This window comes from Bactrocera tryoni, chromosome 4 (genome assembly GCF_016617805.1).
Source record: "Bactrocera tryoni isolate S06 chromosome 4, CSIRO_BtryS06_freeze2, whole genome shotgun sequence".
Classification (NCBI taxonomy): domain Eukaryota; kingdom Metazoa; phylum Arthropoda; class Insecta; order Diptera; family Tephritidae; genus Bactrocera; species Bactrocera tryoni.
Window position 1 is genome coordinate 77741851 of NC_052502.1, and position 60800 is coordinate 77802650.

General features: G+C 37.1%; 4 protein-coding genes and 1 long non-coding RNA gene across 13 annotated transcripts; 2 read left to right on the forward strand and 3 right to left on the reverse strand.

Moving 5' to 3' along the window:
- Positions 1–6425: 6425 nt before the first annotated feature.
- LOC120775856 lies at positions 6426–7742 on the forward strand. Its single transcript, XM_040106225.1, has 2 exons — positions 6426–6826; positions 6892–7742. The coding sequence occupies exons 1-2, from the start codon at positions 6745–6747 to the stop codon at positions 7308–7310; spliced, it is 501 nt and encodes a 166-aa protein (XP_039962159.1). The 5' UTR covers positions 6426–6744; the 3' UTR covers positions 7311–7742.
- A 199-nt stretch (positions 7743–7941) lies between these two features.
- On the reverse strand, positions 7942–9085 carry LOC120775857. Its single transcript, XM_040106227.1, has 2 exons — positions 8879–9085; positions 7942–8816 (listed from the first exon to the last, which is right to left on the reverse strand). The coding sequence occupies exons 1-2, from the start codon at positions 8901–8903 to the stop codon at positions 8497–8499; spliced, it is 345 nt and encodes a 114-aa protein (XP_039962161.1). The 5' UTR covers positions 8904–9085; the 3' UTR covers positions 7942–8496.
- An 11594-nt stretch (positions 9086–20679) lies between these two features.
- LOC120776091 (cytospin-A) lies at positions 20680–35263 on the reverse strand. 5 transcript variants are annotated; one of them, XM_040106569.1, is made up of 12 exons: positions 35203–35263; positions 24947–26017; positions 24721–24861; positions 24292–24468; positions 23236–24168; positions 23030–23173; positions 22791–22971; positions 22569–22717; positions 21661–21792; positions 21406–21598; positions 21034–21308; positions 20680–20961 (listed from the first exon to the last, which is right to left on the reverse strand). In XM_040106569.1, exons 2-12 carry the CDS (start codon positions 25700–25702, stop codon positions 20872–20874), a joined length of 3171 nt encoding a protein of 1056 aa, XP_039962503.1. In that variant the 5' UTR covers positions 25703–26017; positions 35203–35263; the 3' UTR covers positions 20680–20871. The 5 variants fall into 5 exon arrangements, with proteins under 5 accessions (XP_039962503.1, XP_039962504.1, XP_039962502.1 ...); XM_040106570.1 differs by lacking the exon at positions 35203–35263 and adding an exon at positions 34632–35078; XM_040106568.1 differs by lacking the exon at positions 35203–35263 and adding an exon at positions 34539–35078.
- A 15356-nt stretch (positions 35264–50619) lies between these two features.
- LOC120776093 lies at positions 50620–51905 on the reverse strand. Its single transcript, XR_005705383.1, has 3 exons — positions 51716–51905; positions 51467–51663; positions 50620–50641 (listed from the first exon to the last, which is right to left on the reverse strand). It is a non-coding gene; the product is annotated as an uncharacterized LOC120776093 (long non-coding RNA).
- On the forward strand, positions 50748–59966 carry LOC120776092 (zinc finger protein 329). 5 transcript variants are annotated; one of them, XM_040106573.1, is made up of 10 exons: positions 50748–50917; positions 52598–53203; positions 56152–56520; positions 57186–57290; positions 57490–57622; positions 57682–57776; positions 57955–58044; positions 58118–58497; positions 58583–58809; positions 59463–59698. In XM_040106573.1, exons 2-10 carry the CDS (start codon positions 53165–53167, stop codon positions 59696–59698), a joined length of 1674 nt encoding a protein of 557 aa, XP_039962507.1. In that variant the 5' UTR covers positions 50748–50917; positions 52598–53164. The 5 variants fall into 5 exon arrangements, with proteins under 5 accessions (XP_039962507.1, XP_039962508.1, XP_039962509.1 ...); XM_040106574.1 differs by lacking the exon at positions 50748–50917 and having other exon boundaries at positions 52545–53203; positions 59463–59966; XM_040106575.1 differs by lacking the exon at positions 50748–50917 and having other exon boundaries at positions 52545–53203; positions 58583–58782; positions 59463–59966.
- The last annotated feature ends 834 nt before the right edge of the window (positions 59967–60800 follow it).

Consider the following 60800-nt stretch of genomic DNA (forward strand, 5'->3'; position numbering starts at 1 on the left):
TGCGTTACATATATGTAACAGTGGGCTTGAATGGGTTAACCCTCTAATGCATGAATTTTTGTTTCGACTGTGATTTTTATATTAGACTATATTCAGGTCTGTGAAGACGAATCTGATGTTAGTTTTTCGATTTGTCAATTTGTGTACCTTTTACAGGTAAAATAAAAATCCCGCCTCAAGGCGGACCTATGCATTAACCCTTATTGTTCATATAAATTTATGTTTTCATTTCTTCTTTATTGTGATATTTGAAAAAACAATCTTTTGCCGTTGAATTGCATAAATTAATTTTACATTTAATGCAAAATGCCTGAGTTTCTGATTTGCATCCACGAAATTTGCACATTTTTTTGCCTGAGCGGTCCAAAAACTTACACCAGTGTCCTATTTGATCGTATCTTATATTTTCTGATAGGTGATACGTCTTTTTAGCTTTTGGTGGAGGTGTTAAAGACGATGGACGACCACGTTTTACAGGTTTTGTCGAACCAATCAAACAAAGTGTTTCTGCCACTTCTGATCTGAAGTCAGGAAGTTTACACTTTAGGACGTCCTTATTTAGTCGGTTATAAAGACAATATGCATTCACCATACTCACGTCCAGCATGTGGTAAAATAATTTATTTGTCCATTTTCTGGTTTTCATTTTTATGTGGTATCGACCAATCAATCCGTCAACCAAATCCACACCACCCATATGCTGGTTGTATTCTTTCACAATAGCTGGACAATCCACCTCAACATTTTGTTTCAATTTTCGATCCCAACGATTTGCCTTTAAGGAATATGAACTTTCATTATGTACAATTGCATCTGTTCCTACGTAGGTGGATAACAGACGAACTGCTCTTGTGTCGTACCACAAAACGCTGCTTATGTCTACTCCAAAAACACTTCCCACGTATTCTTCATTATACCCACGTGCTACTTTTTTTGATTGCAGCTCTGCGTCTGTGGAAAGTTTTATATTTGGTACTCGATTTCCTCGCACTGTACCTAAACTGTGAATTCCGCGACTTCTCATATATAATAGCAATCCCAATGAGGTATAAAAGTTGTCAAAGTAAATAATATGATTGGCATTGTTTGGTATGACTTGTGACAACCTAACTACAACATTGGATGCAGCACCAAGATCTGGACAATTTGGCAAAATTTTGTTATCGCCGGCGCCACAATAAACTTCAAAGGAATACGAATATCCAAAGGAATCGCAAATCACGAATAGTTTCGCTCCCCATTTGTGAGGTTTTGCTGGCATATATTGCCTCACTGGGTTTCCACTCATTTTCGTGGCACACATTTGCTCATCAACGCAAAGTCTCTGCCGCATTGGAACTGAAGAAAAACGTTGGTTGAAATGTTTTACTAGCGGCCTTATTTTATACAAGAGGTCATAACCAGGTTGACCTTTCTCTATACGAGACGCATCATTATTGAAATGCAAGTGGTTTCTAATTTCTTCAAATCGATTGCATGTCATGGATAAACGTATCGGATCTAATCCGTATTGTCCCCAATATGAGCGACTGTTAGGAAAGCGATAAACAGACGTAAACAACAATATTCCCAAAAACTTACGCAGCTCTTGGTGATCGATACAAAACTTTGAAGATATATCTTTTTGCTTGGCATACAAGTTCATCTGTAAGGCTATTGCCTGCAAAATTTTTATTAAAAATTTAATAAACTGTTATATATTAGAAATTACCTTCAGAAAGTCTTCGGTCACAAAATATGCAAAGCAGTCGTAAGGTGTTTTTAAACATTTTAAAAAATCCGGCATGTCCTGGCCTTGAAAAGCCAAATCTGCAACACTCAGCTGAAGTTTTTTCTTCTTCCAAAGAATCGATCTTATCGCACTCATATCGTTTCTCAAATCACTTGCAGCTGGTAGGACTCCGATTTTTTCTTGCGATTCTAATGCTTTGTGCACAGAACGTGTCACTGTCGACGGTAAGAATACACTAGAAGTAACGTCACAAACAGGCAATGGAGGAATCGGTGGCAGCTCAATTATTTCAGCATTTTCTTCAAAGTCTGTCACATTCAAACTGCATTCGATTGCGTTTCGCATCATTTCTGAGGAGTTTAGCATTGCATCAATGATCGTATCATTTTCCGGTAGTGAGTAGGTTGGATCCATATCAGAATCGTCACTATCAAAATCGCATTCATTGTCGGAAGTATCAGTTACCAATTGCGACTCTTCGAAATATTGTCGAATTTCTTCATCCGTCATATGGGTCTTAGAATAACGCGACATATCTGATTATTATTCAATAATAAAATAAGAAAAATTTTCAATTGTATCACAAATATTTCATTTTACTGGAAAAAGGTAGGCAGCGCAATGCATGAGTCCGCCTCAAGGCGGAGTTCAATATTTTCGAATTTACTCACCTGCTATTAGTTTTTTTATTATAAATCGAACACTATCATAAAGAGCACAAAATTCCACACCCGTAAGTATTTTTTTCAACTTGAAACGACACAAGAATTTATATTTCTTGTTGTTCAGAAAAAATTGTGTTGATTGCAAAAATAATTAAATTGGCGGGAAAGTGCTAATCTGTCACTTCAAATTGACAGTACGTCAAAACTAGAAGTAGTATTGCCAATCTGAAAAAACCATTACGTAAGTTGAACTTTAAGCGTTCTTTTGAAAAAAAATCCGAATTTTAATATTAAAAGAAATATTTTATATCTGATTTTGAAAACACCCCGTCTGTAGGCAGGCATATGCACTAGAGGGTTAAATGGAATGCCTACTATAAATCGTCCATCTGTTAAATCACGTGTTGTCGTCTGTATATAATTTTGTTCACATATGGCACCTTCTGGAGTACGCTCCTCTTCATCCTTTTCCATTTCCCAGAATCTTTCTAAATGTCCTTCCTGATGGTTTATTTGTTTCGGTTGTGGAATTATAAAGTTTGTTTTGTTGTTTCGAGTTAACTTCTCGAGATAGTTATCTTGTGATTCTTGCATAAAGTTCTGAGAACTGTACTGATGTTACAGAAATGAATTTAATTCCGACAAATCTTGTATTTCAGTCGGTTTACGAACGGTATTTCGTATTCTCGAAGTAGTGGCTGAATGTGTAACAATATTGTTATTACTCAATGTACTTTCTAACAAACCTTACCACTGGAGGGGGGCAATGACACGCGTAACCGCTGTCTCTTAATTCGGGTGATACTGACCTAGACTTTCGTGGCAACCTCCTCCCCTTGAACGTGATGATGTATTAATGGTAAAGATGCTAAATCATAGTGTACACTTTATCCTCTTCTAATATTTTTTTTGTTATTTTAGTGATAAATATGAATTTCTGTTAGGTTATAAAATTAGAGATTTACCTGGAATATGTATTTTCTCTGAAAGCTCCTGAAATTTGTGGTCTCTCAGGTAGCTATTTTTATAATTACAACTAAGTTAATGAGTTTTTCTTGCATTTTTTTAGATCTTTGGTTTATTTTCAATGAACAGCTGAGCGCACTTTAGAATGCGCCATAACGGCAGTGCATTACGAAAAATTCCACAATCTTATATTAAGGTATAAAACCGATTTTCTTTATATACACATTCAGCAATCCATATCGAGTTGCTTCAAATCATTAACATCATCATATCATTGGATTTAAATAAAAATTTCCTTCACCAAACTCAATAACGATTTTATCAACCTTACCACTGGTGGGGGGAAATGAACAAGTCTTTTGTTGAGTGAGAAATCTTTCTTACTTCTTAAATGGAATGCCTACTATAAATCGCCCATCTGTTAAATCACGTGCTGTCGTCTGTATATAATTTTGTTCACATATGGCACCTTCTGGAGTAGGCTCCTCTTCATCCTTTTCCATTTCCCAGAATCTTTCTAAATGGCTTTCCTGATGGTTTATTTGTTTCGGTTGTGGAATTATAAAGTTTGTTTTGTTGTTTCGAGTTAACTTCTCGAGATAGTTATCTTGTGATTCTTGCATAAAGTTCTGAGAACTGTACTGATGTTACAGAAATGAATTTAATTCCGACAAATCTTGTATTTCAGTCGGTTTACGAACGGTATTTCGTATTCTCGAAGTAGTGGCTGAATGTGTAACAATATTGTTATTACTCAATGTACTTTCTAACAAACCTTACCACTGGAGGGGGGCAATGACACGCGTAGCCGCTGTCTCTTAATTCGGGTGATACTGACCTAGACTTTCGTGGCAACCTCCTCCCCTTGAACGTGATGATGTATTAATGGTAAAGATGCTAAATCATAGTGTTCACTTTATCCTCTTCTAATATTTTTTTGTTGTTATTTTAGTGATAAATATGAATTTTCTGTTAGGTTATAAAATTAGAGATTTACCTGGAATATGTATTTTCTCTGAAAGCTCCTGAAATTTGTGGTCTCTCAGGTAGCTATTTTTATAATTACAACTAAGTTAATGAGTTTTTCTTGCATTTTTTTAGATCTTTGGTTTATTTTCAATGAACAGCTGAGCGCACTTTAGAATGCGCCATAACGGCAGTGCATTACGAAAAATTCCACAATCTTATATTAAGGTATAAAACCGATTTTCTTGTATATACACATTCAGCAATCCATATCGAGTTGCTTCAAATCATTAACATCATATCATTGGATTTAAATAAAAATTTCCTTCACCAAACTCAATAAAGATTTTGTCAACCTTACCACTGGTGGGGGGAAATGAACAAGTCTTTTGTTGAGTGAGAAATCTTTCTTACTTCTTAAATGGAATGCCTACTATAAATCGCCTATCTGTTAAATCACGTGTTGTCGTCTGTATATAATTTTGTTCACATATGGCACCTTCTGGAGTACGCTCCTCTTCATCCTTTTCCATTTCCCAGAATCTTTCTAAATGTCTTTCCTGATGGTTTATTTGTTTCGGTTGTGGAATTATAAAGTTTGTTTTGTTGTTTCGAGTTAACTTCTCGAGATAGTTATCTTGTGATTCTTGCATAAAGTTCTGAGAACTGTACTGATGTTACAGAAATGAATTTAATTCCGACAAATCTTGTATTTCAGTCGGTTTACGAACGGTATTTCGTATTCTCGAAGTAGTGGCTGAATGTGTAACAATATTGTTATTACTCAATGTACTTTCTAACAAACCTTACCACTGGAGGGGGGCAATGACACGCGTAGCCGCTGTCTCTTAATTCGGGTGATACTGACCTAGACTTTCGTGGCAACCTCCTCCCCTTGAACGTCATGATGTATTAATGGTAAAGATGCTAAATCATAGTGTTCACTTTATCCTCTTCTAATATTTTTTTGTTGTTATTTTAGTGATAAATATGAATTTTCTGTAAGGTTATAAAATTAGAGATTTACCTGGAATATGTATTTTCTCTGAAAGCTCCTGAAATTTGTGGTCTCTCAGGTAGCTATTTTTATAATTACAACTAAATTAATTAGTTTTTCTTGCATTTTTTTAGATCTTTGGTTTATTTTCAATGAACAGCTGAGCGCACTTTAGAATGCGCCATAACGGCAGTGCATTACGAAAAATTCCACAATCTTATATTAAGGTATAAAACCGATTTTCTTGTATATACACATTCAGCAATCCATATCGAGTTGCTTCAAATCATTAACATCATCATATCATTGGATTTAAATAAAAATTTCCTTCACCAAACTCAATAAAGATTTTGTCAACCTTGCCACTGGTGGGGGGAAATGAACAAGTCTTTTGTTGAGTGAGAAATCTTTCTTACTTCTTAAATGGAATGCCTACTATAAATCGCCCATCTGTTAAATCACGTGCTGTCGTCTGTATATAATTTTGTTCGCATATGGCACCTTCTGGAGTAGGCTCCTCTTCATCCTTTTCCATTTCCCAGAAGCTTTCTAAATGGCTTTCCTGATGGTTTATTTGTTTCGGTTGTGGAATTATAAAGTTTGTTTTGTTGTTTCGAGTTAACTTCTCGAGATAGTTATCTTGTGATTCTTGCATAAAGTTCTGAGAACTGTACTGATGTTACAGAAATGAAATTAATTCCGACAAATCTTGTATTTCAGTCGGTTTACGAATGATATTTCGTATTCTCGAAGTAGTTTAGAAAATTTTCTTAACACCAGCTGTGCTAACACGTCCTCTAATGTTTTTTTTATACCTCATTATACTGATGCATTCATTTGTTACATCCAAGAACTTTTTCGTTTTGTACGCTGACTCATCCGTCAGTTGTGGTATTTTTACTAGCCTCTCGATATTATCGTTAAACTGTTTGTCGCGAGTAAAAAAAAATCTATATATTATTCTAAGACAAGGCGCTTATTTCCAGAGATCTACAAAACGTACAGAGACAAATAATACATCAAATTAAAGTGTGCGATCTGAAACTTTGCACAAATTTTACAGATTTTAAATTCATTGAACCGCTTTTGATATATTTGCGTTTAAAGTTCTTCAATTTTTACATTTAGGGTGTTCACAGTTCTATATTATCTGATGTGTTAATTTTGCCATCTGTTAACTTCAAAACATTTTACCACGTGGTAACTTTGTTTGTTGTTGTTTCCTATACAAGTTCGAAATAACAGTCTTAGGCAAAATTACTCTACTTTACTTCGTGTTTTTGTTTCCTGGTAAAGTGGCAACTTTGATCAGCTGACTATTCGCGTTTAGAAAAAATGGAAAGCAACACAGAAATACAGAAGGTAAACGCAATTCGCAATATTTTTATAGCAAATTAATTTTTAATTCTTGAATAAAAATGTCTCATTTAAATGGAAAGCAAAATATATTGAACGCACTCAGCTACAAATGTATACTGGACATAACCGCTAATGATTCTAGTACGTATATATACTTATTACATAAAATTACCTACCGAAATTAATTTTTTACAATTATGTTAAAGGCAGTGACGAAGAGGATGACGATATCCTAATAAAATTTGCCATTGATGCAGCGCTTATTATAGCTAATCGGAGAAGTAACCATTTGGGTATACCAAAGTCTTCGCAATGGGTCAATAATGTTCTTCCCAGATTTGATAGTGGCCGCATGCGACAAATGTTGCGCATAGAATTCTTTGAGTTCAACTATATATTATCCTTAATCAAGCAAGACCCTGTTTTCCAAAACAAAAATTTTGTTCCACAATTACCAATCGATCTTCAACTAAAGATAACACTTTTTCGTCTGGGATCAAGTGGAGAGAGTGCCTCTATTAGAAAGATTGCAACATTGTTCGGAATAGGCGATGGCGGAACAGTTACCAAAGTGACAGAGCGGGTTATTACCGCATTGATTAATTTAAAATCTACATTTTTATAGTGGCCATCTAGAGAAGAAAGGCGAAAGATTGTCACAAAAACAATGAAAGAGCTTCCAGGATGTATTGGCTATGTTGACGGTACTGAAATCAGATTAGCAGAGTCGCCTTCAAAAGATCACGAACTATACTTCTCTCGCAAAAAACAGTATGCCATAAAAATGCAAGTAGTATGTGACTATTCACTAAGAATTAGACAAGCGACAATAGGATACCGAGGAAACGTGCATGATGCTAAAATTTTTGCCGAATCTGCAATAGGTAAAAACCCACAAAATTATTTCTGTCATCGGGAATGGATTGCTGGCGATTCGGCATATCCGCTAAGCCAACATCTTATTACACCTTTTCGACAAAACAGTATTGAGCAGTCAAAAGAAATGAGAGATGCATTCAATCAATATTTCTCTAAATATAGAGTACGTGTAGAAAATTGTTTTGGAAATTAAAAGAAAAATTTTGCAGTTTAAAAGAACTACGGTTCCGATTAACGAAGATTAGATTAGATGGATTTTGGCATGTTGTATCCTTCACAACATGCTGCTACAATTTAACTTAGACGAAAATCCTAGTTTAGAAAGCCAAGAAGAAACAGACTTCCCACAAGAAATTTATGAACACGTCGACCTAAGAAAAGCTCTATCACATTTTGTAAACAATAAAGATATAATTATTTAATTTTATGTAGTATATATGTATAGTTTTATTTTTTAATTTTTAATTCCTCCATTGCTATTCGTTTGCAAAAGAGGTTTTTATCAACACAGGCTTCAGTTATTTAAATTGAATTAGTTTCGTATAGAAATCTAAACTTTACAAATTTTCATCGAAATATTCAACTTTTTAGTCGACATTTTTAGCCTTTTTGGTATGCAGTTCAATAGCCTATTAAATTTTATTGAAATAAAAGATGTTTAATATTTTTCTAATGAAGGTGTTATACATGTTTTCTTCATATAACGCGATTTATTTTCTATATGGAAGAAAATACTTAGGCCTGCGACATTTTTATTGCATTATTTTAATTTTTTCCATTTCAATTCTTTCTTTCATTTCCAATTCTTTCATAGCTATTCTCTCCCTCATTTGAATTTCCATAACTTGAATTTCCCTGTCAGCTTTTTTTCTACCAACTCTTTTTCAAATTTTTCTTTATCAAACAACAATTGTTGCTCTTTTAGCATTAATTCATTTTCCCCTCATCTTAAATTCCTTCTCGATTCTGTCTTTTTTTGCATCCAATAAGCTGGAGTGTACATCGAGAACGTCTGATAGGGCTGTACGCGAATATATACCCTTTCGGACAGCCTTTGACGTAGAAGGGGTGACCAGAGGCTCGGGTAATGCCACGATTTCCTCGACGATTATATCAGAGGACGTGGCAACTTCTGGTGAACCAGTACATGCAATGTCCTCGGTATCCAATACAAGGCAGTTTGAAGTGAGCTCCCTATAGCCAAAAATGTCTTCTAAGTCATCGTACCGGGGACACATCCTTACAATCGCGTCTAAAAATTAAGTGTATTTGTAGGATATATACATTTAAAAATTTATGATGTGTAGAACCTACTTTTGGTAGTGTCACAATTATCCATGGTGCCACTTCCCGTTGTATTTTGCCAGGACTTGGCCTTGGTGTACTGCAATCTTAAGTTTTTTACCTTGCAACGCACCAGAGTCCAATGCAAGTCGCTGCCAGTTTGGTTTAAAAATCTTTTATAATAATGTTGGGCCGTTGGTTTCTCTAGTGGCCTATTGTCCCTCAAAAAGTTGATTAAACTTTCATTTTCGTTGTCGGCCCACTTTCTGTAGGGAGCCTTTCGAACACGCTTATGTACAACCTGCAATAGAACAATTATAGGCAGAATATTTTCATATTTATATTTAAAAATATTGCGAATTGCGTTTACCTTCTGTATTTCTGTGTTGCTTTCCATTTTTTCTAAACGCGAATAGTCAGCTGATCAAAGTTGCCACTTTACCAGGAAACAAAAACACTAATTGTGCGTTCACAGTTTAAATGTCAAATATCGGGCAAAGTTGCCACATATGAAATTTCCCATAAACTGTGAATACAATATATGGCTTTCGATTGGACCATCTATGTTAATACTAAAGCAATGATGAACACGTAAAAAATTTCACTTTTTTTGTATAACACCTGAAAAGACCTGAGGTAGGGTAGGATTTGGTAATAATTTTTGTATTAATCATCATCGAAATAATTTTTTTTTTATAAATTTATAAAATTGGATATATATTGTAATGCTCCATTAAAAAAAAAATTAGGTTGGATTAAGTTCAAATATTTTTGGTTGGTAGACAGTTTCTGGGATATGCCCATATATATGTGAATGCTAAAATGCAAAATCATTAATTAATTTACATAAACATTTATTTTGCCAAAATATGTTCGCACAGTTTCATTTCACACTAATTTCGTCAAGTAATTATAGCGCTGCTTTTCTGGCATCCCACCTTTTTCACTACCTGCTGGTTATATTTATTTGAGCAGTACACTTATTTTCGTGTTGCCTTTTTTATTCATAATTTCTTACTGACTATATTTTATAATCTTAGTGCTATTTATACTTATGCGAATGTTTGCTTACTTGCTAGAAGAAAGGTAGTTTTATTATGCTTATCAGTTTTTCGTTATGGAATTCTGTCTGTTGTGTTTATAATGCGGGGATTTTATTGTTTGTTTAGGTTAAGTGTGAAATTTACTTAGGCTATCTTCAGCGTCGCTAACTCGCACAAGTTAATTCATATACTTATGAATGGTTAAAAAATATATATTTTCTTTTGCAGAATATGATCTTTATTCTTAGAAATTCACATACTTAAGATAAACTGCGGATATGAATTCTAATCTCACATGTATCAGCTCTGGAACATCTGATTAATTGTTGTTGCTACCGCTGGTGATATAGTGGCTGTAGTAGCCGCAGTGGTTGTAGTGGCTGAATGTGTAACAATATTGTTATTACTCAATGTACTTCCTAACAAACCTTACCACTGGAGGTTTATTTCGTCGAAAAAAGACCTTTTTTCATGAATTTTTTTAGGAAAAATGATTGCTGTAGGTTTATTTTACTTATTATTATATGAAAGTACAACATTTGAAGGATACTTAAAAAAAAATTTTATCGAAAAATAGCGAGGAATAACAGATCTCTGCACGCACCTCGAAAAGAAGTTTTTGTGCGGTCACCAGCCTACAGCATCACTGGATCATCTGAAACCAAAAAATCAAAGTGCTTTCTTTAGTTTATTAGTTTATCTTTCAATTGACGTCGAGTTTTTTTTTAATTCTTCAATTTTTGGTACCATTTTCAAGCCAAAATGACCATTTTAGACGAAAAAATCGACCTATTTGTTATTGTAAAATTGTTAGTAATTCAAATTTTTGGAAAAACTCGACGTCATTCGAGAGCTATACACATATGGACATTGAAATAGGTGTGTGCTAACAGGTTTGAAAAAATATGAACCTTCAATAAAATTATAGCCGCATTCTAAAAAAAGAGTGTCACGTTCTAGAGTTCATTCATTTTTTAGACGTTGCCGAATCCAAAAGCAGATAAAATTTTTTTAAGGTAACAAAAACCACATTACATCCAATTTAAGTTGGACACTAAAATAGGTGTGAAGTACATAAAGTTCTTAAATCAATTAACTCACAAAAAAAGTAAAAAGAAATAGGTGCTATAATTAATAACCAGTGTATCCACCATTATTTTTCATCACTGCTTCGATTCTTCTGGGCATAGATGAGATGAGTTTCCGGCAAGTTTCAATGGGTATATTGTACCATGCTCTTTGCACATTTTCCCACAATTGTGTTTTGTTGCTGCACTCCTGTTTTGAAACTTCTCTCTTGAGTTCATTCCAAAAGTTCTCAATCCGATTTAGGTCAGGGGATTGACTTGGCCACTCAATAACCTCCACTTTCTTTTCCGGGAACCAATCTTTCACCGCTTTAGAGGAATGCTTGGGGTCGTTATCTTGTTGAAACTTCCACACAAGAGGCATATGTTCTTCAGCATAAGGCAACATGACTTCCGACATTATATTTCGATAGACAAATCTGTCCATGGTATTTTCTATTCGATGAATTGGACCGACCCCGTACCACGAAAAGCATCCCCATAGCATTATATTTCCGCCGCCGTGTTTTACAGTCTTTTTAGTGAATTTTATATGAAATTCTTTCCCTTGTGGTCTGCGCACAGTCCTATTTGCGTCATTTCCAAACAAATTTATTTTCGTTTCGTCGCTCCAGAGAATGTTTCGCCATTTTCGTTCGCCTTCTGCTCCATGCCATGATGCATGCGAAAGAGCAAAGTCTTTCCTCTTTTTTAATTTCTCATGAGCGGAACTTTGCGAGCTATTCTGCCAGGAAGATTTGCATTCGCTAACCTCCTCCTAACGGTTCTACTGGATATTATGTTCCCAATTTCTCCTGCAACAGTCCTAGACGACAGAAAAGGTTTTTTTTTTTTACCATGGACAAAATGTAATTATCGGTCGTTAAAGAGGTTTTTTTGATAACCCCGCGGCGGTCTAACGATTTTGGAACTTTCAAAGCATTTGTTACGAAATTCTGGGAGCGTCCTAATGTTTCAGCAATAAATTTGTAAGTTTTTCCTTGCTTACGCATATTTTGGACCAGCTTCCTCTCCTCAATGCTGCAGTGGTTCGAACGTCCCATCTAATTCAAAATTTTACTTATTTTCTGCACTAGTAATTTAGCACAACATACAAACTTACCTTTTTAAAAGAATTTGTGAATAAAGCTTTAACAGTTTTAAAAATACGGCAGACACACCTATTTTCGTGACCACGCTAAATTGCTCGGTTCGCAAGTAAATGATTTTTTTTGTTTTATACTTGTACAAGATAACTGTTTTAATTTGACAATTTAAATGCAACGCCTACTTATTCTATCGATTATATCAATTCATTTGAAGTCAAATATCGAAATATCTCTAAATTCAGTTATATTTGAGCTCACACCTATTTCCATGTCCATATGTGTATATATGTAGAATATTTGTACAAAATTAAACGATCGATGCAGTAGTTTTTTCTGTAGACTGGTCACCGCCTTTAAAAATGACATATTTGGGAAAATCGATTCAATGTTTTGTACACTCAGCGCAGGTAGCTGGAAGGCGCGCAAACCTAATTTAGAGGTACCGTTATTCAACCTGCTGTAACTTCGTTAGTTTTTCTTATTTAAACTGAAAACTATTTTATTCTATGAGAAGTGTTTCAATCTACAAGAACTATTTTAGTCTCTAGTTAAAGTTTTCTCTCTCCCTCCTTTATTTTTCTCCTCCCTGCCTATATTTTCACTGCTCTCTGAACTGAGTTGTAATTACTTCATTGCGCTCATTTTGATTGTGATAGTTCACAAAATACCAATATCTACGCACGAAAATGTTCACGAGTTAATTCCATTTTTTGACCGAGATGAATAAAGACCTTATTTGAGCTGAGAACTCTTTCACTCTATGAGAAGTGTCTCAATCTACGAGAACTATTTTAGTCTCTAGTTAAAGTTTTCTCTCTCCCTCCTTTATTTTTCTCCTTCCTGCCTATATTTTCACTGCTCTCTGAACTGAGTTGTAATTACTTCATTGCGCTCATTTTGATTGTGATAGTTCACAAAATACCAATATCTACGCACGAAAATGTTCACGAGTTAATTCCATTTTTTGACCGAGATGAATAAAGACCTTATTTAAGCTGAGAACTCTTTCACTCTATGAGAAGTGTCTCAATCTACGAGAACTATTTTAGTCTCTAGTTAAAGTTTTCTCTCTCCCTCCTTTATTTTTCTCCTTCCTGCCTATATTTTCACTGCTCTCTGAACTGAGTTGTAATTACTTCATTGAGCTCATTTTGATTGTGATAGTTCACAAAATACCAATCTCTACGCACGAAAATGTTCACGAGTTAATTCCATTTTTGACCGAGATGAATAAAGACCTTATTTAAGCTGAGAACTCTTTCACTCTATGAGAAGTGTTTCAATCTACGAGAACTATTTTAGTCTCTAGTTAAAGTTTTCTCTCTCCCTCCTTTATTTTTCTCCTCCCTGCCTATATTTTCACTGCTCTCTCAACTGAGTTGTAATTACTTCATTGCGCTCATTTTGATTGTGATAGTTCACAAAATACCAATATCTACGCACGAAAATGTTCACGAGTTAATTCCATTTTTTGGCCGAGATGAATAAAGTTAAAGTTTACTCATCTTTGTGGCTCTCAATAAGATTCAACAGTTCAATCAAAGATGGCTCGCGCCATCTCTATGCTGCAATTCAAAGGTCGAGATACTTACCTGCTAAACTGCGCAAGGTTGTCGATTCATCCATTCAACAGAATGCTTTCTTTGCTCTTCCAGAAAACATTCTCCTTAGTATGATGACTAACGAACGGATAGAAGTCAGAAAGTTGGCCCTTGACCTTTCCAGCCCTTGAGCTGAATTTCAAAGCTAATAATTATTACGATATGATTAACTGGAAGACTATTACCTTGACTGTTCCACCAGTTCTTTGTTCAGTCGGCTGTCGGGAGACACTGCAGAGGTATGGAAATTTAGTGAATTCCCCTCTCACACCGTGGCAGTCGAGAGAACTGTCAAACTGGTGACAGAGGCATCTTCTAAAGTTATTGGCCCCCAATCTCGTGATCGTTTTATACGCTCTACACTGAAATCTAGGCAACAAGTGCCAAAGTTTAGTACAAAATCTGATTTTATCAATAAATTTGACACAGATTCAGACTAAAACTAGCCTGACATATGGTTGGTTGGGTTAGGCTTGGGAGGAACCCGAAGAGCAGCCACCTCCACGCGGTGGGTTCTGGGTGACCGAATCGAAAAAAGTCCGGAATCGACCCACCCTAACCTGCACTCATACACAAAATAGCAGTAATTAAGGATCCTTTTTCAGCTGAAGCAAGAGCTCCTATCTGTCTCCGGCCTTTCATAGCCAAAACCTTCGGCATTTTGTTTGGCACAACGGATATTCCAGTTTCGTCTACGTTGTAGATGTTATTTGGGGTAAATTTGTATGTTACCATCTCCTTTTCGAGCAAATCAAAGAAAACTGCTACGTTTTCTTTCGAAAACCCTCTAGCACGGGCTATAGAGGTGCTGGTTGGTTGACGGAACGACAGAGATGGGTGACGTCTAAGGAATAAACGCAACCAATCCCTTCCTGCTGTTTCCTTTATCATTGGAAAAGGGTTTGGAAAATTATTGTTGACAGCCAATTGAAATGCTAAGGATCTTATATCATTCCGTGTTAGTCCAAACAGTTTCGCTTCCATAAGCAGTATATACTCCACAAGGGAATCTTCGAGTTCAGGAGGGAAAACCGGTTTCCTCCCAAGTTTAGCCGCCACTACTACCTCTACAGGTCTTCCCTCATCTGCCACTAAACGCCTCAACGTGGTTTTTGGTACATTATACTGCTTAGATGCCTTCAAAAACCCCATTTTTTAGTCTTAACTGCAGAAATTGCTTCCATCATATTTTCTTTGCGCCACGTCTGTCGTTGTTTCGGAGCTGGGCTTGATTTTGAAGCCATTATTATCCTTCAAAATAAAAGAATTTAGTATTATAGACTTTGAATGAAACATGTGTCAAATATGGCCCACTGGTCCATATTATCAACATCTAAATGGGCCATATTGCCCACACCACACATTTTTCACTTTTTTCTTTATTTATGCATACTTCACTAGGTATTTATTAAAGTTAGATTCCACTTCAAGAAAACAGGTTCAATCACTGTATATTTAACACTCCCAAACATATTTTTCAATTAAAATTTAACAAAAAAACACCTTAAGAAAACGTACCAAAATAGTATAAAATTACCACCAAAAATATGTTTCGGGCTATACTGCGCACGTCTGGCTCACCACACTCGTCAAACAACACTGAATCGTGCTTTGATAAAATATGAGCGAAATGAAGTCAGTGTGTGATGTCTTTGCTTTGTGGTTCAGAATATATTGAGGTGGGCCATATTACCCACATGGGCCATATATCCCTAACTTACTCTACTATGGATACAATCAGGTTTGGATCAAGTTTCGGCAACGTAGCTGTTATGGGAATTGATTATTAGTATCACCGTCGAAGATTATGTTTTCACAACATCTAAACTAAAAATAGGAAATTTTATAAAAAAAAAATCGACCTTCTCACTAAATCTTTCCATTCAAGTTAAACCAATTTAATATTAATTATGAATAATTATTGCAAAAAAACGTAAACATTTAACATTTAGGAACAATACTCTTTAGAGTTATAGTTTTTATTAATTAATTAAAAGAACGCTAATGGAAAAACTGTTCGGAGTTAATTTCCGTGACTTCCTCAAAACCCCAGAGATGTTCAATGGGTTTAAGTCTGGACTTGTTGATGGCCATTGGAAAACATTGACCGAATTTGCGTCAAAAAACTTGTTCGTTAACTTTACCGCGTGCTTTGGATCTTTATCCTGTTGAAATTTCCATATAACAGGCAAATTCTCCACGGCCCACGGCAACATGACATTTTTCAGAATGTCGACGTATTTCTCCTTATTTAAAATTCCATCAATCCTATGGAGTGGAGCAACACCGTACCAGGAGAAACATTCCCACACTATAATTGAACTTCCATACTTCGCTACGAGTGAAACATAGTGAGGATTACATTTCTGGTTGATTAGCCGTCGAAATATATACCTCCGACCATCAGGACCTATGCGATTAATTTTTATTTCATCGCACTATTTATATTGACTCTAATTTTTGTATTTTTGGGTATTTCAAAATGTTTATTACAAAATGCTATGCATGCTAAAAGAATTTGTTTTATCAGTAGAAAATGTGTAAGCAGGCTGCTCTTATTTCAAGAAAGAGTTCAGGTTTCGAAATCTTTCTTGAAGTGGATAATGTTTATTTATGGATTATTGGGTTTATGTATGTCAATATGTGACTATATAGAAATTAGCAATCGATATTGAGTTGCTTCAAATCTTTAACTTCACATATTTAAGTTAATTAACCTTCTTCGTCTTATTGGAGTTGACATAAAGCCATACAACTTTTGAAGTATATTAGAAAAAATTTTCATTGAAAAATATTAATAAATAAGCCTGTGTCGGTGAATCTCCAGAAGAAAAAAGTGGTTTAGCGGTGAACATTATAACTCGTTACCGGATCATCTGCTGCATTTGCTGCTTTTTAACAGCACCCTCTCTCCACTCACTGCTCTCTCAGTTGAGTTGTAATTGCTTCATTGCGCTCATTTTGATTGTGATAGTTCACAAAATACCAATATCTATAAAGAAAATCGAGCTAGTGCTCCTCCTATGCCTACTATCAAGTACCAAATTTTATTACAAAATTTCTGCCCTCGCCGCCATGATTTCTACCCTTCTCGTTCTATTTTCTTTGGTTAAATCAATATCGTTCTCGTCCCCACAAATCGAGCTAGTGCTCACAGAAATTACGTAACGAAGGCCTGTCCTGCCAAAGAGTCCTCAGTCACTTCCTCTACAATTAGTTCCTTGAAAGGAATCAGGAAAAATGGCGACTGCCTGAAAATAAAAATAATTTTTTACGCTTTTTTTTTTTGAAATTCCTGAATTTTTTTGACACAATGCTGGTAATTTTGACACGATGCTGGTAGGAACGATAACGGATTATATAAAGAAGGTTCACACAATATTTCAAGTAAATCGGTTGTATAGAACTTGAGATAATGGCGGCACCATGTGGAAAAAAGTAGTTTCGAGAAAAACGCGTTTAAAAAATTCGGCCGAAATGGGCTAGGTACTGCGTCACTAAAGTAACTGTAGCTCTAAAATAATTTTAATTTTTAAAAATCCTTTGGAGGATATGTTCTTAAGGGCCTAAACTTTAAATATATGAAAAAAATCGAATTTTTCAAAATTCTTGAGTAGAATACCCCCACAAGTGAAGCTGTAATCACCAAGAGCATATTTCATTGAATTGAGAATTTCAACTACGCCCATGTTAACTAGAAACATGTCGGCTGCGTTCAAGTTACGTAATAATTATAGCAGTACAGTAATGTTAAAGACAAATGCGTTAAACACTTTGCACTGATTACTTAATTTAAAATTAAATATGACACATAATGTCTGAGAACTGTGTTAATGAAAAAATGTATATTTGATTATTGTAACATTTTTGTTTTAAATACTTGAAATGTTTAAAAAAATACATTTAAGTTACGGCACCTATAGTGATACCGGTGTTTATTAAATAGAAAAATAAAATGTACCTATATAAATATAAGGAAATATATTTTTAATACAATAAGCATGTAAAAAATAAGAATATGAGCGCCCAAAACTGTCTATTATAACAACTAGAGATCTGCACAATAATTATTATTTTACTTTTTATCATACATATTTCTTTTTTATGTGCACATCCAATTATTTATATACTTCATTATTTAATTAAAAAGGCGAAAAAATTAAATGTTTTGCTTAGGACAAAATCCATAAGTCCCTAATGTTAAACAATTAACTCTTTAAATCATAAGTATTATGAACTAAGATATACAATATAATAAAAAATAAAAAAAAAATTGTTGTAAATTCTCTAAATACATATGTGCGATTTCAATTTATTTCCAACAGAAGCATAAATCCAAACAAGTAAGTAAAATAATAATTGTGCGGCCTTTTTTAATTTTTTCAATTAAAAAAAAAATTATATCTATTTATTTTTTTTTTGTTTTTTTATTTTAAAGTTTTAATTTTTGAAAGTTTGCTTCAAATCATAAAATAAATACATAGAATATATGCATGGAAATGATGAAGCAAACTAGTCAAATTTAAAAAATGTTTACTACTTTGTTGTTTTATGTTAATATAAATTTAATAAAATTTGATTTTCTCTAAACGAATTTCGAAAATAATTGAATTTTTGGTGCTATTTTTTAATAATAAAACTTGAAAGGTCCTATTTTTTGTATTTTTCAGCTCAAAAAAATGCTTTTCTTAAAGTTGAACCAAACATAATTTAAATTTGTTCTATTATTTATTAATTAAAAGCTTTGCTTTGAAAATTCAATAAACATCTTTAGTAATCACTAACTATCGAAAAAGTCTTTTCGTATTTCTAATCAAACTTCTACTTATTTTTTTTATTTTTATACTAATAAATAAATAAACAAATATGTACCATTTTGGTCGACCACTTTTTTTGCAGAGACCAGAACGAAAGCGAGCGAATCATTGTTGTGCTACACGAACTGTACAGCATCGTCTCTGTAAACTTCACAAATTTCATTGGTGGCTTGCGTGACATTCTTCATTTTTAGACAAAAATTTCAAAATATAGCGAATTTCTTCATTATTTTCACTCATTTTTGAACAGCTGTAACTTTTCAACTTCCCCGAGTTTTATTTTTTTGTTAAATGAATCTCACCTTTCCAACACTATATGGTATGACACAATGTGATTGGTAGCACTGGAGATACAGGTATACGACTGCAACGACATCTACTGACAAAATACGAAAAGACTTTTTCGATTACCCAAAATTTTATCATTAATACATGCAAAACCAAAACTTGTAAACCCTAAAACCAAATAAATAACTGTAATTACAACACAATATATATTTTTCTATTTATAAACAACTTTATCATTTTTTCATTCACTGCTAATGACGCCTAAATTTTAGGGAATTTTCAAAATTTTTTGAGTTTTTTCCAAAGTACGAGACAGGCTTTATAGAGAGACGCGTAACAAAGATTTTTTTAAATCAAATTTCAAAGGAATGGGTTAAGTAGACCTAGAACTATCATCTTAATCACCTCAAAAAAGTAGTTTCTGGAAAGGTGCGTTTAAAGTTTTACGTTAACGTTTACCGTTATAGTTGTCACCAAACTTAAACGACTATAACTTCGGAAATAGTTTAAAATTCTTTAAGGAAATTTTGAGTATCTAAACTATTGAATTATGAAACAAAATATAAATTTTCTCGAATTTCTAGTCAAGAATTTCAAACATATACAGGGGTGTTGTGGAATCTGATAGTTATCGGAATCAGAATTGAAATCGTTCAAAAAAAGTAGTAGGTGTCGTGAATTCAGTTATTATTGGTTTGATATTCGAAAAAGAATTTGTATCGGTTTTGGGTGTCACGGAAACCAATTTTATCGGTTTTGCTATCAGAAACAAAGCAAGAAGATAGTCGCTCACAGATTTGAAATGTAAGTTAAGAATACAAGTTATTTTATTATTTCGAATTAATTTATCTATTTCTATAGGGGAAAACATAAGTATCAAACACGAAATGTCTTAATTATTGACTTTTTGGAAAAAAAATCCGGATATCTAAAGATAATAGATTTACAAAACGTAATAAACGTAATTTAACTCCCAAATGCATTCGATAAATGTTATCTCTTAAAATCTTTCTTTAATTCGGAACTCGTTAAAAGCCTTAATGTACTCATTTGCAAGTTTTGTCACCTTAGTAAACAGCTGATTCGAATACTGGTTTTGCGTATGTTCGAAAAGACGAAAATCCAAACAGATTCTGTGACACCCTTGGAAATCAGAATTGGTTTTCAACTCTGACAGCGAAGCAATTCTGTCTTGGATTCCACAACACCCCTGATATTTACAAAAGGAAATAGGATTTTAGTGATTCTTTTTTTATTTTTTAATAATCGTGAAAATAAACTCTTAAATATATTTGTTTTTTTATATTTGTATATGTACATACAGTTGATTACTTTTTTCACATAAATTAGTTTCCACTACATTTTTCGAAATCTTTTCTCAAACCCTTATTTGACTTTTGAATACGCTTCACCTAATCTTTTACTTCCTTCTACATTTACTGCAATGTGGTTTTGCAATTATTTTTCTGTGTATCATTTGCGCCTAATTGTATGCTACAAAACAGTAACGCAGAGAAACGCTTAAACAACAAAAACATTTTTCAGTTTTTTTCTCAAATGACATTACGTATCTGTCAGTTTGTACAAAAACGAACTAGTTCTGAGTGTGTAAGATATCGGCCTTTTCTCCCCAAGAAGCTACTCATGTACCATTGCATATGGCTGCCTTACAAGCTGTAAAATTTTTTCATTTGTGTAGGATATTATAGTTTCGGCGCAACTTTTATTTTTTTGTTTAAATTTTAAATGAAATATCTCCCGTTTTTTTTCTAATATATTTCTTTTATTCAATAAATTAAATATGTGTAAATTACAATAATAATAATAATGCGAAAAAAACACTATGGAACAAGAGTGTGATAATAAAGTGTGTATGTATTACGCCATTGCCACTAAATAATGTGTCTATCAAGTATACAGCATACTGCGTTAAGTCTTAGTTTTTCCCATTTTCATTCACGCTCACTACATTGCCATCCGCGCATACCGCCCTAACAACACACAGCAGGAAAGCGCAAATATAAGCATTTGTTGCTGTCCAACTTAGCTCACAACATAGTGCAAGTGCGCATGTGCGTGTTTGTCATGGCACTCACGTCTACGTTTCGAAATGTTTGTAAATTGCCGTTACGTAGGACATCACCTGCGTCCAGTCGGGCCGCTCGAGCTGACACATGTCGTTTATATTCTGTGAATTGGGCAAATCGGGTGGTTAAAATGTGCATTTGTGTGCGTTTATGTATGTGTGTAGGTGTCTTACCAAGGTCGTTTGTATGCCCACAGATTCGGCCGCCGCAAACGCCAGGGAGAAGTTGCGTCGCTTGTTGGTCGGATTGAGCGTGTCGTAGGGTATACGATCCGGCAGATAGGAATGTAGTATTGCACAGAGCGCTAAACCGTCATTCCAGGACGAACTGAAATTCGTTATGTCAATATTGCGATAGCCGACTGTTTTGTTTTGACACCATTTCAGCAGCGCATTGCGTTTTGAGCCGCCGTTTTTCGCCAGCATATTCAACGGATCCTTGCGTTCGCCTGCAAAAAAGAGAACGCAAATATAAAATATAGTATTTTGACATAAATTGCACATTGTGTAGAAAGCTGTTTGTATATGTGTGTCTGATTTACTCACCACTTAGCAGCGATTTGCTCGATACACTGTTGAGGCCACTAAAGTGATGCAGGTTCGAAACTAAGCTAGTTTGTGTTGTTGTTGCTGGCGTTTGTTGTTGTTGGTGCTCGCGCAGCGGTCCTTTGGCAGGTATATTGTTGACGGTATTACTGTTTGTAATGCTGTTAATGGTTGTTGTAGTTGGTAGACGCACCTAAGCAAAACGATCAAAAAACTCTAAACTAAAACAGTAACAACAAAATAATTGCTACTCACATTCTCAGTCCAGTCGTTATTCGTTGTATTATTGCCAATGACCGGTGGCAGTAGATTGCCCGTTATCTCCGGTGTAGCGCTATTTAAGCTAGATGTGGAACTGTAATGTGACTCAGTTTCTTCGACTTTGGGCTAAAGGTGAAAGTGGAAAGGTATAAATTTTAACAAATTCGAAAATCTGTTCCGTTCCCATGACAGATGGGTCCACGTAAGCGGAATGAAGCCGAATTTATATTCGCTCAAGGACTGTCAACTGGACAGCATTACTCCAAATTACTTCAGGTATGTTTTCTTGCCGCTAAAACCACAACAAGGTGAGCTCTTCCAAAAACTTTGAAAACTTTCATTTTCTGCCAACCAATTGTGCTGGCTTCGCTGTCTCTCTATCTACCTTTACACTAATTCGCAAACCTTAAATTTCTTTTCCGATAAGTATTCTTACTTCCACTATCCATTGACAAATTTGAGAGAAAAAATCTTCAATCAAAACCCAAAATGTAACAGAACTATCTAAAGCACAGTTTTCTTCTTGGAAGCTTTCGAAATCTGTGTTCATCGCTTTTAGTCGCTGTTGTTGTTGTAGTGGCAGAATTATGCCGAGTTGACAATCCTTGGATGGATAAAAATCCGGGCCCGTTCCGGTTACGTAGACCCGACTGACGTTGGAACGCCGCTTTTAGTCGTCGTTTCTAAAGCCGGCGCAAATGATCTTGACAAAGTATCATTCATTGAGGATCAGTTGCATACAAAAATAGAAGTAACAGTCGAATTTTTATAGTAAGAGTTTCAGAGAGAGTATTTCAAGCAGCTTTAAAAACTGTTATTGTGTCGACAAAACTAGCTAGAATCGTTGGGGAATCTTTCATTTTTGTAGAACACTATACTAGTGCCTGTTACCTACAACCCACCTTATTGTTTTCAATGCTCTCGATAAGCGTCTTCACCGACAGCCGCGAGTCTTGCCGATTCAGACTGCTGCCGATTTTACTGCGCCGCGAAGCCATTTCTTGTTGGACAGTGGTCAGCACCGATTGCTGCGTTTCATTCTGTTGCATTTCTGTAATTTATGTTTAAAAGTGAAAACAGTTAGACGACTTCCGGAAATGTTTTTTTCTTTATTTGTATAAAACCTTGACGCTTACGTTGTTTTGTCAGCTTCTCTATTTGCTGCTCCAGCAGTCGTATCTTCTCCTTTTGCGTTTTGTTGTCGAGCACCAGCTGTTCGCGCGCACTCAACGCTTCAGTCTTAAAATCATTGGCCACCCGCACCGTCATTAGCAAGTCCGACTGGAACTGTTGCCATTCCTCTGCCTGAAAAGAAGCTGCCGTTCAGTGGAAATGCGTTACATGTCTTTTGCAGTGTCGTTACCTCCTGTTTGCGCAGCTTCACTTCCTCCTCGAGCTGTTTTTCGGTCGCATTCAGTTTACCCTCCACGTCGCCCAAATGCTTCTGCGTCTCGCTGAGTAGGTTTTGTAACTGTTGCTTGTCTTCCAAGTGACATTTGCATTGCACCTATCAAATTGTCATACAATCAATATGGAGAGTTGGAAATACATCGTAAGCACCACACTTACCTGCAGTTCGTTGGTGCTATCGACTAGCTGCTGATGCTCGCCGCTCAACTTGTCCTTCTCCTGTTGCAACTGCTCCAGCCGATATTCCAGATGTGAGACGGCACACTTGGCATTATTCTTTGCGACCTTGCACTCCTCAGTCACGCCGGACAGCTGTTCTTTGATTCGTCGAATTTCTGCCTGACTGCGCGAATACTGATTCTGCAACTCGGCCACGCGCTCCTCCAACGTATCCTTCTCTTTGCGCGCCGCGTCCAATAAATCGGTAAGATCGGTTTTTTCACCACGCGCCAAATCTTGCTCCAACTCTTCGATTTTTGAGCGTGCATTCTCCAGCAGCGTGCTCAGGCGATTTATCTCGATGCTGCGCTGTGAGATCTCCTCTTTGGCCTGTGTTAGTTGCGCTTCAATTTGTTTGCGTTCGGCATTCGCCGCATCGACGGTGGAGTCCAGCAGCGCATTGCGTTCGCGCATACGTGTACAATCCGCCAAGGCGGCCTCCAGCTGTTGACGTAACTCCTGCAATTCAGCATTGAGCTCCTCCTGCTTGACGAGTATCGCTTCGCGTTCTTCCTGCGATGTCTTAATCAGATCGAGTAGCTTACGTTCGCGTTCAGAGGAGCTGATTTCGGTGCGTAGCGTGTTGATTTGTGTGCGCGAATCATTCAGTTTCTCAGTTTGGCGACACAGTGTCTGAAAGAGCACATCCTTCTCTTCGGCTAAACGTTCGTTCTCCGCCTGTGCATCACTCAACTGGGCCTGCAAATCGGCTAGCTCTTGAAGTGTGGCCTGCAGTTCTTCATTGGTCGAATAGTGCGTCTCCTCCATTTGTATGATCTTATCTTGCAGGCAGGCGACGGAAATTTCACTTGATGAGGAGTGCTTGTCCCAATCGGGCGTGAGACAGGGTGTGCCCACGTCATTGTCGGTAGTCTACAAGCCGTGGAAGAACAGTTAAAATTGTTTATAAATCAATAATGTAAAATATTTTTATTTTTGAAAACCTTCCGCTGAACGAGAAGGTTGGACAAACCAATAGACTATTGGTCAACTTACACTTGGCAGCGCAATTGAAGCCGGCGCCGAACTATGCAATCGCTGCGAGTCTTGTATGATTTGGTGTTTCTCCGCGTCTGATAATGGCGAGTTGACAACATCACGCAAACGATTGCGCAACGATTCATTCTCGTACTTGAGATTTGTCACCTCCAATTGACTTTTCTCGTGCTGGCTCTGTGCGCAAGAGGAAGAAAAAAAAATAATATGAAAATACGACGTTGTGGCATGCCATTTAAAGTGTCGGCGTTAATTAAATCACACTACTTGCAGCTGACAATTAAATAACTGTAAATCACCTGCACTATGCAAAGTTGCATTGCGGTGCAGAAATAGCGCAAACAGCTTGATTGTTGTTGCTGTGTGTATTTACCAGAGATTTACAGTTATTTAATGGCGATATTCTTCTGCAAAAAATTGATCCCCCACCTGCATCTTGAGCAGCTCCGCCTTCAATTTACCCACTTCGGCCTGATACGGCAGCAGCTCGGCAATGCGCGCTTCCAGCAATGATTTTTCGTGACCCAGACGCTCCAGCTGCGCCTGCAGATCCTGCATTTTGTTGTTAGCCTGCCACGAGGGTGTCGAAAACATTATTCGAATTTGAAACAAATTAAGTAAATGTTTTTGTATCCGTATTGTTATACTGACGTACCTCTAACAATTGTTGCTGATGTTGTTGTTGCTGTTGCAATAGTTGCTCGTTGTTAATGAATTGCTGATAATTGGCCGCATTCAACTTGTACAAATCTATGCCCGCTTCGGCTGGCGTCGGCAGCGCCACTTGCCCAATGGACGCGCTAATCAATTCGCCGCCGGTGGTATAATTGTTATTGGTTGCTGCGGCGGCGGCGGCTGCTGCAGCTGTATTAACCGCGGAATTGTGACTTCCCGGCGCAGCGGCTATTGTCGTCATTACATTGCCAACTGGTGCGGCAGCGACCACGACTTCAGCGCGTGCTGGGGGCACTTGTGGCTGCGCTGTCGCTGTCGTTGGCAATTGTTTTGGCTGCTTCTGACCCTTCTTGCCGGTGCCGGCGACCTTTGGCTTCTTGTGTGGCAAAGTATTGGCGCTGTTGGCGCCGCTCAGCTGCGCTGCGTTGCTATTATTGTTGGCGTGGCGCAGCGACTCCGGTGTGCGACTGCGCGTGCGCGCTGCTAGTGGTGTAACGATATTCAAATCACCGTCGCCTACGTCGACGCCGCGTTCTGTGATCGGATCGATGGGCGGATAAAATGTGGCTGTGTTGGCGGCTGCGACGGCCGTCGGTGCGGCGGGCTCCTGACTGCTGCTGCCGACCGTATTCAGCGATGTGGTGGACTGCGATTTGTGACGGCTGTTGGAGGAGGAATGCTTCGAGGAGCCCGAGGGTCCTTGCCCTCTGCGGAACAACGATTTCAATTTGATCATTGTGTTTTAAATACAGTTACGAGTTAATTAAATTTAGTTTTGGGAGTGGGAACTTGTGGGCGAAGGAGAGGTGCGTGGGCTGCTGATGCGAAATTGTGCGTTCTTTGCTAGTTGCTAGGATGGTGCGCCTTTTTTGCGCGTAATTCGCTTTTATTTGAAAATTATGCAACGTTTTACACTTCAAATGTTTAATGTCTTTTCTTAATTATCTGCTAATCGTGTCTTTTAGCAATTTAATTTTCATTTTTTACGGTAATAAAATTATCTGACGAGTCTTTGTTTTAGGCTGTTTGCATTCGTTCATTGTCGTTTTTTCTGAATTACGAGAAAAAATTTGTATGAAATTATTTGCTAAAACGCTGTGCACATTGGTCCCTTAGGAGTTTTCAATAGAAAGATTCTGTGAAAGATTAATGGTCCTTCGCGCGTTGGACACGGCGAATATCGCATTCGATGGAACGATGAGCTGTATGAGTTATACGACGACATAGACATAGTTCAGCGAATATAGAGACAATGGCTAGATCATGTCGTACGTATGGACTAAAACACTCCAGCTCTGAAAGTATTCGACGCAATACCCGCTAGGGGAAGCAGATGAAGTGGAAGACCTCCACTCCGTTGGAAAGACCAGGTGGAGAAGGACCTGGCTTCGCTTGGCATTTCTAATTATTGCCACGTTGCGGAAAGAAGAAACGACTGGCGCGCTGTTGTTGACTCGGCTATAATCGCGTAAGCGGTGTCTACGCCAGTAAAGAAGAAGAAGAAGAACCCCTGCCTTAAAATTGTTATTTTTGTGAAGTAAATAAAACCCAGTGATGTTAAGCTCTCATCACGCAATAGCATTATCACATCCATCGCTCAGTTTTCATTTTGCTTGCCTTCAATGGGTTAATCAAAGCAAAGCACAGCACAATAATTTGATTGTACTCGAATGAATGACCATGCAACATGCACGAGTATGACAATAAGTAGCATTGTGGCATTGTGTGTTGTCTCCATTTTCGTATCACATCGACATTTCACAAGCTGAAACCGCTGACTTCGGACCGGTATAGCGTATAGCTGCCATACAAACTGAGCGATTGGACTCAAGTGCTTGTATGGAAAGCCTTTTCATTTGACGAGATATCTCCACGAAATTTGGCATGGGTTATTGCTAAGGCAATGGGCGCAATAGAGCTTAGGTCGCGGTGTATACCTCATTCTCCAATCGAATGGTGTAATCTTTGAAGAAATTGGGCAGGTCGGATCACTGTAGCATATAGCTGCCATACAAACTGACCGATCGGTATCAAGTTCTTGAAAGGAATTTGTGAAGGGTCTTTTAGGTGAATTTAAAGTTTTTTCTTGTTCTATACTATGCTATGCTCTAAGGAATGCACCTGTGAAGGGTTTTTATTATATATATGAAATTCTTAGGCGATCATTGATTGATTTTTCACGACCCTGCTAAAAAATCTACTTTTTTTTACGATTAATATAATAAATTTAAAGAAAGTTAAGTTTTAATAATTCGCTACAGGATTTGCCAATCCTATTGTATGTACACGCGTATGTAAACAGGAAGGCTAATAAAAATAAATAAGCTGAAATCCAAACGGCGCTGTGTCGAGCATAATTAATAAGAACGTGCTGACGATCGAAAATTGGCGGAAGAGCGCTTTTGCGACAACGTCTGCTTACGTATATGAGTGTGTATGGGAAAACGACGTAAGACTGTCTTAAACTGCGCAACCTTATTGTTCAATAAACAATGTGTGGTGGTGTGGCAGAAAAATAAATGATGGAAACTATTCGACAGAATAGAGATAAAAAAGCGCTTAAATCGACTTTTGGGCGATAACAGTGGTAGCTAAAAATAAAACAAAACTGCAAGCATAGATAAAATGCGAGGGGATTTTTGTTCATATTTTTTAAATTCATTCAAGCATATTTTATTTGCGATTTTCTACTTCTGAGCTCAAATATTTGTAACCACAATTTTTTCACGCGCTTTGAGTTAGCGCAAATCCGCGATGGTCACTGGCAACCACATGATTCCGCCAATTCAATGTCAGCGTCGTCGTTTTTTCGTGCTTAATTACTCCTGAGCCATATCTGGTGGCAATCGTGTTGCTGTTTTCTAATTGACGTTCTACGTCCCAATGAAAAACGTAAAAACATGTGATTTTTGTATAGGTCTATATGTATTTGGATTGATCACCACCTGCGCATAATAATCATACGTCTTGGTGCTTCAATTCCAATCAGTAATACATTAACAAAATTTTATACATACATACATACTTATGTACGCATGCATTTCTATGTTAATCTAATGTTTTTTTTATTATTATTTATATTTTTACACTAATTTGTGCTCTTGCTGGCATTATTGCTCTTTGGTTGCACACTCTGTGCATGGCTGGAGCACACACACACATGTATACCTGTATGTAGTTACATACTATGCATGTGCTGAAATTACTCAGGTGAAGCGTTGTGCTCATTTACGCTAATATTCGTTACTTTCCTCGACATTTTTTGTCTTTTAAGTAATTTATTTGTGCTTATTTTGGTGATTTTTTTTTTCTTTTTAATCATTGACTCGAGTATTTGCTTTTCTTTTAATGAGTCAAATGGCAGACACAACAGCTACTTTGTGTGTCATTAGCCATAGGCAAGTCTTGCAGCTATTGGTAATGGACGAAAGCAGCGGTTGCCAAACTTTTCACTGATATATCTATTCGTAATGGACGAAACCTTTCACTGACGCATCCGAATGCCACTAGAAAGTACTGCAAGAAAACAGACAATAGTCAAACCCAAGTAATATTCGAGTGTGATAATAAGGTAACCGCTCAACCTGCTTGTACATACGCGAACTAGTCGCTCAGTTTTTGAGATATCGATCTGAAATTTTGCATACGTTGTTTTTTCCTGAAGAATCTGCTTATTTGTCGAAATTGCCAATATAGGGCCACTGTAGCATATAGTAGTCATACAAACGGACCGTTCAGAATCAAGTTTTTGTATGGAAAACTTTTTTATTTGACGAGAATACGCAAGAAATTTGGCATGAGTTATTGTCTAAGGCGATAATACAACCTCCGAACAAATTGTTTCGATTGGACCACTATAACATATAGCTGTCATACAAACTGGCCGATCAAAATCAAGTTCTTGAATGGAAAACTTTTTTATTTGACGATATAGCTTCACGAAATTTGTCGCTGATTTTTGCCTAAGGCTGAACAGATTTTGTTCAGATGGGACCACTATAGCATATAGCCATATAAACTGAACGGTCAAAATCAAGACAAAGATCTTTTTTTTGCTTTTCAGGCGTACTTTGGGAACCACTGCGTGCCGGTAAAGCAGTTAGTCATACAAAAACACTTACTTGTATGTACATATGTATGCTTGTTGGTGTGCAGTGATAGATAGCCTACTACTAACCCATTAAAATATACGGTCTAAAGAATTTTTGTACGTATGTATGTATGTCCCCTATGTAGTTGACGGAATAAAAGGTTTCTCTTTCAAACACAGAGATAATACTTTGATGTTGTCTGAGGAACCCACTTAGGTAGCAAGTAAATCACTATTTCAAATTTTCTACACATTTCGTTCGCATTATGTTCAAAATCGGTTCCATGCTTTACAAGCACATGCAGCGAGCGGTTCAAATCCACTTGTGTATGTATGTATGTATGTAAGATTTCAATTTATATATTCTCTTTGCCACTTTTCATATTCCACACTTTTCGTATTTGGCATTTGCTTTTCACTCTGCTTGTTCTTATTGCAATACTTATCCTTCTTTAAAGTATAGCTTTTGTTGACTCCAACGTTGCAACCAGCGCGCTAAGTGCAGCGGCAGCCAAATAAACAAGCTTTACAATTGCAGTAGTGCTCTTCGCACCGCTTCGTGCCGCCCCGCACTCAATGTACTTGTTGCTGTCGTAGTGCAGCCACCGCTTGCCGCGCTGCTAGCTTATAGTCTCCACACAGTTAGCGTCATGACACACTGCAGGCTCCATGCAACTCTGGCTGTGGCTCTGACGGCTTTGACTCCATTGTTAATGCTCTGTAAGCTTTGTTTTATTATACAGTATGGCCCGCACTAGCATTTTCACTTCGACACAGTGCTGACGGATATGTCTATGCAATTGTTGTTGCTGCCACTGCTACTTTGTATGCTTCCCTTGCTTGATTTATGCAGCAATAATGGCTGTTTGTAGCGCTTGTTCGTAATAAATACGAGTACTTTCTTATGAGATACTGACTTTTCCTTCATCACTGCCTGTTTTCTTTCTGTATTCTGCTTTTAACATGATTCTCATGTGACTTACACATGTATAGCAGCTGGCAGCTACTCTTGACCTAGCTGTGTTTTGAATAAAAGATTGCATTTGGAGAAATCCTCAGGCGGAGCGAATGAAATCTGGGCAGAAGAATGAGAAACCTATATATAGTTGAACTATTTTGACTGGAATGGTGCTTGAAAGTCTCGAGTGAAGGCAAAACACTTCTCTATTCCGAACTTCAACGGAGACAATCTTCGACGCGACGTAACAAAAAGAGTTCTATTCGTAGATCTAAAGCTTACAACGCGTGATCAATGTGTGGGGCTTGAGTTACATAACTCTTCTTGCGATTCCGACTGAGTTATTTATTTGTCTTGGTTTTTTTCTGAATGCATAAAATGTCCGGTTTCTATTATCCATCATGATCTCTCGACGCTTGGTATATCCTGAACAGAATATACTAAGTTTGCCACTGGAGGAGTGCAGAATATACCTAGCAACTACGATATGCGAAAGTTAATTAGTTCCAATTCAAAACTGCTTGAGTCTGTCTTAAGTCCCACTTAGTTTAAGTTTTTTGATTCACATTATTCTTATTTCTTTCGTTGCAGATTGTTTCTATCATCTAGTTTGACGACTTTTAACAGCTTTGCAACAGCTGCTTAATGAGACCAAGACAGTAGGGTCTTATAATGAATAGACTCAAGTTTCGTTTGAAGTTATCGGACTTTTTTTGAAACACACAGAAGAAATCGTCAGACCTTATTATGTATCAGTCTGACGAGCTACGTCTGTTCAGTCATGAATGTCTGTCTGTCTGTACGATGCACACGTTTTTTACCGCCCCTGAAATACGTGTTTGTCGAAACCACCTATATCTATATACCTGTTCACCGATTACCACGACAGCCGGTTCTACGCACCGGAATTGACCCGGATTTTGTCCGGCCAGGGCTGTTTTTTGGCGATCTAACCTCGTTTGAATCGGTGAGTATTAATTTTAAATATTATCTGTTTCCAAAAAAAAATGGGTTTTAACTATTTTTATCTGGACAATGACTATCAACTCGGCACCATACCTTAAATTATTTCTGGAATGTTTTCTACCATTACAACAACAGCAACATCGTTCAAAATTATGTTCTTGTAATGAAATCTCTTTTATTTGACAAGAACTGTTTATTCTTCGCTTTTTATAAAGAATTACATATATAAGTTTGTACTAGTTTTGTAGCCTGTCTGACAAGTTTCGAAATTCACCCACAAAACAAATTAGAGAATTTATACAATTTACAAACGAAAAATTCACGTGAAATTTGAGGTTAGGACGCGTATTGAACAGTCCACCCATATTCCTGCGATTTTTAATTGTTTTTTGCGTTGTAGTGCTTAAGTAGTGCTTCCTTTTTAGCGGTTTTGTAGTGAAAGTAAAGCAGCCAATGCTTGAAGAGCGTGATTGAAAGCTTCAAAATTTAAAATATGCCGAAAAAATCACTATAAAAATTTTCGCAAATAAAATATGTAAGCGTCCACTTGCTCTGGGCAATTCCGCACGTGTGGATTAAGTGTAAACCATATAAATGATTGATTGAATGAATGCTTGAGTTGATTACTTGAAAATGTTATGACACCAAATTTGGTTTAAGCGGTTTATTGTGCATAGACAATACATATAAGCTTGTAAGTTTATCTTTATGCGAGCATACGTTTAAGTAGGCGGAGATACCGTTGAAATGGAGACAAGCGAATCGATAAGCAAGTAAAGAAGAAATACGTTGGAGGTTAATAAAACCCTCCAATTGGCTTGTAATAAAAGTAGTAAGCGCCTACAGACATAAATACATGCCGCCAACTATTTGTGAACTCGTTCTACAAATTGTATGTAAATGGAAAATTTCTAAGAACTCAAAGCAACGAATAAAAAAGTTGAGTCGTAAAAAATACCAGAAAATGTGGACTGATAAGTAAGGGCGTAATAAAATTAAATTAAAAGTATTAAAGCTACATCAAAGACAGTTTAAAACGGCAAGGACGCTGTGGAGCCAAAACAAGCTTATTCGTCGCAGCAATGCAACGCATGACCTTGAGCGCTTTGCAAGTCCAAAAGCCAACATTTTCCATTTTTGGACCTTGTAAATCAAAACAAACTCATTTGCATACACAAAAATTCAAAACCTGAATTTGTTGTTGTAGCAATACAACAAAAACCAAACTGCGTATTATTTCTTACATAAAAGTAAAAAGAAAAAAGTTTCTTTAAACCGCACAGACAAAACGCTGCGCAACTTTGGCGCTTATTTATCCATATTTTTGTTGTTGTTTTTTTATTGAATTTTGTAATGGCTTTTTGTTGCATAAATTATTGATTTCTAGTGAAACTTCGCAGGCAAGTGGCAAACAATAAGTAAATAACAGTAAGAATGAGCGAGTTGGTCGCTCAGGTGCGTAAGCGCGCCGAGATGTTTTGTTGTTTAAGAATATTAAATGCTTTTCAGTTTCATTTTATTTACACATCAGCTCATCTCTGTACATAGACTTGTCACTCTTTCTAATACATACATACATTCATACATATGTACACTCATATTCGTGTGTTGCTTGATATCTTCCATGCCATCATAAATCATATACATATGTATGTATATAGTCATTTACTCATAAAGCAACCGACAACAAGCTGAAAACCACAATTCATAAGGCAGCTAAGATTAACGCTAATGAATCAGCGTTGAGCGAAGGGCGCAGCAAATAGACAAGACAGTGGAGCGAGTGTGCGCAGCGCAGCGCGAGAGAAGTGACAGCTGCTGTTTGACAGCTGTTGCGCATAAATGTGTTATCTATTAAACTCCAGTGCGGTTTTTCCCTCCGATTTCTTTAAAAATTTAGGAAGAGCGGAATATATTTGCTTGGAATAGCAAGCCTAAACTAATAATTTGAAATGAGGTTTTCATTACGTGCTTAAAGTTTTCCCTTGTTAGCTTTGAATGCAACTGCCTATCATTTAAATTGGGCTATCTCAAAACATTTCTATGCTAAGAGCCTGAGAATCTTTAGTACTGTTCTTGTTGTTGTTTTAACGATTATTCAATCCCCGTTAGGATGGTAAGGATTATCTAAGTTAACGTCGACGTCATCTAACGGGAGGCCCAAGAAACGTGCTGTTTCGACGGGATCGGACCAAAGGGTGTCAGATGAGTGGAGACTCATTGCACGCAGGACATACATATGTTGGATATGTTAGACCCCGACATATTCAACATATATGGACAAGTAGGAGTTTAACCTGCTCCAATATCCAGAACGAAGCTGCGCAAGTGTCACTCTCGTTTCTCGCGGCAACTCGAGCTCTTCTTATGCAATGGGTGGTGATTTCACTCCAAGAACTCCATTCACTGCAAGGGAGTCAGTAAAGGTGTTGATAGCTCCGCTGTGAATGACGGTCAGAGTTTGTCGAAAGTTAGTTGCGTCCGAAGTCCGGTCGGCATATTGTTCGATGTCGTCGACGTAATTGAGGAGAGACCTCTTGATGTTCCTAGGAGGAGGCTGCAGGAGGGGTGGTTTCTGCAAAAACATCCCAGCAGGATCTGGGTTTGCGCATGCAAACATAAATCAGCTGTTCTTTATTACCACCAATAATTACGCCACATAATTCCAAGGTTTTTTCTTGGAGAACCGATTTTGTTGTTCTATTTTGCTTTTGTCATGCAGGCAAGGATACATTTGCACTGCCTCGTTTAATTTCTAATTTATTTCTTGCGAAACTGCCGTATGCAACAACTTGAGAGTCCGTCTATCGGATTCTTCTACGGTAGAGTACCCATGGTCAATATGTCGCTCTCCATATAAATGCACATATTCAACTCAGTGTCAGTCAGTTGCATACTATTCCGCTACGGAATCAACGTACCCATTCTAATGACGCCTTCTGTCAATATGTTTCCATTTCAACAACGTTTTGAGTAACCCTAATGCAACATTTTGTAAATAAGAAGTTGCAAGCTTCGACTCACGTTTTAATTGCACCTTGTGACGGTTCTACCCATTTTAATGAATATTCAAAGCCTGCTTTAGTGATCACATATCCCTGACGTTTCAAAATTAAGAAGTCAACGCGAATACGAACAACAACAACAATAACAATAACTAGTGCTGCGAGATGAGTCAAGGGCTGTCGCTAACAAGCATAGTGAAGACTGTTTGCTCATAGGGCGGGTTTTGCTTGCGCTGCCTCGATCAGTGGGGTGGCAGGGCTGTCGGTTTTTTGGTACACGACATTGAGAGCGCATGAACGAATGCAAAGTTGTGTATTATTTGCCTTTGAAGTTCATTTTAGCAGCTGATGTACTATTTTTTCGCTGGCATTAAGAAGAGAGTAGTCTAAAAACACGGCCATTAATGTTTTTCATGTTGCTTAGCGATTTCATTGCATGACTAGGCTTCGTTAATGCCAGCGCTTCGTGGAGCAATCATGTCACACATACGAAATTTCACAATTTAATTGCTGCTAGAGTAATTTTCGCAATATTTTCACTCGCTTTTTGTACTTTGCTTTCTGTTGTTGTCACACAGTTGTAACACGCACACTTTATGTTCGGCATTTACCGATGCCTGTCGTTTAAATTTATATCATTTATTACAATATTTCATGTTGTTGTTTGTACTGCTGCGCTAAACAAACAGTCAGAAGGTTCGAGCACTTCACACGCATTAATGAATAGTAAGCAACAACGCCCGAAAAATGGCGAAAAATAAATACAAGTGAAAAACACGCGCACACGAAACCGAATGGCGTTGCACTGTCAGACGTCTTGACATTTCGGCGTTTATTAGTACGCGATCATCAAAACCAAAAAAAACACAGTTGAGAAAAAAGCAGGCTCAAAGCAAAGCCAACAGTAAGAAAAACACTAAAAATCAGTAAGTAAATATGGGTAAACGCAAACGAATTGCTGCTCGGGCAACAACGCGACGATCGGACTGCGCCAGAGCCAGCAAAAGAAACCGGTATACAAAATCAAAAGCGCACGAACAACAAGTACGGCTATGTATGTTGGGACATGAGCCAGGAACGGCGACAGTAATTGTACAACAAATTAAACACAATAAAAATATATACATATATGTATGTATGTATGTATATAGGGGATCGTATAGCGACCGTCAATGATCAAAACACAACAAACAATACAATTAACTTAGACGACCGACCGTTCGTTTGCTCACACAACCATTCGACCGCTCGTTTATCCAACAACTACATGGCGTCTACAAAACGATATCCGGTGCAAGTGGCGGCTCTCGATGGTTGTTAGCAGCCGATAGGTGTACTCTTTCCAACTCTACTACCCAACGACGATTACATTGGCGTGCATTTGTGTTGGTGTTAACTGAGCGAACCGGCAAAACTGGTTGGTGTTGCCAGATTGTTATTGTGAAGCCGCGTATTAAAGAAATTAACGACAAAATTCAATGTTTTAGGAAAATCAATCCCTATGCCTAATTGGAAGTAAATTCGGCAGTCTTGAGATCAGCCGCCTAACGATATGCCATGCACGATCAATTCCCGCGTTAGCTGGTTCTACGTACCGGAATTGACCCGAATTTCATCCGTTCAAGGGCTCTTTCGGCGATCTAACCCCGTTTGGATCGGTCAATTTTAGAATAGAATAAGAACCCATGCACGATAGGTGGTTTCAGCAAGAGGCGTTACATACCACCTAGCAGTCACCACTATGCATAGTTTGCAAGACCGGTTTTCAACGGGTTGTTTTTAAATAGAAGTGAGGTCAACGCCGATTGAACAAAAGTGCTAAGCATGTTCATTCATTTGCCTCTATACCTATGGAAAGTCGAGGTGGTGTTTTGAACTGTGTTATATTATTTTAATAATACAATCTGGCAACATCAAGTGCAGTGTTAAGCGCAATTGAGTGAAAGAAAGAGTCGTGTAAGAGCGCACAAACCAAACTTGCAATCGGAATGTTGATAAAACTACACCAATACATGTATACATAAACAAATACATACATATATATATGTGAGTGTGTAATGCAAAAGTGGTACGTGTGTGCCTGTAGGCGCTAACGAGGGTCACTTTACAGCAGGCAATTATCGGAGGAAACTAAAAGAAGTGTTAACAGAGAGAATGTTAATGGAATGAAAAGATGCATTGTCGCTTTTGATATTGTCACTAATAATTAATTACAAAACTCGAGCCTAAAGACAGGCACTACGATTGGTATTTTCTGAATTGGTTGCACTAACATTAACGCCACAGCTATTGATCGGCGCTGTAATGTCAATAACATATGTAATTGCTGTGAAATGTTAATGCTCCGTTACGTTGCTGTTAACGCTGCGTTGCGTTGCTGTTGATGCTCCGCTACGTGTGTTCTACAGTGGTGGACGCGAAAAAATATATATCACACTTTAAAGTTGTGAAATGCGAAGAGTGGTTGGCAAGAAATATTGCTTCGATCAAATAACTATGTAAATGGACTGCCTTTTACAATATCAACAGAAGAGTTGTGGCAACTAGGTAACAATAATCCGTTTATCTACTTTCTAGGGTATCCATTTAAAATTGTACTTTTTTCTCGTGTGTTAAAAAAATATCGCTCAGGTCTCACTACCTTTTGAAAGGTATAAAGACTGCGTCGAATAAAATTGTCCGTTACACTGATGAAAAAAACTTTAAACCTGCAGTCCGATTTTTATAAACTAAAATATTTTATTAAAAAAATTTATTTTAAATTTGAAAAACAGGAGAAGAAACCAAGAATTATGTTTTATTAATATTTTTTTTTTACCGGAACCCCGTTCATTAGTGCTTTTCTTTTAAAGTTTTGAAGGTCTTTGGCTGCTTTTTTTGTTGTCTTCATCTCCGTTTTTTCAAAGCCCTGTATCTCTCAATCGGTCTTAGTTCTGCACAGTTAGGTGGATTCGCTTTGCGATTTCGTTCTTGACGGCGTTTCTATCCGGAACTTTCTGTACTTTGTACGTCTCAGCCCAGCTTTCTTCTTCGTCCGCGTACGAAAGATTCTGAGAAGTCAGGCTTCCTCGCCAATTTCCTGGCCGAAATGCTTGGGTCTTTCTTGAAAATGGTCACAACGTTCTTCACCCTCTCACGATCTTCTTTTTACCAGAACCCTCTCTTCCTGTCAATAGGCACATCTTTCTTAAAGCGTTTAATAACGCGATAAATGGTTTTAGGGTTTGCCTCCACCACTTTCACCGATCAAAACCAAGCTAAAAATCTTTTTATACATTTTTATGCTATAAGAAATGTCCCTGTGTAGGGTATTATAGCTTCGGCGCAGCCAAAGTTAATTTTTTTCTTGTTTTGACTTTATGTTAAATGTGTATTTTTCACTAACGAGTAATCAGCTGTTCTCATGCAAGCCAGTTTGCTTTGTTGCCAATCATTTTGGGTTTCTCAACAAAAATTAAACAATGCATACACAGAAAGCTGCCAATTATTCTTAGCATTCTTGATTACATTCTAATTCGTAAACATTCTCCAATAATCGTCGCGAATTAAAAGCAATTACTCGAAGCGGTGTAATTATTTAATTAACATATTAAATACAAAGCAGGCATAGGTGAAAAATGAACAAATTCTTTAATTATTTATTAGAAATAGAAATGTGATGATTTAAAATGCCAGTAACACAAAGCAACAATAAAAATTTAATTCAAAACGGTTTAGAAAATGTTTTTGTAATTACTTTTATTACCTCGGTCCGCATTGGTGTGTTCTAGCGGTTATGTTGTTGGTATTTATGGCTGCAAAAAATAGTGTTGTGCCCGAAGAATCTAGTCGTATGTACATACTTTATGGTATATACCTACATACATACATGCATGTGTGTACATGTGTGTTTGTATGCAAGACTAGCAGCAAAGCAATAAATCCAAATCAACTCAACTAGGGAAAAAGTTATGGAACACGTTTTGCATTTTAATTATTACTATTTTGCATTATCTATACGTATTTATATGTATGTACACAGATATATGCAGACTTACATACATATGAATGTACATAAAAATACTTGCGTGTGTAAGTGGCGTCGAAATGCCACTATGTGTCAAGATGTGAGTGGTAATGTGCATTTTATGTTAAACAAATTGTTTTGTCTCGCTAATAGTTTTTGTATTATTTGTTGTTGCTTAATTGTTCATACAAGTATTTTTTTTAATTTTTCGCATTATGATTATTTTAGTATTTACATAATTGTATAAATGTAAAATGTTTGCATGCCATTTTTAATTATTTCTTCGTAATTTATGTGACAACTTGAATGTCGCGCTCCCGTTTAATGCAAGCGCCTTCTTTTTATGGTAAAACACTGACAGATGTGCTTGTTTATTAATTTATTTATTGTCTGATAAGAACAAATGGCAGGTTGCAAATTTATTTGCAGCAAAAAATATAAAACAAAAAAGCGTTAAATATAATACCCTTTACAGTTACACTTCGTATAGCATAAAACGGTATAAAAAGGTCGTTATATTGATTTTGATCGGATATTTTGTATGGCAGCTGTGTATATGCCACCAGGTTTGTTAAATAAGTTTTGTCGTTTGATAAGAAAAACACAATTTTATGATTCAAAATACACTTTATTCTTCAGTATAATCTCCCTGAACATTAATACACATGCTCCAACGATCATCCAATCTGTGGCTCCCATCCCAGAAGTGAGAGTCCGGAAGGTCTGCAAAATACGCTTCAATAGCCGTTATGACCTCTTCATTTGAAGAAAAGAACGCTTGCCACTCATAAATTTTTTGAGTTCTGAAAGCAAATGGAAGTCGCTGGAGGCCAAATCTGGTGAACACGGTGGATGCTCCAACAATTCGAACTTCAATTCATGGATTTTAGCCAATGTCAAAATGTTCTTGTGACACGGCGCATTGTCCTGATGAAAAAGGATTTTTTTCTTCTGCAAACCGGGTTTTTATATCATAATCAATATTCATCCAATCCACAAACAAAATTCCTCTCGCATCTCAAAAAACTGACTCGTTTCGGAGCCGAACAACCAGGTTCACACCGCTCTTTAGCCTCTTGTTTTGATTCAGGATCGTGGTGATGGAGTCAAGTCTCATCCATAGTAATGAATCGACACACAAAATCCACTTTATCCTTTTTAAAACGCTCCAAAGGTTGCTGAGAAAGTCGCATTCGAAAGTTTTTTTTGTTCCATTGTTAGCGAATGCGGCACCCATTGTGCACACAGCTTTCTAAACCCCAAAATTTCATTTAAAATATGTCTCACACTGCCTAATGAGATGTGTAAAGCCTCTACTAAATCTCTCTCAGTCAATCGATCAGCAATCCGTCTTTCTACTGTTCTAATAGTAGGTGAACAATCATTATACACTTTGAACATTCGTTCGTGAATTTCTTTTGGTGTTACACCTTCCAAAAATAAGAATTTTATCACCTGCACGATATTAAATTGTTTCCTTAGTAAAAAAATACTGTGACACGGCGCCACTAAATGGCTTGCAAACAAAGAATGAATTGACAGATTGAAATGGAACTTTTTGGGCTGGTGGGCGCTGCCTACCTCTCTTATCGAACCACAAACTTATTGAAACTTATTGAACAACCTGGTATAGTTGTCCGATGGCAGCTAAATGCTATAGTGGTCCGATCTGAAAAATATTTTGGGAGATTGTGTTAGAGAATAATCCGTGCGAAATTTCTTGACGATATTTTGTGAAATACAAAAATTTTCCATACAAGGGCTTGATTTTGATCGATCAGTTTGTATGTCAGCCATATCCTATTGTGATCCGATATCGGCGCATTCGACAAAAGAGCAGTTTCTCGGACAGAAAAGACGTGGGCAAAATTTCATACTGATATCTCGAAAATAATATACAGACAGACGTACATAACTAGATCGTCTCAGTTCGTCCACCGATCAGTTATACATACATACATATAAAGTATATACTGCAAAGGGTATCCGACATTTCCTTCTGGGTGTTCCAACCATCGTGGTCGCTAGATTTTTTTCATCTGAAAAGCCTTCCCTCGGTCCGAAAGCTTGGTTGCACCGATAAATGTATATAGAGGGATAAATAGCTTTATGTTATCCCTTCTTTTACACACCGAGCCACGATTTCATCGCTTTTGATTTGCAAGACCAATATTTTAAAGCCAAGTACATAGAGGCTAGTTTTCTTCCTTGCATCTACTTTCGCAACATCCTCTAGCGTTCTTCGCAGGGATCTTCACTATTAATTTTTGCCACATTGTTGTTGTTATTGCAGCCGCTACTACCACTGTCAACAACAACCATTCTAAGGCGTCAATAAGTTGCTCAAACGCTACAACCGCGAACAAGTTTAAATTGCAGCGGCGTCGCCACCAGCAATAACAATAAAATCAAACTCAACAACACCATCGTAATATCGCCGATTGAGCATTTGCTCGCGCCAACGATGATCTGCGCATATTAATTACACAAATTAAATGGCAGTGTTGCAAAATGTTGCAGCCGCAATACCGAAGCGACAACAACAACACCAATGACAACAAGCTGGTGCTACATAAACAAATTGTGCGCGCTGCCGGCGGAAGGAGGCAACGTAGAAGTGCACACAAGGCGGCAAATTGCGACCACACCAAACAGATCATTGACTGTCTGCTTGCATTGCATGCTTGTTGTCGCTGTTGTTGTGTTGGTTGTTGGCGTTGTCGTTGTTCTTGTCAGCCGCGCAGCTAGATCGTTGCGCTTGTGCGGCTTCAATGCTGACAGCTGTTTGTGCAGAGAACGCCTACAAGGAAACATTCTGGGCGGTAGACGAGGGCTCCAGACGAGCGGGCGGCTATTTATACGAAAGCATGTGTGACAATCAAGTTGCAATGCTTACGAAGGGCAATGATCGTTTTCCATTTATGGCTGAACTATGAAAAGAAAAGCTGATAGTTGATCATAAAAATAGAAAGTGCAATAGCCACGTGATCAGAGAGAGCGTAAAATGCGCATATAGAACGTTGCTGATAATGGTAGGGTAAAGAGAAAATAATAAGTATGCAATATAAGTAGTGTCTTAAAGATCTGTCACGCGTCGCCAATAAAAAAGGGGAAATTTATATATTGTTTAGGAAATGTCTTAGGTTCTCTTTATTGAACCAATCGTTACAATTCTTTAAAAACTTTTAAAATAGGCTCCTTTTGCGGCGGTGCAGCGCTGCACAATTTCCAAGCATTGAAGGCGTCACGGAAGGCATTCTTCGGAATAGCCTTGAGAGTTGAGGTGTATGCTGTTGGGATCCCCTCTGTCGTCTCTAAATGCTTGCCTTTCATTGGCCTTTTCAGGCAAGCAAACAAAAAAGTTCGAGGGGGCTGTAAGGCGGCTCCGGAAGCGTTGGGATGCCGATCTTGGTTAGGTAGCTGTTCACAAGAAAGCGGTGTGAGCCGGGGCGTTGTCGTAGTACAACTTCCAATCGGTTGCGATGTCTTGTCCCTGACCCTTCGTTTGAGTCTCTTGAGGACTTCCATGGAAAACTCCGAAGTACAGTCGCGGCAGCAGAAAATCAGTCCTATTACTTTCCAGACAAAGCCTGTATCTACATATATTTATTACGTTAAGCTAACATAAGATCCTCCAAAGTTTTTCCTAATAAAAGCTGTCTAGCTTTCTGCAAGTGCAATTGAGAACATGGCAGAGCAGAGAGCGTGAGCTCAATCGCCCATTGCCAACTCTTTCACCGCCACACGTTCAAGTTCTCAGCAACTGTAATTCTTTCTGCACTTTTTTTGCTGCTCATGCTTTTGCCGTTGCGCTTCGTTGCATTTTCCAGGCATTGTTGTTTTTGTTTTTGCTCGTGCATTACTGTTTGTTTCGTTTGATTGCCGTTTGGTTTTTATTGCCAGCCATCGTCATTGCAAAGGTTGTTGCTACTATTTTGTACTGTTATTAGTGCTGTGGTGGGTATTATTAAATAGCTGTATCTCTCAAGGAAATGCTGTTTTGTTGCTCATTTTTTTTTTTTTTTTTTTTTTTTTGGAGTTCTTGCACTGTTCGTTATTTTTTGCTTAAGCAGCATTATAGCTTTCTTATTTGTTGGGGATTGAGTGTCGATTAACGCTTTGTGTGTGGGTGAGCTGTGTGTCTGCAGTTGCATGGCGCGCAACAACAAAACGATTTATAAGTACAACAACTTATGCAAGCGGTTCTCTAAATTTAACTTGTGTATTTAAATTTAATTTTATTTTGTTTTTGCTTTTTGTGAAAAATGCATTAGTATTAGCTATGCTTATTATGCTCTCCCAAGGCTTAGTTCCAAACTCCACACACATTGTTTAGATCAGGACCCTATTCTGTAACTCGCTTGGAAAAAATTTACTCAAATTTGGATTTTTGTATTTTCTAACTCGATTTTTGCTCACACCCTTTTATCCTCAAAAAGCTGCTCATTCGTTGGAACCCCCCATATCGGCCCACTAAGACATACAGCTTGAAGAGGGAAATGAGACGCATTTGAGAGCTTGATAAGCTGAGGAAGATGAAGACCTAACCTGCGTTGGAAAGACCAGGTGGAGAAGGACCTGGCTTCGCTTGGAATCTCCAATTGACGCCACCTTGCGAAAAGAAGAAACGACTGGCGCACTGTTGTTAACTCAGCTATAATCGCATAAGCGGTGTCTACGCCAGTAAAGAAGACGAAGAAGAAAGGTTTAATCAACCCAGTTTCTTGTTTTTCTAAGCACTCAACATTACAACAACAAATATTTCAACTTAAAAGCCGATTTATTCACTAAATCAGCGCAGAATATGTCATTATTATTTGCTATTACTTTTTACGGGTACTTCGCCGCTCAAAGCTCCAACCAACTTCTCGACGCTCCATCCAAAGCAATCAACAACAATTACAAACAGCAACCACACATACTCTCGTGACCATAGAAATATTACACCGCCCAATGTAAGCAAAACTGTCAACAGAGAAAACAAAGCAATCACTGGCAGTGGATGGTGGCAGTACCAACAACAACAGGCAACAGATGCAAATTAAAGAGTTTGTTTATAAGAATAATAACGATTATGTTCAACAATTGACTGCACTAGCACAACGCCAAAAAAACCAAAGAACACACAAGCAAAATATTGCGCAATAAAACGTCTACAAACATATGTATGTATGTGTGTGCAGCAGCAGTTGAAAATAAGAAATCAAATACATATGTAAGTATGTAAGAATGGCAGAGTAACTGCGCGCACTGCTTACTGAAATTACAGAAGAATGCAAAGCCAGCAGAGCGAATCTGCCGTGCATCTACCACTTGAAGCGAAAGGAATCGCGCAGGAGTTGCAATCGACGCATATTGTGAATAGTTGAAGAAAATCCGAATCCAGAGATCCCCAAACGCACGTGAAAAAAATGCAGACAAGTAACGAATGGAAAACCTAAAGCGAGGCAAAATGGGCGAAACGCATAGCACACATGAATGTGTAGGCACGTAGATAAGTATGTATGTATGTATGTAGTTGTTGCCGGTAGTTTGAAAACTAGTCTGCAGATCTTTATTACAAATCTCTGGCGACGCAGCAGATCGATTGCAATCAGTTGGCCGATAGCGTGAGAAGAATAGCTAACTGGAGAAGCCATACGCGATTTGCCAATGGCAGGCTGAAGGAGCGGTGCAGCAATTGGCAAGTAGCAATAATGTGTTTAACCCTAAGGTGGTCGTGCGGACTACGAATTGCTGAACTGATTGTGGCAAATTCAGGGAAATATGAAGGCATGCAAGGAACTCTGCATTGACCGAAACAAATGGTAGTCCGATGGTGCAAGGTCAGAGCTATATGGTGGATGCATCAAAACTTTCCAGCCAAGCTTCAGAAATGATTCGATTTCATTTCGTTTTAGCAAAGAATCGAAGATGTTAATTCGGTCCATTAAATTTTTCACAGACAATTCATGTGGTACCCAAACATCGAGCTTCTTTTTGTAGCCAGGCTTTTTTAAATGGTTCAAAACCGTTTGATGATCTTTCACATCGAATGGATCGATCAGTTCGTATGGCAGCTATGCTATGCTAAAGTGGTCGATCTGAAATATTGGTTTGGATATTATTCCGTTATCTTGGACAGTAATACATTCCATAGAATCGATTTTGATCGTTCAGTTTGTATGGCAGCTATGTGTTGGAGTGGTCCAATAATGGCTGTTCCGACAAATGAGCAGCGTTTTGGAGAGAAAAGGATGTGGCCACAATTTCAGATCGGTATCTCAATAGCCGAGATTCTGATTGTTACAAACTTCGTAGCAAACTCAATATATACCCTGTTGAGGGTATAAAAACAGCGACAGATGCAACTAACTGCCAAATGGTGTATTCTATTGGATGAACTTGTTATGAATACAAGCGTTGACTCGGTCGTAGTTTTTGTTGTGGTACTCGCGTCATGCGCTATTCTGTAACTTGGTATGTTGCAGTTGCTTTGCGAGCTGTGCAAACGCATGTGCTTATTGTTATTATTATTGTTGTTGTTGCTTGTGCAGCAGCATTGTTAGCTTTTGTAAAGTGATACTACAACAACAACAACAAATCATGCTTATATAAAATGCATAAGTTCGTGGTTAGGTGAATAATTCATACTTGTTGTTGTTTATACTTTTTTCTTTTAGTGTTGTTGTTTATACGGCTTGCCTTATTGTTGGCGTTTTCGCTGCTGACGCACCAACATGTCGACTAGTTTTACAAGTAACAACAACAAGAATAGTAAATTGTCCACTTTTCTGTCGAAGCAGAGCATAGAAAAATGTGCGGCGATTGCAAGCAGACAAAAGAAAGAAAAAATGCACCAGCCAGATAAACGGGAGCAAAATACATACTTACGCACATGAGCACATACATACACACTTTATATATCTATACATATATACAAAGGCTTGATAAATTCTTCTTTTTTGCAACTTGTAAATATTTTGTACCATCTAGTCAAATTTGACCCGGAGTGACAAAAACACCATTTTACAAATTTTAATACATACAAATCTTTATTCTGGCCTTAAAAACAAGCCCCGGAATCAAATTTTCCAAACGCTTTGAACTTATTTTGTCCCCTCCTGGTCAAGCGTGATATTCTATTTTAACCCTAGTGCCTCGAATTGAGGTCCTCATGGTTTTACGCGCTCAGACATGCAGTTTGCTGAGCCAGTCTTTATGTGTACCTCATAAGACTGAAAATGAATGAAAAAAATGACGGAGACCATGTTAAAAAAATTAATAGTTTTACAATCTTTGACATTTTCAAAATCTGTTAAAAGAATATAGTCATTTCGACGTATCGTTATCTTTCTAGGGTTAGGTACTCGCAAGACTCCAAACTCCGAGCGTATTTCTGCTATGATACATACATATAAGTATGCCATACACCTTGACAGCACGTAGCTATAATACGCCACAATTCGTCGAAAATTCGACACCCTTTGAATGCTTAATTTTCTTTTTCATTCGTCTATACTGCTCGGTCATCAAATTCTTAACCATAACTTTGGGTAATTATGTCGTTTTAAGCTATCATTATCGTTGATTGCTACATAAACATTTTCATTACAATTGTTATTGTTGCTTTGGGCTTGCTGCTCAGGTGTTTTCATGCTCTTGGAGCGTCCTCAACGCGATTTTGTCATTTCAACGACACCACTCACTTCTATTGCTTTAGCTCTACTAACGGTAGTTTTTGACTGTCATTTTTGACAATTGAAATGCCAGACCATGCGTGACTAATACCTTTTTTTGCACATTTTCTACAAGCTATTTCCATTTTATGGATTTTTCAACCATCCATGTAAGTATGTATTCACGCAAGAAATATTGTTTGCGTCGCCGGCCGGCTACTTTTGCATATAGTCTGTACATATGTATGTATGCATGTATGTACATGCTATATGTTTGTAGGATAATATGAAATTGTTTTATGCACATTTTTATTAAATTTAGTTCTGACATTTTTTCGCTCTGCGGTTTTCGGCTGCGTCGCAAAGTGAAACCTATCAACAACCGGCGGCGCAATGAAGCGTTGAAATTTCAATATACATACTTACATACATACACACAAATGTTATCAGCAGAGGGGAATTTAGTTTTAGGGAAGTATATATTAAACAACAACAAAGGCACAGTATAAACAAAATTTTAATATGAAAAATATTTGATGACAGCATTGCTGGATCTTCTTCTTTTTCATCAACAACAGTTTTTTCTAACATGCATACATACATACATACATGTGTGCTCACACGGCTGTTGAACGCTAAAAATTGATTTTTTTTTCCTTGTTTTCCGTGCTTGTGGCGTCGCGCATGCGCACCAGCTCAGCTACCCAAGGCACTCAACCGTACTAGCGCGGTGCACAGACGAGCGTGGCGTGGCGGCATTAAACCCCACAACGTCGGTGGAAGGAGGACGTGGCGGTCGCGCCGATTGCGCGAATAAGCCGCAACAAAACAGTTTTGACTGCTTCCACTAACCACTTGGCTGCGGTCATGTATAGTATGTACCGTTGGCATTTGCCGTTAGAAGAACGCGCCCGCCACCCCGGCACATGCTAGTGAAGTCACTGAGGCGCAAATAATTTTAATTTTTCCATTTGTTTTTACGCTTTGGTTTCGCGACTTTGCTTTTTTTAAGGCAAATAATTCTTTTTATTATTATTTTCGTTTGTTTGCCACATGAAATTCCCATTTCTTTTACGCTTCGTTTGTAACCGACTAAACTGGACAAACGCGTTGTGTGGCTGGTGTTCGGTGGTGGAATTCATGCTACAAGTTGTGTCATGCCACATATGGTTAGTTGTTATGGGTTAATGATTCCTTTTTATTTAAATTTTAAATAAAAAACTACACAAAAAAAACTTTACTAAAAAATAGAGAGAGACAGTTTACCAGAAAGTATTGTCTTTTTCACTGTTTCGAAAAATTCTTTCAAACAAAGAAAACTTAAGTTTAAGCAATAATACCCTACACAAATTAAAAAAGGTTCAATAGTTTGTTGTTCGGAGATTGTACCGTTACCTCGGGCAATAATCCAAGCCAAATTTCTTTGAAGTATTTTATCAAAAAAAAGCTTTCCTTACAAGCACCTGACTTTGATCATTCAGTTTGTTAAGAGGCTTAGTAAAGCTCCTGAGTTAGTAGTTGTATCCGTAATATGTTCTCTCACCAGATTTAATTGTTCAATTGCCTGACTCCTTCCACTTGCTCTGGTGTCTCTGCTGTTTGGTCGCAAAGGTGACATTGATCCATGAAATAGTACCCTAAATTGTTGTTGTTGTTCCAATGGATATCTTATTCCCGTTAGGATGGTAAGGATTAACTAGGTTGTCGTCGACGTCATCTAACCACGACCTAGAAACGTGCTGTTTCGACGGGGTCGGACCAAAGGGAAAAGGGTGTCAGGTGAATAGGGTTGGTGGGGCATGCAAAGAGGTGGCCAGTGTTATGCGGAGACTCATTGCACGTAGGACATACATATTTTGATTATGTCGGTGTCTATTCTGGATAAGTAGGAGTTTAACCTGCTGCAATACCCTAAATTATTCAGATGACATCGCAGTCTGTAGTGACCTGCATAAAATCTCACAAAGCTGCCTTAATTTGTCTCTAGGAAGAGCGATAACTTTCTTAAACCGTTTTGTATAATACCCTCTCAGAAGTCGAAACCCAGGCACTTGTCGCCAGTGACGTTTTCTGCTGACCCTTTTCTCACTTCTGAACTCCTCTCGTAACCGAGGACCCACAGCAAAGAACGTTTCCTGTTCTAACTTTTGCTGCCTTGTGAGACTTTGAATCCCTTTTGAAAGCCAACGGTAAACTCTCTCCAATGGCGCTTCATTTCTGAGCACAGCTCATCGTTCCATCGAATGCGACCAACGCGCAAAGGACCATAAATCTTTCAGAACCTTTCTCTCGAAAACTCCTAAGGCCGACTTATCAGACGTTGTCATTGTCCATGCCTCTGCACCATATAGCAGGACGGGAATAATGAGTGACTTATAGAGTTTGGTTTTTGTTCGTCGAGAGAGGACTTTACTTCTCAATTGCCTACTCAGTCCGAAGTAGCACCTGTTGGCAAGAGTTATTCTGTGTTGTATTTCGAGGCTGACATTGTTGTTGCTATTAATGCTGGTTCCAAGATAGATACGACTTCGAAGTTATGACTTTCAACAGTGACTTGGGAGCCAAGTCGCGAGTGCGACGACTGTTTGTTTGATGACGAGATATTTCGTCTTGCCCTAGTTCACTGCCAGACACTTCTGCTTCCCTTCCTTATCCAGTTTGGAGAAAGCAGAACTAACGGCGCGGGTGTTGAGGCCAATGATATCAATATGATCGGCACACGCCAGCAGCTGCACACTCTTATAGAGGATAACCTGTTAAGTTCATAAAAATATTCCTTTCGTGGTTCGGTTTCAAATTCCTATTTTCCTGCGTTTCAAAAATGTATTTAGCCTTCGCCACTGAAGCCAGCTCGTAGCTCCTGCCGACCTAACCTTAAGCTGTGCATGCTATGGTACACTCGCCGCTACATGGGGCTGGTCAAATGCAGGTCGTTTGTGCGAAAAAGAGGGCAACTGCTACAGAATTCTGTGCAATGAAGTACATTCAAAACTACATATGTATGTGTGCCAAGCTTCATCGATCGCAAACGCTGCGCTGACCTTTCGCCAACCGCTTGGCTTAGCAGGTTATAGTCAACTATTGCATGTGTGCATTGGTAATATTCACACGCGTTCATTAAAAATATAATTTTGGATAATTCGAATGAGTTTTTATGTTTGTAAAAAAACAAGTGCAGAGATAAGATTCATTTCACTTTTTTTGGAGGTTCCTTAAATTGGCAAACTCTTGCCAGCCGTTTTATTGTTATTGTTTACCTTTGCTCGCACTCAAGTGTCTTTTGCTTTGATTGTTTGCCTGCACATGTCTTTATGTGTGTAACAGTTAAGTGCTAACATTCGATTATTACGATTTTTACTTATTTTGTCTTGCCACTGTTCATGTTTAGCAATTCAAATTTAAATTCAAAAGCAGTTAAAGAAAAACCGCAAAATCTTTAGTAACAAAGACTGAAATCGAAAGGGAAGGGAATTTCAGCAAAAGAAAACAAATGCTTTCAATACAATTTCAAGGCGGTTAGGCCAATTGTTGTCGCCTCCAGCATTTACTCCAAGCAATAGCGCTGGCCCCACTATATCTATCTCTCTATCTCTCTATGCAGAGCGGTAGGTAACTGTGAAAGTGAACAGCCGTTGGTGCTTGGCATATGGCATAAAGCAGCAGTAGACACAATAACAACTACGCGAAAAATAACAACAGTAAAATACCCCGCGCAGCTGTTACTATTTATTGTTGTGCCATTTGGAGCATTTTGTGGAGAGATTGCTTAGTATTACATACAGAGTATCCATGGCGTTGCTGCACTCAACTGAACTGTCATAACCTATAGAATCGCCAACTACAAACAAACGTGCATACTATAATATCCAGCGCCGGGCCGCCAAAGCATTGTGGCGGGCATGGGAGCGACGGTTTCTCTGCGCCAAAGTTAAAGATAATTTATTTCGCGATGCTGAGTGGATGATAACTAATACATTGACGCTAGAGCAGGCAATAACGGCGAAGACGATGCGTTGTAAATTAGAAAATTTCTATAAAAAACGCGAACACAAGCACACACAAACACAGTCACTCACGTACATATGTAGAGTAGTGTGCATGTGTGAGTTTAGTATTTGTATAGGACGGCGTTTGAATGCCAAATTATATAATTAATGCATTTTAAATTGGATACATTAATGTGACGGGGCAAAAGCGAATAGTAAAGCAATGAGCTGTAAGCTAACAAAGGGAGCATGAATGTGTAGAAAGTGTACGGTGTGGTTGACATGACAGCTGGGAGGGGAAACATGGTGTTAATGCTTGCGACAATTGGGGATAAGGAGTATGTTAAATTGAAAAAAAAAGAGGCGCAGTAGAGTAGTTGGGGTGTTGAGAGGTTTTTTAAAAATTAATTTCAATTATTTTCGCGGTTTAACCATTTTTTTAATTACCTACCTCTCCTACACTGCTACGCCCATCTTTTTCGTTCGTTAATTAATATTGGTTTGGGTGTTTATTTAGAGAATTTGACGAAGTAGAAAGCTTACCTTGTAGTTTATTCGAAACGATTGGCAACTGAGGACGGAGCGGTTAGTTGTTGGCTCTTCGGTGCAATTATAGTCGACGGTGTTTTAAATAACAAAGTTATACTGTTTTTATTTATATAATTCACTTTTCAATTGTTTATCATATAGGGAAAATCTGAACTTATTTAATTTTAGCACTCCTTAAAATTGTGTCACTTGAAGACCGCAGAAAATGTACTTTTCTAATAATATCAATCAATTTCGCTGTTGAAAAACTGCACTTAATTTTTTTTATTTTTTGCTGTTGTTTGTTATTATAAAATAGATATTGCTTCTTTGTTGTTCTTATTATTTAAATATTTAAACATATGTACATACATATGTATGTATGTATTTGACACAATTTACTTATTTAAAAAAAAAGCGATTTACGAATCACAAAAAGAACAAAATAAATAACACCTTAAATATTTTTTTATGCTAACTAAAAAATTAAAAAAAAAATTATAATCTATAATATTATCAATAAATATATTTCTAGCATATAAATAATAAATTGTAATATAATAATTTCTGACCCCTTGACTGACTGCCCCTATAAAATTTATTTTTATTTTAGGGTCATTGGATGAACTGCTGTTTGTTATTGTTATGGCTTTTTGTTGGTCGTGCGTTCGCGTTTAATTATGTACAAAACACGCGATTAATTTCTTAATAAACCCGCAAGCCTGTGGGTGGGGCAAAAACACATTGAAATGCGGTAACATTTTTTAAGTCAAGAAAAAATTATTAAAAAATAATAGCACAGCTAAAAAATTAACCGATATTTTCGTGACGTTGGCTGAACATTACGAACAGCTGTAGCTAACGGTACTGCACTGCTATCGTTTTTTTTTTTTCTTTTTTGCAATTTTCTGCTATGCTGGCTGTGAACAACCTCTGTCTACAACTCACGCAACGGCACTTGTTCGCGACGTTGAAGGCGGTAGCCGCGGCTTATAAATGACAATTGCAGCAATTTTGTACTAATTAGCTTCTTCCATTTCCACTTGCTTTCTTTTGCTTATTTTATACAAATCATATTAATGATTTTCGTCTAGCTTTCCATTTTGTTACACTTGCTGCGCTATATCTTGCTGCTTAAATGAGATTTTCTTTTACTATTTGCTTTCTACAAAGGTGTCTCAAACGCTTTCTAATAGCAGCGGCTAGCGATAATTGCATTAGTACAACAACATATAGGAAAATTGTATAAATCGGGTGGAAAATGCACACATACACAAACGCAGACACTAACACAAGCAACTACCTTCTTCACGTATTTGTAGACACTGGCACGACAGCTGCTTGCAGGATGTCGCCGCGTAACTGCAGCCTCTGACTAGATACGTGGAAAAGCACTAGTTTATATGTATTTTCATGAGTTTTCTTTTCACTGCAGTACTTTTTTGGCTAAATGCCTTTCAACTTCATTTCGTTGCAGCCAGTGGACTATTCAAAAAAAAACTATAAAATATATTTAGCCTGCAGTGCGGCTTTTTTCGCAGCTACTGCTCACCTTTTTTCACACGCTTTCGTTACTTGTTATCCTTGCACTGCGTAGCCAAGCAACCTTTACGCTAAATTGACACTACACAAAATTTGATTTTTCTTTATTTTTAAAGAATAGTTAGAACACTTCAAACACTTTTTCCTTTTGTTAAAAAATAGTAGCTTTTAATATATTATTTTTATTGCTACTGTCGACAATTTACCGACAACTGACAACCGCCAACTCGCAATTGCAATGTTTCTTCTGCAACGAATGGAAGACAACAACATAGCGTAAATGGCAATAGCTGAGCGAAAACCAGCAAAAACCGAGCGGGAAGAATTAACGCTGAGCGGCGGAAACCAATTCAAAAGTTTGAGAGAGTCGCTCTTAAATATTGTCTGAATTGACAATAACATCAGCTAGTTGGCAACGCGGATTATAGCAACAAAAATTATGCAAGTTTCTTATAAATGTAGCTAATACTTATTTTCATGTAATTTTTTCATTTAAAATATTTTTAAGTGCACATTAGTTCGTTAAAACGCATTTTGTTAAAAAGAGCTTATAATTGGTTCACTAATTCTACAAAAATTTTAAACCACATCAATATTTTTCGGAAAGCAACCCTGCCATATCCTCTACTCGCTACTAGTTGTCAGATTTGCCCCTACAATTGTCGTGCCTATTCTGTTTAGCACATTCCAATCGGATATCTTCACAACCGGTATCGTTCCTGCGCACATTTACGCGAGCGTGATGCACGTATATCACTTGGGTTGGCAGCAACAATTGCGCTGACGAGTAGGGGGTATATTGTGACGAGTATAAAAATTTTTTCATTTCCAAACGAGCGCCGAGAATGCTTCGAATTCAGTTGCAATAAAAAAGTTTTATTATTTTGATTAGTCAAAGTCAAGGAAAAGATAGCAAGTAGTTGAAAGAAAGAGGTGAAAGCAAACACAAAGTTAAAAACAAAAGTTTCAAAACATAAACATAGCAATTAATAATAAGAAGAAAAAAAAAACAACTGTGCCGCCAATTTGTGAATAGTGAATAAAAATATTAATTGAACAAAAAGCTGTATGTTGTATAGCTGTGAAAAAAGCGATTCAAAAACGGCAAAACCAAACAGTAGGTAGTAGCGAAGGCGCAAGTGAAGCGAGAAGCAAAATAAGTCGTAAAAAAACTAAAGAATAGAAACACTGGTGCTCCGTTGGCCATAATTTAAAAACCAGCATATTTCTCTTAAAAATCAGTTAAAACGTATAAAAGTGTGGGTATTTTGTGTCTTCGAAAATACATAACTTTGTAAAGCAATTCGATAATAAGAAGTACAGCTAATTTACGTGAAAAGCGAAACGTTGTTAGCGCGCGAGACCCCCTCGATGTTGGATTCCTTTGGATCAATCTTAGTCAACACCAACGCCGCTGCCGCTGGAATCGCTACGCAGGCTATCATACAGAGCAAACGACATGGAAAGCATCTGTAGATTGTGCTTTCAACCAGCAGCGGTAAGTGGAAAAGCGCGGTTTTTTTAATTTTAGAAATTTCGCAAAACTGCATAAAACCGAATTCGAAAATTTTCATAAAAAATCTGCATATTTTCTGTTCTTCGAATTTGCACTATGCGCCATTGCAATTTTTCGGGTGGGAGGAGCAGCTTTTCAATTGTTGGAAAAAATGTGTATTTTGTTATTTTTATTGATTTTTCAGTCGTTTGGAAGGGCGGGCAGCCGAGCGAAGTGATGGACATGAGATACGGGTAGCGTACACACCAGCGGTGGGAGTGGCGGTTTAAGCGCCAGCTTAGAAGTTTGGGTGGTGGTATTTTTTTTGTTCCACTTTTCTAAAACGGTATAAATTGCAAAATGGAAATTGGAAAGTGGGAAGAAAAGCGTATGATTTGTTGTGGGAGGAAGGAATAATCAATGAGTCGGTGGTATGAAAAGGGCGGTAAAAGCGTATTTTGAAATGCAGGTAGTATATTTAATTCCCTGGAGGAGATAACGGTAATACATAGTGTTGGGATCAGCACAATTACTTATCTACACATGTCAAATTTTTAATTTCGTATAGTGACATGTTTTCTGGCTCACTTTGGCTTATGAAAAAAAAAAAACGCATTAACGCGTTTTCAGCTACACACTCATTCTTCGTTCGGCTCTTTAATAACCACTTGACCGGCTTGAACGCTACTAAAATGGCGTCTAAAATACGAAAATTTCTTCTGCTTCTTCACGATTCCCAAGCATTTATTACTTTTTCAGCACAATGTACGCTTTGTCTGTTGTGCGGCACTGCACCGCGCACCACGTCTTCCTCCGCACACAACAACGAGCAGCCCATTTATATATTTTATTTTCATTAATTTTTTTTTGCGTTGTGTTTTTTTGTGCGTTTATTTTTCTTTCGTAGCTTTTGTTATTCTACCACAATTCCCCCCAACTTTCAACAATGGTTGAATAGCATAAAGTAACAACAAAGCGAAAGGTAAATAAAAATCAAGCAAAAAATAACGAGAAAAACTTCAACATTATATGTATAGTATTATGTCGAAAACGAAAAAAAAGGAATATCAAAAAATAGGCACAGATAGGCGAATTAATGTATAAATACCTACACATGAGCAGAAAAAAATTAAAAACGAATATCGCGCAAAAAATATTATTATAAAAAATATTAATAATAAAAAGAAATCGCAAAAATTGCGCCAAAGAGCAAGTGACGACGTCGAACGCAACAACAACGCTTCGACAATGCTCACACACAGCGATTTTCGCAAAAGAAATAGCAACACGCCGATACGTAAATTGAAATAAAAATGGAGAAAACGTATTAAAACAATGCTGAAAAAACATACACAATCAGCAAAAACAAAATCTAAAAATGAAAATCCAAATAACAAAAATCAAACAACAGCAATGTGAGCTAGTCAAGTAATCCAAGCGAAGTCAGCGAGTGTATAACGTTGAAAGAGTCGACGCCGGCAGCGCCGTCGGCAGTGCGGTATTTAGTAGATTGTACATGCGAGTAACAGCAACAACATAATAACAAAGAGCTCAACAAGCTGCAAGTAGCCAACGTCGCTCTGCTTGACTTATTACTTTTGAGAACGCAGCACGCAAAGACGGAACGAACAGAGTTAGAAGAGAGGGGGCGGGGGAAATGCAAATACATATCGACATACATATATGAAGGAGTGTGACGCATTGTCGCCGCATAGGTTATAACAGACTGACTAACCGACCGTCGGATCGTATATTGGTCTGCCAATTGGTTTGCTCGAATGCGCAGCAACAACAAAAACAATAATAGCATACATACATATGTAGTATATACCAACTGGTATGGTCAGTAGAAATAGTCAGCGTCGCCGAAAGCAACACTTGTAAACGCAAAACTAATTTTATTTTATTATTTTTTGTGCTTCAATTTTATTTTATTTTTTTTTTTCAATTTGCCCATTGCGCTCAACCAGTTTGCTGCAATTAATTTTGTTTTCTTTTAATTAAAAATACTTGTACACAGCGAGTGTAGAGGGCCGGCAATGCAGGCAGGCAATACATGAGTGTGGGTGTCAATAGCAGGATTTCAGCAGAGTTGCCAAGGGAGATTTTCTTATATTGTCATTAATTGGTTTGCAGTGGTAGAAGCGAAATTTTATTTTTGAATTAAGTAGACAATTTTAAAAAATTATAATGATTTTTACATAAAAACTTAAACTTATACAATTTTTTTAAGTAACCCCAATAATTTGTGAGCACGGTTGAAAGAAACTTAATCCCACCATTTCTTCATTTATATACACCAGTTTTATAATTTAATTTCAAATATATTTATACCAGTTTTATATTTATAAAATGAAATAAATTTATACCAGTTTTACTATTTCTTAAGCTGGCAAAATTATACCAGTTTTATATGCTCAACATTTATTCAATTCAAAAATGGGTTTAAATTTTACTTTGTTTATACCAGTTTTATAATTTCATTTCATATACGTTTATACTAGTTTTATATTTATAAAATTAAGGAAATTTATACCAGTTTTACTATTTCGTAAGCTAGCAAAATTATACCAGTTTTATAGGCTCAACAATTATTCAATTCGAATATGGGTTAAGTTTTACGTTTTCTTCAAATATTTTTTCAAATACGTTTATACTAGTTTTATATTTATAAAATTAAATAAATTTATTCCAGTTTTACTATTTCGTAAGCTAGCAAAATTATACCAGTTTTATAGGCTCAACAATTATTCAATTCAAATAGCAAAATTATACCACTTTTATATGCTCAAAATTTATTCAGTTCAACAATGGGTTTAAATTTTACATAATACATTTATAACAAGGATTTAATTCACAATTTTACACCACATAATAGAGTTTGTACCTCATTCATTCTTATACCACATTCCAGGTCGTTAATTTTAGTTTATACCTTTCTCTATCTGCAGCTGTTCCAAGTACCCGGCTATAATATACCCACCTGTGTTAAGTGCTCCGAACATCTAACCGCCAACGGTTTCTATCCATCTGTACGTGGCGGCGGATCTGGTGGTGGTGCTGGTGCCTCTAGTGCTGTGGATACGCAAAATTTAGCAAATGTCGCAGCAGTTGCAGCGCAACTAAGCAATAACGTGGCCGCTGCTGCTGGCAACAACAACGTTGCTGCTGTCAACGCTTTGGCACAACAATTGCAACAGCAACATCAACAACAGCAACAACAGCAGCAGCAGCAGCAACAACAACAACAGCAACAACATCAATTACAATCAACAAGTTCTTCCGAAAGTTTACATTCATCATCTGAGATTACAGAGAAGGTGAGAGAGGACCGAAATTTCTTATTTTGCTTTTGGCTAGAAGTTGAGTTGTAGTTGGAATTTAACGTGTAGATTACTTAAGTATGTATATACAATGTATGAATATGTGGAAGTGTATTGTTGTGTGTTCAGTTTTGTTTGTCAAGTTTTGTGTGTGTCAAATGTCGTGTCTTTAATATTCACCTTATTAGTTGTCTCAAAGTTGCTTCGAAAGCAGGTTAAAGGTCGTAGATGAGATGCGTGTAGTATATTATTCCGAATAATTAAACATTATACAATATAACGTTGGAAAATATTTATTTAATTTATTGATTCTATTAAAAAAAAATTGAACTTTAAAATCTCGAGGCATACTTTTAGGCATGTGTAGCAGGAATTATTTTTAATTATTGATGTTTTTTAGTGTTATTTAATGTAAAACTCTTATCATATTTTCGAAAATTCAGTATTTGGGCTTCCTATAATTTACAAAGCATACTTTAGGGCGCCAGCAAGTGATTTAAAGCGTTCGTGACTAATTTTGAATATTTTATTTAAAATATGTCTGTGGACATGTGTATGTATGTATGTACATATAGTTGAATTTAAAGAAAATATTATATGCATTATATAAACATGAATATATACTCCAAATCCTCTCTTTTTTATTCCATTTTCATTCGCAGCAAAACCGGCAAAATCGTCGCCAGGTTAATTTGCAGAATCGCGCGAAATTAAAAATGGTCACAATGTCAGCATTTGAGTTGGAGAAGACCATACAACAGTTAGACGTATATATTCGTACAAATTTTAGTATATACATATATATATATATATTACTAAGCGTAGCCACAAAATTAAACACTAAATTATAGAATTTTATTTACACATTTTTATTTTTGGTATTTAAAATGTGGTATTCGTAAGATTTGAAGTATAATTGAGCTTTTGAAATATTTGTCTAAGCATTGCTTCTCTACGCCAAAACAGGTGGACTCGATTTTCAACGAGGAGGGCTCCTGTCCGCTCTGCAACAAGACCTTTTCGCGCAAATCTTCATTACTCACACACATACGGAATCACGCAGCGGAGCGGAAGTTCGTTTGTAATTTTTGCAATAAAGGTAAGCTTTCACGCGTTTTCCAAAAGAAATATGGGCATTTAAAAATTTTCTACTCACAGGTTTTACACAGGCGGCCAATTTGCGCAATCACGAACGCATCCACACAAACGATCGTCCGTATGTGTGTGTGGATTGTGGCAAGCAGTTTACACAGGTTAGAAAAGATTTCGATGTAATGTTTAAATAAAAATCGATTAAATAAATTAGAATTATCAAACATAATAAAAAAGGTAAAATAAAATGTTTAAACATTTTTTATCACAAGATCAATTAAAAATAAGATCATAGCATATACAACAAATAATTGGCAAATACTCTTTTCTGCTTCACAGATCACAAACTTGAATAATCATCGGCGTTTGCACACTGGTGAACGTCCCTTCGTCTGCATCGAACCCGAGTGTGGACGCTCGTTTGCGCAGGTAATTACGCACTACATTTTTTCATATCACAAAATGTGTGTACTAACTGTTTTTCCAATACATTGACTGACAGGTGACCAATCTGAACAATCACATGAAGACGCACCACAAAGTACAGCAATACTGTTGCAATCAATGTCCGAAGAAGTTCACACAAGTCACCTCGCTCAATCAGCATCTGCAAGCGCACGCCGGCATCACCGGCTACTACTGTCCACGCTGTCCGGACAAGACGTTCAAGCAGCAATCACAGCTGCACACACATATGAAGTCTCACGGCATGGCCTTCCCATACGAGTGCACCAAATGCGATGAGAAATTCCTGCAGCAGGCACATCTCGACCAGCACCTGAAGATGCACGACGAGTTCAAATACAAATGCGACACATGTCCCAGCTCATTCAACCAGGAGACGTTGCTCAAGAAGCACGTGCAGCGTCATTTGGAGGGCAGGTGCGTAGTGCAGCTCAACGCAGATTTGTGTGTGTTTCATTTGATTGCAGCATATTAATTGGCATTTTCTTTTAATTTTGTTTAGGTACCTCACCTGCCCGGTGGCCAATTGCAATGAAGCTTTCGCAGTGCGTCAGCATTTATCCAAACATTTGCTAACTAATCACGCACACAACGAGCTGCCGCCGCCGAAGCGTTCGAAGAAATCGATAACATTGCAATCGCCGCAACAGCCGTTGGCTATGATCGGTCAGCCGCTCTCCATACAGCACACAGTCGGCCAACGTATGTGTTCGAATACAGGAAGAAAGCGTAAACAAAAACAGTTTATTTATATGTATATCATTAGCTTTAGTGTTCAAGTGTCTGCTTGTAAGCGGATTTGCGCAAACTTGCTGCGCCATGCGACAAGCAGGCATGTGCATTAATTTAAGCTTTTGGGTAATTTGCCTGTGGAATTGTGAAGAAAACGCCGCTTTAATATGCTTGACTTTGCGTTTAATGTGAAACCTTACATTAACACTTTTCAACCTAACCTCACTCACTTTACGTTTTTTAGCGTTTGAAGCGCTGTTTGCTTGTATATTTTGCCTCTGCTATGCCACTTGTTTCATTTGCCCCACCTAATGTATCACATTTTATTTTTAATTTGCTTTTGGTGTCAAGCTTTTGTGCGGAAAAAGTCGCAAAACTCACTTGCTCTAACCCTTAAATCTTGCACGCGTTTCAAAATTATACTTTTTCAACAACTTCTTCCCTGCAACTCCAACTGAAGCCATATTTTTCAAAAATTCTCTTTCTTTAATAATTTAATAAATTTTTTTTTTGTTTAATATTTCTCAGTATCAGTATTTACACCTATTCTTCTCACCTCAAATACAGTTTTTTAACGCTCACTCTCCTCTCCTCTCCAACACTGGTTTTTGTAGCTGCCAAAAATAAAATTGATTTCACTTGTTTTCCAGGTGGTCGCCCGCGCAAGAACAAAGAACCGCTAAATCCTCCCATCAAAGTTGAGATTAACGAGCCGCTACACAATCAGCACGTCATCAGCAATGCCAGCGGCTTATCTATACAACAACAATTAAGCCAACATATGCAACAGCAGCAACAACAGCAACAGCAACTGCATCAACAACAGCAACAACAGCATCAATTGCTGGCCCATCAAGTGAAGGCGCGTTTCATACCGACCAAATAGAGACGACAGCGGTGGCGGCGGCGTAAGGATGTCAACTGAATCGCTTTACAACTATACTTTTCTATTTTAGGTTATAAATTCAATTTCGCGTGGAAATGCAGATTCTCTTCTAAGCAATTATTGCTGCTTGTGTAATATTTAAGGCTTTAACTTAATTTTTAATTAATTAATTGTAATTACTTTTCATTTATTTTGTAATTGCAATGTGTGCAGTGACGTGTAGGGCGTGTGTTGAGCGAACGCTAAATCCCGCATGAAAATGTAAGAAGGAAAAGAAAAAAATATATATAAAATGAGCGTTTAAGAAATTGACATGCATACATATACATATATACATATGTGTAGTAACTTTAAGTGTAAAAATATATCATACGAAAATTTTTGGCGCGTCGGATGGTGCTTGGTTTTGGCAAATGCGACAGAGAAGCGGAATTTAAAAAAAGGATGAGAACGTAATTTTGTAGAAAATTATCTGTATTAAGTAAAAAACAGAATCTTATAATTATATTTTTAATTTATTTAATATTCATTTTTGATTATTATTATTTTTATTTAATTAATTAATTTTTTTAATTTTATTATTTGTTTTTAATTTTTTTTGTTTATTATTTTTAATTATATTAATTTTTATATTATTTAATTTTTTCATTTAGTTTCATTTAATTTTTTTTTATTATATAAGATTCATTTTTAATTTATTTTATTTTTATAATTAATTTATTTTTATTTATTTATTATATTATTTAATTATTATTGAAGGAAGGAAAATAGAATATAAAAAGTAATATAACTACAAAATAATAAGTAAAAAAAATAAATCAAAAACAAAAACAATAGAAAATAATGATTTGAAAAAAATTTGTAAAAATTGAAGTTTACAATTTTTTTAAATGTAGAAATTTAAATTTTCAATTTTTAGAGTCTTTCTTCTACTTAGTTTTTTATTATACTCAAAAAATAAATTGTAAACAAAAATAAAAATAATAATACTGTCGAAAATATATTATTATTTTTTATGTTTAACTATTTTATGTTTTTCAGATTCTAAATTGTTTTTTATTTTTTTTAATTTTTATTTTTTAATTTTTTTTAATATCTAGTA

What these genes read in the sequence shown, in the direction of transcription:
- LOC120775856 (XM_040106225.1), top strand. Translation starts at nt 6,745, where the DNA reads ATGTCTCATTTAAATGGAAAGCAAAATATATTGAACGCACTCAGCTAC. An exon ending in CATAACCGCTAATGATTCTA is followed by an intron (nt 6,827 to 6,891) that starts GTACGTATATAT and finishes ATTATGTTAAAG; the next exon opens with GCAGTGACGAAGAGGATGAC.
- LOC120775857 (XM_040106227.1), bottom strand. Translation starts at nt 8,903, where the DNA reads ATGGATAATTGTGACACTACCAAAA. An exon ending in TAATTGTGACACTACCAAAA is followed by an intron (nt 8,817 to 8,878) that starts GTAGGTTCTACA and finishes CTTAATTTTTAG; the next exon opens with ACGCGATTGTAAGGATGTGT.
- LOC120776091 (XM_040106569.1), bottom strand. Translation starts at nt 25,702, where the DNA reads ATGATCAAATTGAAATCGTTGTTCCGCAGAGGGCAAGGACCCTCGGGC. An exon ending in CTTCAATTGCGCTGCCAAGT is followed by an intron (nt 24,169 to 24,291) that starts GTAAGTTGACCA and finishes CACGGCTTGTAG; the next exon opens with ACTACCGACAATGACGTGGG. An exon ending in TGAAGCTGCGCAAACAGGAG is followed by an intron (nt 22,972 to 23,029) that starts GTAACGACACTG and finishes GCTTCTTTTCAG; the next exon opens with GCAGAGGAATGGCAACAGTT.
- LOC120776092 (XM_040106573.1), top strand. Translation starts at nt 53,165, where the DNA reads ATGGAAAGCATCTGTAGATTGTGCTTTCAACCAGCAGCG. An exon ending in AGACCATACAACAGTTAGAC is followed by an intron (nt 57,291 to 57,489) that starts GTATATATTCGT and finishes ACGCCAAAACAG; the next exon opens with GTGGACTCGATTTTCAACGA. An exon ending in TTGTAATTTTTGCAATAAAG is followed by an intron (nt 57,623 to 57,681) that starts GTAAGCTTTCAC and finishes TTCTACTCACAG; the next exon opens with GTTTTACACAGGCGGCCAAT.